We start from the raw sequence: 72,089 nt of genomic DNA, 5'->3' as shown, positions 1-72,089 counted from the left end.
ATCAGGAAGCAGTTCGAGCTTTGCTGATTAGATGAAAAAGCTAAAACCATACTAGACCTGCAGCTCTCAGAACAGAGGGGGCCCTTTGGCCATCCAAAGGTTAAAGTAATAGGATCCCAGGAATTGATTGAAGTTTATTGATTTTCAATTGATGAAACATTGACAACTGCATTGGGTGGTGAAATTACACCTTTTAGCTCAGAGAATATTGTTTCTCATCCCAGATTCATTCATTACTTGTCAACATTGTCGAGGTTGACAAGTAAATGGGTTTCTGGTAAACATTTATTCTGTTTTTCCATCTGGACACTAAATTGGTATGTAGCAATAATGTGAGGGTAATTATAGGAGTCTGAAGGACCTGAAGTCTTGGAAAAGTCTAAATGTTTTAGAAAGCAGGCTGTTCCTTTTACTTTTTAATTGTCCTTATACTATTCAAGAGGTAAATTCATACCAAAGGACTGGATTCAACTCAATTAAAAAAAATACGCATGTGGGTTTTCTGTGAGGCAAGGTACGGTGTTTAAGTTCACTCTGGTAAAGTCATCTTTCTCATTATCTCCCTTATCCTCCTGTTTAAATACCTTTTCATTAATTCTATACAATCCACCAGAGGGTTATCTGCTCCCAGGGGGCTAGCCTTTCTCACTTGAGTTGAAAACAGCTCTTCACAACAGATGATTAAGTTTTATTCCCCCATGCTGTTGGGGTGGGGGTGAGGAGGTAAGGAACTCTTCCTCTGAACTGATGTCTTAGCATCCCACACTGTCTTCCTCCTTCATATTCATGAGCCACCCCTTCCCGTCTCTCCTCAAGAATGTTCTGTAGCGAAAGTCTAATTAGAATGTACCACACAATGAAGAGTTAGCCTTCGACCTCTGAGGCTCAGTGTCCTTATCTGTAGAATGGGGTTAATAATTCATCCCCAGTGGGGTTATGTGAAAAACTAATAAGATAATGAATATCAAAACATGTGTTAAAGCTAGCATACTGTAGAGGATTCGGAGACAAAGTGAAATCACAAGAGACCTCAGACTGGGAATCTGGCAGTCCCATCTATGGTGTGACTCTAGGCAGATGACTTAACTGCTATCTTTGCTGGCCACCCTATCTGTAAGTGGGGATATAAGAGTGCCCATCCATTTCATACAATCTGTGTGAAAATTAAGTGAGTTACTGTGTGTTAAGTTATTGCTGTAAGCTAGTATAAAATAAAAGGCATTGTTGTCATTTCAGCATAATCTTGTCATACACAAGAGGTTTTCTATGTCCTCTACAAAATGATACTGTTTCATGTCAGCAATGGCCCATCTGGAGGGGGTTAGTATGTGGGAGGAAATGCAGGTCGGATACAGAATCCAGTCTCTGTATTCGGGAGGGATCTGTGTTTCACATGGAGGTGAGGGGAGAGCTCTCAGGTAAAGTAGGTGAAATTAAGGAAAAGGTATTTAAACTGAAGAGTGGAACCAACTGAATGTGCACACAAGAGCAGCTCTAGGTGATGGAGAGGTGTATGCCATTTACTGCCCATTTTAGCATCTTCTTTCTTATCCTGAGCTCCTGTTGGCCCCAGGCCCTTATCTTGTGTCTTGAAAATTCTGGTGTCTACTATCATCTCCTATGCTGAGTTAACTACTGAGAGACTGTCACCATCTTAGAGCTACTAGTATAATTTCTTACCCTTTCAAAGAGGGATCTCTATCATCAGGTTTACGCACAAGGATGGTCCAAGGGATTTTATATATGAGATGGAGGGCTCCTAGGATAGGATGATCTACAGGTATTCGGGGCCAGATTAGGACTGCTGGAGGTACCAAATACTGATCTTACCCATCCTCCCCCATATAATTCACAATAAACTTTATGCAAAACCATAACATACAAACACAAAGCTCACGTGTATGCTAAAACTGAAATAAATTCATTTTAGATTTCCTGATTTCAAAATTCTGGGTAAGTTCATCCAAACTGAATCAATCACAGTCTCTCTTTCTCTGGCCCTGCTTTCCGGTGCCATCTGTTGCTGTTGGGCATTTGAGCCCTGCCACTTTCACCTCCCTCTGCTGTGGTCACCAGCCACGTCGCCTCTCCCAGCTTTCTGAGAAGGCTCCTCGGGCCCTTGGCAGGCTCTGCCACCAGGGTCGTCCTACCTCCTTCCTCTCATGCAGAGCTTCTGGCTCTCTGTGCCGCTGACTGTTCTTCACTTTGCAGATGAAGCCTAGCTCCTTGAATTCTCACCCCAGGGAATCGTGAGAACACCTCACTCACCAACATATTGTCCAGAGTGTGTTCTTCACTGGGGAAAATAACAACAGACCGGGTTTCTGCCTCTTTTGGAACTGTGCCGGGGCATCACCCTAGCATGGGGGGTGTAATCCCTGCACACCCAGATTCTCCGATAGTGACAGCAGAAAGAGCTGTGTGGTGGCGAACGATATAGGCATTAGAGACCAAAATACCTGGTGACTTCACCTTGCAGGGCCTTGGCCTCTTCCTATGAAAGTGAGCGTGATGAGAGACAGGATGATGCAGTTATTCTCATTAAAGAGTAACTGTAGTGATGTAGGTTGGCACAACGCCTGGCTCAGGGCAAGCATTTATAAGTGGCAGCCTTGACTTATAGCAAGGTGGGTTCCTATGACTTTCAGAGGCAGACGCCACTCACCCAGTGCATGTACCCTAGAGATTCCTGTTTCCCTCTCAATGAACCCCCTGGAGAAACAAAGGTGGGACTGGGGACTGACAGGCACCCTCAGAAAGGGTGCCCCACACTTCAGTTTACCTACCCTGTCTACAATTTGTCACCAAGTCAGGGCTCAATCAGAAGACATACTGGGCCTATAGCTTAGGAGGAAACACAGCCCTGCCCTGCCCCAAGCTCCTAGAGACCCCTTGGCTTTCCAAGGCCAAATAACTGCAGAAAGGAGATAATGATGTCCTCAGGCCTTCGAGCAAGATTTTCCAGCTGAATCCATCGTACATAAAGAATTGCCTGAAAGTGAGAAAGGCTAATTTGACTGTCTGGGAGAGTAGAAATAGCACCTCTGGCAGTTTTGGGTCTGTGGCTTTTGCTTGGCTTTTTTTTTTTAAAAGGATGTTTTAAAACTCAGATAACATCCTTCAGCATTTATTTCTACGTACGGTAGTCCCCCGCTTATCCCAAGACCCCCAGTGAGCAGATGCCTGAAACCATAGATAGCACTCAACCAAGTATATACCATGTTTTTTCCTACATATTTATACCTATGATAAAGTTTAATGCATAAATTAGGCACAGTAGATTAACATCAATAATTAATAATAAAATAGAATAATTCTTAAAATATACTGTAATGAAAGTTATGTGAATGTAGTTTTCCTCTCCCGGTCAAAATATCTTATTGTACTCTACCATGGGTAACTGAAACCAAGGAGAGTGAAACCATGCATGAGGGGTTGGGGAGAGCTACTGTAATTGCCAAGTGTAAACTCCACAGTCAAGTGGCTGCTTAAGGAATCTGCATAAATGGATTCTAGAACATTGTGGATCCCATAGGGTCAGAATGCAAGAACTAGTCTGGTCCTTACTTCCTGATTCCTTGAGGACTTTATAACCATAACCCCAGTTAGGGCCTGCTTCAGGTCGAGTGACCTATGCAGTCACATAGGATCCAGTGCTTAGCATGTCCCCTTGCTTGTCTTAATGTTCTATTGTCACTTGCTTGACCTTCTGAATTTTTTTGTTTTTTTTTGAGACAGAGTCCCACTCTGTCACCCAGGCTGGAGTGCAGGGTGGGATCTCAGCTCACTGCAATCTCCACCTCCTGGGTTCAAGTGATTCACCTGCTTCAGTCTCCTAAGTAGCTGGGATTACAGGTGCACGCCACCATGCCTGACTAATTTTTGCATTTTTAGCAGATATAGGGTTTTACCGTATTGGCCAGGCTGTTCTGGAACTCCTGACCTCAAATGATCCACCCGCCTCAGCCTCCCAGAGTGCTAGGATTACAAGTGTGAGCCACCACATCTGGCCCCAAATAATTTCTGGACAAGGAACGCTATGTTTTCATTTTTCACTAGGCCCTGCAAATTATGTAGCCAGTCCCAGCCCCAGTATATGGCTTGGTGTCTATTGCATAGTAGATGTTTGTTATTGGAAGAACATTAATTATTAAGGTATAATATACTCTCAAACTCTTCATTAGTAGTACACTCAAGCCACGGTCCATAAAGCATTTCTAATCTTCCTATGCAAGACAACCTGCAACGAAGGCAACATTAAGCCTAAAAATTACTTTACACTTAGAAACCCAATTTGATCCATTAAATACCAACAATCATCAGATTTCCCCCCAAATAGGAGCAATTTACAAAACTTCCTTTTTCCTGATGGTGACAGCTTGTGCTATTGAACATCTCAGGGGAATAACAGGTCAGAAGTGTTGACTACAGACAGCTGTGAAGGCAATGTGCTAAGGTACTGAGGCAATGCTATTAAATCCTGAGAAACAGATATTCAGACCTCATTCAAATGAGGTTCTCAGGGGGAAGTGCCCTTTATATAACAATTGATTTTTTTCTAAACTGAATTATCAGTTGCAGGGTATTTACTCTGGTTTGTTATTTGGGGACTTGGGGACGCATCTGAACTACATTTAAGGAGAGAGAGCTGAAAAAGCAGGGCAGCAGGCAGAATGGTAATCAGGAGGTTGATGATAAAGTCATTAAAAGAAATAAAGCAGAATCCAGCTAAAAACACAACAGAAAAACCTGAGAAGTTAATGAGATTGGAAAAGATGTAATGAATTGAACCTCATCTTCCATTCAAAAGGATTCAATTAGCAAGGACACTTGCTATGTTAAATAAAATATTTTTGTTTGAAAACAAGGTGGTGATGGTGGACGGTGACTGTAATATTCTACAACAAAGGATAAAAGATGTAACGTTCCTTCTAAGTGTGTTTTCTTGCATCTATATACAGACCTTTATCACTGACACTTTCCAGTCTTCTCTCTCTCAGATCCAGGCAGCAGCTGAAGGTTTCAGAGAAAAGGAAGACAAAGGCTCACCAGCAACAGCAATGTAGGGACTGCAGCATAAATACAACCAGGAAGAGAGGAGCAAATGGGAAAGGAAATGAAGGTCTAGATTGTAATAACTAATTCAAGAATTATTTTGGATTAAAGTGTGTCCTGTGCTCACGACACCTGTGCAAAGGACAGCAGGCAGGGGAATATGTGATTGTGCTACACCAGAAACATAAAGTCAGTAACTCCTGAAGGAGTCTTTTTCAGGATGGCTTTAACTCGGAGGCTGTTCCCTCCAGCCAAAACCCAAAGCACAGGATATAATTCCTCTCAGCTAGAGCACGTGCACAACTAAAAAAAAAAAAAAAAACAGAGATATTATCTACAGCAAAAAACTACATTTTCTGGAGCTTGAATGATTGCAGATGGAATGACAGAGATCTCTGCAATTGGTGTTACAGTCTTAGAATAAGGAAACTCTGTGTGACCATTAAGAATAAAAATAGGATAGGAAAGAAAAAAGTCAGACAATGAGAAGGGTAAAACAAAATAAAGCAGGCCGGACAAGGGCTGAGACAGCTTTTGAAGTCCAACTTGCTTGGAGTTTTCACCAATTCAGTGGGTGAAGGAAGAGTTTTAAGGGTTAATGTCAAAGCCACATTATTTTATTAGAGTTTGTTGGTGATACTTAGGTTAACAGTTGAACATACTACATATGGTTCTCATTTCTGCATAGAAAACAACATAAACTCTTTAGCTTAATATTAGACATTCGTGTCCCAAAGTTCCTTCGGCCCCTGTCACCATAGGGAAATTCGCACTGGCCGGCTTTGTCCCTGGGCCTCACCTGCTCCCACGTAATCTGCTTCCCTACCTGCCCAAATGCACTCAACTCTTCTTGTGCTCATACTTCCTCCTACTCCTACTAGGGAGCTGCCAAGGCCCACCCCAAAATCCATTTGCTTTTTAAAGTAGTGGGATAGACCTCTTCTTTGTCCAGATGTCTTCTATCTAACTTATGCCCAGGAGCAAGGCCACAACTTCCAAAGTGAAACAAGCCCTTCAGGGTGTTTTGCTAAACAACCATTGAAGCCTCACCCTAAAACTGGTGTCCTGGCCTAACAGTTCAAATACCAGGTGGCTCTTTAAAATGACATTTTTCTACTTTACGAATTACTGTATCACTGAATATTCTTCTAAAATAATATTTCTAAATGGTAGCATGTAATTCAATCCCATGGATGTGATACTTTTACAATGCAGTGCCCTACTGTTGGAGGTTTAAAATTAATTATTATTGTCAATATTTTACTATTATAAATAAGACTAAGATATATTTGTATTTATATATTTTAATACTTGTGTGATTTATTTTCTTATAAATACACTGAAGTGAAATTATTGTATAAAAATTACAAATTTAAGGCAAAATTCTGCAAATTTTTGTATGTATTTTTAATGACATGCAGAAAGCCTTGCAAATGTATAAAATGCCTTAGCTACTCTGGATAGTATAGTTCTTATTTTTTCAGTGGTTAAGTTAAAAATACATAGTATTAGAATTATTAGAGACTGTCATAAAAGTAAATTATCCGATAGTTTAATAGTCATAAATAATATCAACTGCTGAAAGTTGACGTAAGAAACATTAAAACTCGACAAAAGAAATTTCCCTAAGCTTTCATCAATGAATCATTCCAAATTTATACCTTGCTGCTGATATCTGTGACTGAGCATTCAGCCTCAAGGTAACTTTGATTTGACATTTTTTTTTTTATTATTATACTTTAAGTTCTGGGATACATGTGCAGAACGTGCAGGTTTGTTCCATAGGTATACATGTGCCATGGTGGTTTGCTTCACCCATCAACCTGTCATCTACATTAGGTATTTCTCCTAATGCTATGCCTCCCCTAGCCCCCCACCCCCTGACAGGCCCTGGTGTACGATGTTCCCCTCCATGTGTCCACATGTTCTCATTGTGATTTGGCACATTTTATGGGTCCAGGTAGAATGGTCCAAAAACTAAAAAACAAAGGTACTGAAAGGGTTTTTATGTCAAAAAAGCTCCAGTTGAGCTGATGATCTCGTTCATTTGCATCAAGGCACGAGGATTATGTTGAAGAACTGTGTGTTAACATTGACAATCTGTAATGACACATATATTTAAAAGGCATACCCACTACTCCCCTATACCCATGTTTTGTTCGAGTCAGGCTGGTCAGGTCATGTTTACCAAATGTTTTGAGTTTTTTCAATTTCACAAAAAAAATGTATGAATACTTTTCTTTAAAGGTGCTAAAATGTTACAGATAGGAGACTTTCACTTCCAGTTATGATAAAATAACAAGTATCACATTAACTCTACCTTGAAAATATATAAACCTAGATAAAATTTAAAATCACAAAGTGAAGCTCTTTGAAGGAATCAGTAAACAACCAAGGCAGCTAGGACTTCAAAGACCAAAGTCCTGGATAAAGAGGAAATGCATTGACTTGAATCAATGAGCTTCATTCACTGAAGCTTTATTTCCCTCCAGATATTTGCTGAAGAGCAAGTGCTATAACCCAAAGATTGCTACAGTCTTCACTTGCTGGAGAGGTAAAAATTTGGAATTCAGAGCTACCAAGGGCATATGTGCCAAGATCCCAGAGAAAAGGCACACAGAAGTGAGCTCAATATTTTCACTTGGTGTCCTTTTGAAACATTTACTGATTTTGAAGCTGATTCCTAGGTACATCTTCAGGGCAAGAGCTGAGAAACCAAAGAGAAAGCAGTCTCTAAGAGACTAAAAAGCTAAGCAGAAGTTTTGAAAGTATCACAGTACAGGAGAGAGGAAAGCTTGTTCAGAGCTTGCTGAGGAGGAATGGTCCCAGTAAAAACCACACGTTTTCCATTATAGTCCTTAAAGAGCTTTGCCCGAGAGTAACACAAACTAAGTTAGCCAGGCTTCACAAAGTCTGAAAATGGGCCTTGACTGGATCAGTGTGATCTTTTTGGGATATCTCTGGCTGCCTGAAGAGAAAGGAATTCTTTCTGGAGGAAGATAGAATCATCCACATCATCCAGATTCCCTGCAATTTTTATATATATAATTTCCAGAATGTAGTAAAATAGACATACCAGTGACAAAAATCATAAGATATGCCAAAAAGGAACAAGACACTGAAATAAAAATATGCAGTAGACACAGACTCGCTGGTGATACAGCTCTTGAAGTTATCAGACACAGACATTAACATATCTATAATACCGTCAAAAATATTGATGAAAAGAGAACTAGAATTTACAAAGAAAATCACTGCTGTGCATATGGTAATAAGACTACAAGGGACAGGGAGAAATAGAGACAGGGAAAAATAGATAGACATACACAGACCCTCCGAGAGGGAGAGAGAGAGAGAGAGAAAGAGAGAGAGAGAGTCTTTAAAGCAGCAGGAGGGAAGAAAAGGAAATAGATGCATTATCTTCAGAGGAATGACAAAAAGACTCACAATGTAAACCAGGCTATAATGATATGATCTTTTTAAAGGATTAAAAGGAAATAACTGCTAGTCTCAAATTCTATACCCAGCAAAAATATTCTTCAAAAATTAAGATGATATAAAGAGTTAAGATAAAAACCTACACTAGAGGATTAATCATTAGCATACCCACATTAAAAGATATACAAAAGGGAATTCTACAAGCAGAAGAAAATGATTGCAAATGAAATAACTGTAATGAAGAATTCTTCATTACAATGAAGAGCACTCTAAAAGGTAAAAACGTAGGTTAAATCTGAATGAATTTTGACTGTTAAAAGCAAATATAATAATCATGTCTTGTGTGGTTTAAATTCTGTAGAATTAAAATACATGGCCAAAAGTAGCACAAAAGGCATAAAAAAGGAGTTTTGTGTGTTGAAAGGTCTTTACATTGTCCTGAAAGCAGTAAAAGTACTAAGTCATATTACCTTAAAGTAATTCAAGAAATCATGTTGTAATCTCTAGGCTAATAACTAAAAAGAAGTTAAAAGAATGTATAACAACAAAATAACAAAGGACAAAAATGAAATAATAAAAATGATTAATTCAAAAGGGACAATAATGTAGGTTAATAACATGCTAGAACAAATAGAAAACAAAAAGATGGTCAATTTTGACAATTGTATTAATAATTTTATGTAGTTAAATGGCTAAATATTCTAATTAATTGACAAAGATTGTGGATAAAAATACAATTAAATTTTGCTGATAAAAGACACACTTTATTTATAAGGAAAGAGAAAAATTGAAAGGAATTAAAGGAGTAAAGATAAACCAATTAATAACAAATAAATTGGTAGCTATAATTATATCAGATACTGTAGATTTTAAAGGAAAAAAATGAGATAAAGGCATACATTTGTATGCATCTAATAACATGTTATTATATATCCACATATAATACATGTGAAAATGATAGAAATAAAAATAGAAACAAATTCTAAATTCTCAAAATAAAATATATTACTAGTAATTTAAAATATCAGTGAAGATAAAAATTTAAAAAATGAGATGATACATTTAACCTAATTGACATATAAATAATCTTGCACCTAAAAATTGCAGAATGAGCACCCTCTTCAAGTAAATATATTTAGTAAAATTGACTCTATCCTGGACCATAGTAAAAGTCTCAATAAATTTCAAAGAACTGAAGAAAATACAAATTATATTCTTGATTTTAGGAGAAATTAAGCTAGAAATCAGTCATACAAATACACAAATCACTAAAAATATCTAATGTTTGGAAATTAAGCAATCAACTTCTACATATTTCATTGATCTAAATAAGAAATCACAATGGAAATTAGAACGTGTTTTTAATCAAACGATAATGGGATTGTACTTCATATCAAAGCTTCTGGGTTATAGCTAGTTTTAGCTAATTTTTGCTATATAACAAACCATCCCCAGCTTTAATGGCTTAAAGACAACCATTTTACTTATATCAAGATTCCGTGAGTCATCTGGGTGGTTCTTCTGTTCTGGCTTAGCTGATCTCTGCCAGGCTCTCCTGTGTCTGGGGTCAGCTGAAGAGTGGACTGGAAGCCGGAAAACCTAGGATGGTCTTACTCACATATCTTGGAGTTGGCTGACTTTCAGCTAGGGTGTCTCAGTGCTTCTCCATTGGGCTCCAGCAAGCTAGCTTGCTCTCCTCCACATGGTGTTTTCAAGCTTCCAAGCACAAACTGAGAAAACAGACTCCAATGTTTAAAAGTTTTCCAAGGTTCTGTTTGCTCTGTATTTACTAATATCACATGGCCAAACCTAGACTCAAGGGTAGATACCTCTACATGAAGGAAACTGAAAAGTTCTATTACAATAAGGAATGCAGACAAAGATAGGAAAAATCTGCAACTATTTGCAAACTGCTACACAGTTAATATTGTGCTCAGAGGGAATCTTATATCCTTAAATACATATATTAGAAAAGAAGAAAGATCTGAGTGTTTATTTCAAGAAGCTAGAAATGAAATAGCAAATTAACCCCAAATAGAAAAAGGCAATAATGAAGAATAGAAATTATTGATATAGAAAATAAATATACAATAGAAAAATTCAAAAAGTCAAAAGTTTGTTCTTTAAAAATATTAGTAAAATTGATCAACTTTTGTTTAGCAAGACTAGAAAAAAATAGAAAGAAAACACAAGTTTTCAATAAAAAAGATGAAATAGGAATCATTACTACCAAACATGAGAGTATTTATGAACATGTTTATATTCCAGTACATCTGAAAGTTTTGATACAATGAAAAAATTCATTGAAAAATACAATGCATCAAAGCTGACAACAGAAGAAATAGAAAATTTTTTATTTATTACAGGAATGGTATTTGTTGTTCTTTTGAGCCAGTGTTGCTCTGTTGTTCAGGCTGGAGTACAGTGGCATGATCTTGGCTCACTGCAACTTCCACCTCCTGGGTTCAAGCGATTCTTCTGCCTCAGCCAGCCAAATAGCTGGGATTACAGGTGTGCAGCACTGCACCCGAATAATTTTTGTATTTTTAGTAGAGACGGGGCTTCGCCATGTTGGCCAGGCTGGTCTCAAGCTCCTGACTCAGGAGATCCGCCTGTCTTGGCCTCCCAAAGTGCTGAGATTACAAAAGCAATGATATTTGTAATAAAAAAATTTTTCACAAAGAAAGCTAGACCCACATGGCTTCACCAGTGAATTCTTCCAAATAGGCAAGGAATAATACCAATCTCGCACAATCATTCCTAAAGAATATAAAAAGAGGTGACACTTCCAAACTAGTTTTACAAGGGCACCAAACCCTCAAGCCAAACATTCAGGAGGACACTGAATTCATGGCTAATCTCTCTTATGAACACAAAATAAAAATCCTAAATAAAATATCAGCAAATTAAATCCATAAGCCAATGGGGCTTGTTTCAGGAAGGTAAGTTTGGAAAAACTAGAAAATCAATCAGTAAAATTCACCATGTTAATGGAATAAAGGAGAAAAATTATGTGACTATAATCTTGCTATACACAAAAAAGAATTTAATAAAACTTAATCCTCAGTCATAATTTAAAAGTATTTTTGATAAACTAAGAATAGAAGGTACTTCTTAAATTCATAAAGGATATCTTTTTAAAAACCTACATAATAATAAATACAAAATTACAGCTACATAGAAAGCATGAGTTCTGTTGTTCTGCTGCACTATAGGGTGGATACGGTTAACTGTAATTTACTGTATATTCTCAAAAAACTAGAAGACAGAATTTTTTTCTTTCTTTTTTTGTTTTGTGGCAGAAACAGTGTCTCCCTATGTTGCTCAGGCTGGTCTCAAACTTCTGGGCTCAAGTAATCTCCCACCTTAGCCTCCTAAAATGTTGAGATTACAGGCATGAGTCACCATGCCTGGCTTAAATTAACTTTTAGGTTCAATAAATCCCAATAAAAATCCTAGCAGACTTTTTTTTGTGTGTGGAAATTGACACATGGATTCTAAAATTTAAATGGAAATGAAAGGACTAAAAAGAACAAAAGACAAACTTGAAAAATAGGAAGTCGGAGGACTTAAGTTACCAAATATCAAGGTATTACAAAGCTACAGTTATTTAAAAAGTAAAAGCAACAGCATGGTATTGGTGCAAGCATAAAAAAATAGAGAAAGAAAAACAGTGTTATACATATATGAAAACCATTTTTACAATAAAGATGCCACAGCACTGAAATGAGAGAAGGAACTTTTTTCAATAAATGATGCTGATCAATTGCATATTCACACAGAGAGAGATGACCCCTGAACTGTACCACACATCATACACAAAAACCAATTCCAGAGAGATTCTAGATCTAAATGTGAAAGGTAAAACGACAACAACAAAACCCTGAAGCTTCTAGAAAGCAACAAAGGAGAATATCTTCACAACCTTGGCAGCAGAAAACTGCACCACAACCCCTATTTGAATATCTGGCTCAGATGTATATATCTGATACTTTACAGTCTTCTCCATTTATTCCAGCCTATTCTGATTTGCTCCTCTCTTCTATTTATTTCTCTTGAAGTCACCATCACACAGTTTAGCACACACATTGTAGCTTGCTCTCAATTTTTGTTATGTGTGGTGCTCTAGCAAGCTTTATCATGACTGATTATTATTTTCTACTTCTATTTTCAGTAATGCCTGAGTTAGTGCTGGAGCTGGACAAATAATAGACCCTCAATTAGCAGTGGCTAACTTCAGATGGTCCCAAATCTCTCTGAATATCTGCTCTGCTCTTTGCCCTTTCGATGGCATTGTGCTCCAATCCCTGCATTCATCCAAACATTTAATAAGTCGAACTAAATGAGGCCTGAAAGCAAAGCACTATGCTGACATCATGCAGACTGCAAGGTTGTGTAGGTCTCATTTTATGCTATAAAAGAGTTTATAGCCTCTTAGAGGAGGTATATGCACAAGATAGTTATTTTATATTTCAAGGAAATATGGGGAGAATGCATGGAAATGGCCATAGTATGTAAGTTCCAAGAGAGGAAGTGATTATATCTGCCTAGACTAATCTGGAAAGGCCTTTTGAGTAAGTGGCATCTGAGATGGGTTCTGAAGATTATAATAGGGCATTCCAGGCAAAGCGAAAACCAAATGAAATTTTTTGAATTGAGGCATTATATTTCCTGAATAACTGTGCAAATAGATTTCTCCTGAAATAGTTAAATTGGCTTTGAATAACCAGAGAAGAGGGCTTGTTGAGACCATGAGGCAGGTGCTACTGAAAGAACAGAATCGATGAAGTGGTTGCTTCTGTGTGAATTCTATGGCTTTTAAATCTGCCGGAAGATTATGTTAGCAGAAACGCTTATCTTTCCTATATGTGAGATGTCTCTTTTCTCCTGGTCCCTTCCAGCTCAGGGGAAGAACCTTTGTTAGTGATTTTTATGTCTTCTGCATACTTCATGAAATTGAATTAAGAAACTGCATTATATTTTTAAAAGAGTTGAAAGAAGAAGTCAGAGCAATAAGAAATCCAGATTAGCCTTAAGATTCATGTCAGAGATTAGTGGGAATTTAGGAAGAGATGGGAGGGCCTTGAGTTCCTTGGTGTTACTATAACATAGTGCCTGGGTTGCAAACTCAAATGGAGCATGAGGATAAAAGAAGTGGGTGGGTGAGTGGACTAACTGTAAAAGTAGCAACAGCATTAATGTGATGAGAAATGGCAACTAACAGTTGGACTGTGAAAAGACAAATTCTCATACCCTACCAAAACTTACTAAATCAGAAACTCTGGGCTGGGGTCCAGCAATCTCTAGATGGTTCCACTCAACAGTAACATCTGAGAACTACTGCAATAAGAAATAGTGAAAGAGGCAAACTGGTGTGCTCATGACCCATGCAAAGGGCTGGCAGACATTTCTTAGCTAAGTTGATTTTTACCTCACAGGATATGGAAACTATGTTGTCGGCCCTTCCAATATTGTAAAGAAAAGTCGCACATCTAAATTTTTATGTTACATCTTCTAATTTTTAAGTATTGGCCACCATTAAAAATATTCTGGGCTGGGCGCGCTGGTTCACGCCTGTAATCCCAGCACTTTGGGAGGCCGAGGCGGGTGGATCACGAGGTCAGGACTTCGAAACCAGCCTAGCCAACATAGTGAAACCCTGTCTCTACTAAAAATACAAAAGTTAGCTGGGCATGGTGGTGCACGTCCATAGTCCCAGCTAATTGGGAGACTGAGGCAGGAGAATCACTTGAACCTGGGAGGCAGAGGTTGTGGTGAGCCCAGCTCGTGCCATGGCACTCCAGCCTGGGCAATAGAGCAAGACTCCATCTCAAAAAAATAAAAAATAAAGTAAGATATTCTGGTGGGCAAATGTAACTGTGGCCTATGTTTTACCAGGGACTATTAATTTGTAATCTCTAATAATATAGTGATTAAAAGCATAAGATCTCGATTCAGTGAGTATTAACTTCAAATCCCATCTCTTCTTGCTATGTATGTGACCTCAAAGCAACTTGTTTAACTTCTCTAAAGCCTTGATTTCCTCCTGTGTAAATGAGCATAAGCACCTGCTTCATAGGGTCCTGGTGAAGGTGGAGTGGTACGATGCATGCAAAGCACTTATTCAAGGGTCTGGCACATGGCAAGTGCTCAATAAATGATACTTTTATAATTGTCAGTTCAAGCACAGGATATGCTGGGTCTGCTGCGGAAAGGAAGGAATCCGAGCCAGGGGAGTAGGGAAACAGTTGGTTTCTCTAGGCAGAGCTGAGTGGTCCTACACACAGTGTCCAGAGCATGTGGCGTGGCAGTCCCACGCCGAGACCAGGCTATGCCAGTAGTATGAAGGAGCTTCATTTGATGGATGTGGTCCAGTAGTGTAAGACTCACATAATCCTCAATGTCATTATGGGCAATGCGCTCATATAAGGCCAGAACCCATCCTGGGCCAGGAATAAGGAACCTGCCAATTCTTAAAATCCTGGGAGCCACAAGAAATAGGTGACTTTCAAAGTATGAATGTAAGAACAGACAGGTAACCTGTGGCAGCACCTCAGACCTGTCCATGGGTCAGTATGTCTGAGGGTATGAGGAAGGGAGAAATGAGAAAAAGATTACAAGTTGTGTGACCTGGAGGCTTAAGTTGGCACCCTGGGCTGACGCGAGGCACAGCAGATACCAAGTCTGTGGGCTGCCAAGATAAACTCCAGGCCCCACATCTGGAGGGGTTGAGGCAGCTGATATGCTTCTTGTCCTAGTCTAGACTAGTTCAGCTCCTAGGCATGAAGGAGACTAAATGTGCAAGACATTGGAGACTCTTGCTGTGAGTAGCAAGAAAGACGAAGCTTGACAGATACTGGTGCAGGCAACCAGGTATCACTTATTATCTAGGAGGCAAGATGTCATAATGCTATATTAAATGTGTCAAATTTGGGTCATTGTATAGAATGCATTGAAAGAGGAGTCAGGGAAAAAACAAGACCGTTGCATTTATCTTGGCCAGAGATGACAGAATCTCAGCATTTGGACCACAGCTACTCTCTCCTATATCCACGACAGACACCTCTGATTGATGTAAATATTATCTCCTGCTGATCCCAGACAAGGCATCAGAATCTTTTCAAAACTCTATTCTGCCTAGACAGCCACTCTGACAGATGGAAACTGGCATGCAAAGCTCCTGGTCTAGGTGTCAGCTGCTACGGAGTGATGACAATTGGGAGGGGTGAAAAGGGAGAAAATTCTGTGAAAATAATCAATAGAAGTCAGAGCCTAAATTTTTTTGTGGGGACAAGATAGGGCAAGTTTGAAGAAAGTCAGGCTCAAAGATCATAGTAAGGCTTCATTCAAGTCTTAGGATGTAGGAGAATATGTGCCATTAAGAAAAGTACCCTTTCTTGAAAAGCAAAAACATAAACCACCACCCCTCAAGGTATTCAGAAAAACGAGCTGGTTGATCGAGAAAAGATGATTTGTTCACTTTCTGAGGTCCTGGCGACACACATGGGTAGAGGTGTCAGCCCAGCAGTTCATGTTGGATATTCTTCAAACAGTAACTGCTTTTAAACTTGCTGTCTCAGTTTACGGATGGGTGCTTTGGGAAGACACAAAGAAAGTGTTGGATGCTTTGTCCTTGAGAAGTTCAGAAGATACTAGCAGCACAGGGACACCCACACATGACTAACAGGGACATGCAAAACCCAAACAAATCAAACAGAAACCACAGCCACCTACTTAGGGAAGAGAAGAGTGATTGGAGAAAGGATACAAGTCATGGAAGGTGGTAGAACTCGAAGAAGCTCTGAGCACAAGCTCAACACTGGAGCCAGAAAATGACCTGGACTATTCCACGTGCATGTCTAGTTGTCCAAAAAGGCCATTCTCATCTTGAGAATGCAAAACCAGTCACTGATGTCATTATATGATGTTTATTTATTATCAGCCACATTCTAGGCACTATGGCAGTGGTCAGAAACCCTTTGTTCTTAAGGATCTCACAGGCCTGTGGGCGAGAGAGATGTACCAAGTTATTACACTACAGCACAAGAAATGCTGAGATACGAGTATGCAGATGCAGAGAACAATATAGGTGCACACAGCAGGGTCTAATGCAGCCTGTGGGGGCAGGGCAGGCACCCTAGAGAAGAGGAAGCTGGAGGTGTACTTTCAAAGCAAAATAGAAAGATCGATTCATTTATCCATCACTGTCCATTCACATGCCAAGTTTCCCAGGCCTCCTGGGCAGCACCAGCAGAACAGAGAAGTGTGTAGGTGTGGAGTACCACTAAAGGTGGGCACTCTGATGAGGCTCCCCAGGCTTGATCCTAGAAACAGGCCAGAGAATTTTGAAACATCTTTTATTTATTTAGTCATTCATTTTTTTTTTTTTTTGAGAGAGAAGCATAACAGAGCATTTATATCTTAACTGTTGTACTTTTTATATGTTGGCTGGCTTCCAGAATAACCTAGCTACATAGACTCACCAGCCTTTAGAGCAGGCACTCCAAGGAATCCTTCTCCTGTGCTGATGTTCCTAAAAGTCTTCTCTACCAGGAAAATGAAAGTAAAGTTGATCTCACAAAGTTGTTAAGACAAGGGTTTGTTGTTGTTGTTTGTTTTATCACTGTTAAGGTCTCCTACCTCTAAAAAATTAATTTTTTGTAATTTTTTAAATGTCTGATTATGGTGAAAAAAAACACACACACATAGCAAAATTGACTGTCTTCACCATTTTTAAGTGTACAGTTCAGTGCTGTTAAGGACAGTCACATTGTTGAACATTTCATTTTTAGAACTTTTTTGTTTTTCAAAACTGAAACTCCATATATGTTAAACAACTCCCCGTTTCTCCCTCCCCCTAGTCCCTGGCAACCACCATTCTACTTTCTGTTTCTACAAATTTGACAATTCTAGTACCTTATATAAGTAGAATTGTACAGTATTTGTCTTTTGGTGACTGGCTTCTTTCGTTTAGCGTAATGTTTTCAAGGCTTATCCATGTTGTAACATTTGTTAGAATTTCCTTCCTTTTTAAATCTTAATAATATTCCATTGTATGCACATTCCCCATTTGGTTTATCCATTCATCTGTTGATGAAGGAGTGCCTTTTGGCTCCTGTCTACTGTACATAATGCTGCTGTGAACATGGGAGTGCAGATGTCTTCTCAAGATCCTGCTTTTAATTCTTCTGGGTGTATAAAACGTGGGATCACTGGATCACATACTTCTCTTTGAATTCTTTGAGGAGCCCCTACAGTGTTTCCAAAGTGGCTATACCATTTTTCATTTAGGGCTCCCTTCTTTTTAAAGGAGGAGTTCATAACCTCTGATATCAGTCAGGGCTGAGCAGACTCTCTGAGCCTCTGAACCCGCTTTGCCTCCAGACCAGGTCAAGGCTTATCTTTCCATTGGTCCTTGGTGGAGAAAGAGGCAGCTATCCTCACATATGGACACCATTAATGGGCAGGGTAACAATCTTGCAGAGCAATTGAACCATAATATGAGGTCCAAGCATAGAATGAACTCACCTATCTGGCAGCATTTCTCCTGCTTGATTGCCAGCTGATATCTGTTTCTGCTGAGGAAGAGTCTGTCCCTGTGTCTGGGAACGCTGCTCCATTTGAGAGCTTGCTTCAGCTATGTCATGCCCTTAGCACTGATGATACTATGACCCTTGATTTCCAGTAGGATCTTATTAAATTTCCTTTTTGCTGACCCTCCAAGGCTGATCCCTACCTATCTCTACTCCTACTGCCACAGCATCTGTGATGACATTAATGTCCCTGGAGGGAGATTCCTCTTTGCCTTAGAAATGCCAATTTAGAAACCCTTGACTTATTCCCTGGGAAGGAGGGAGAAGCTCTGCCATCAGGATGAATTAGGCCTTCTTTACCTGCAGGGAGGGGAGGCAAATGAATTAAAAGCTAGAGAAACATGAAATATCTTTACCCAACAGATGTCAAAAGGCTGAGAATCTCATAATGCTAGACATCTTTTAGAATGGAACAGAACACGGAACTAAATGTAAACACTCAACCTGACAACTTCATTTGCATGCTTTATGGGACAGTTCAGGGTTTGGAGCCTTTTGAAAATGGCACATTTGCCCATATAATCTGCTCAATGCAAGAGGAACTAGCAGACCTAGAGGTTATGCTGAATTGCCAGAGAATTTTATACCTGGGATGCTCAAAGACATCTCAATCTGGCCCACCTTTCTGACAAGTCAGGCCTGACAGTTTCCAAGACAGCTCATCCTTCAGTTGAGGCCTCATAAAACCAGGTTAGAAACTGACCCACTCACACAATCTTTTAGAACCCACAGCTGCAAGTTTGAAATAGGCAAATTGTTATGTTTTTCCTGATCCTGGGGGCTCTGTACACTCTCTCTCATGATGACTGAAAATTCCTAGCATGTGGCTTTCTGCAAAGGGAGGGTGTAAGTCCTAACGTGAGTGTGAGGTGCGGATATATAGCCACCAGTCCTGCCTCAGTTTCAGTTCCCAAGTGCCTCTGACAGGGCAAGCATCTTCCTATAGCAAATGTGCTTGTCACATTTAAAGACATGTATTTTGTGTTTAACCTGGTCCCTGAAATGCACTGAGGACAGAGCCATTGGTTCCAGTCCTGGAAGAAAAGCTGTTTGTGCAGGATTTTTCAGAAAGCATATGTCAGTCTCCAGCATGGAGCCCTGTTAAGGGGATGTAAGCATAAATTTCATGTGACTTCTGCCTGCTGATTGGACTTTTGAACGGATGCTTCATGGTATTTTGACTCTGCTGAAATCAGCTATGTGACTCTTATTGTTATTTAGTTGTCCTGAAGCTCAGTTTTCTAATCTATGGATGGAGAGTTGCACCAGGTGATCTCAGATATTCCTATAGAATTCTGTGAATCCACCTGAGTAGGAGATGGAGGAGCTATCGGAAATATCATTGCAAGAGCACTGCTGAAGAGATTCTGCCCTTTCTTTCTTTTATCCCCTCCTTGCATATGCCTTCTAGATAAGCAAAAAGGAGAGTCCTCAATGAGAATACACACCAAATAGTTTTAAATGTGGGGTCAAGGGGTCTTCCAGCATCTGCAGAGTCTCATTGTTAGATGGTTCATTGCTCTTTCTGTTAGAAAAAGTCTTCTTGATATTCATCCCGACTTGCCCCTGGTCCCCTTCACCTCTTCATCTAAATCCTCTCCACAAAGATTCTATGGAACTAACATACTTGCTTAGTGTGCATCTTGGTGTGGTGTTTTGGTACACTGCATGTGTGTTTGTGCACATAGTAGTGCCTTCATATTGCACCCCTGCTTTGTTATGAGGTCGGTCTCAACACCCTGGTGTGTTCTACAACACCAAAAAGACCAGTGTTGTGAGTGAGGCCAATGTAATTTGGTGAACTATGACTTATGCAAACTATTTACAGGTTAAATGGTTAGCAAAGACAAGTTGTCAACGCACACATTCTTCCTTTTTTGATTGACTTACAATAAGCCATGCATTTGTTGCAAAAGAATGTTCATTTTCTCCATAGGAAAATTTCTCCTCAACTTTCTCTTTCTCTTCTTTCTTTCTCCTTGTTCCTCTTCCTATTTTCAGATCAGGCTTTGGCTCAAAGCTAGTCTCAGCCCCACTCCCAAGTAGCCATGTAACCTTGGGCAACCTACTCCTCCTCCTTTTTTTTTTTTTATTTGTTTGCTTGTTTGAGACAGAGGCTCGAGTCACCCAGGCTGGAGTGCAATGATGTGATCTCGGCTCACTGCAACCTCCACCTCCGGGGTTCAAACGATTCTGCTGCCTCAGCCTCCAGAGTAGCTGGGATTATAGGTACCCACTACACCTGGCTAATTTTTATATTTTTAGTAGAGACAGGGTTTCACCATGCTGGCCAGGCTGGTCTCGAACTCATGGCCTCAAGTGATCTGCCCACCTCAGCCTCTCAAAGTGCTGGGATTACAGGTGTGAGCCACTGCGTCTAGACGACTACTCCTTTTCTATCTCTAGAAGCAGAATAATGGTACCTCCAAATATGTCACATTTGGAGACTGAATATGTGAGGCGACATGGCAAGGGGAAATTAAAAGTGGAGATGAAATGAAGGTTGCTAAGCCGCTGGCCTTGAGATGCAGAATTATCCATATTGTTAATGTGGATCCGACTGTAACCAAACAATGTAGGTCCCAATGCTCGCCACTTGCAGAGTCCAGTTAACAAGAGTGAAGTCCGGTAGGAAGAAAGTGAATTTATTAACCAAAACTAGTAAAGGGGAAGCAGCTGGATTCCTATCCAAAGTAACTGCTTTGATTTTGGGGTGAAGGCAGGAGTTTAAAATGGGAAAACTTGATAAAGAAGGCATTCAAACATTGGCCTGAGGATAACGTCTGTGTGTCTTGTTCTGGTGGCTGCCTTGGGTCTCAGTCCACCTGGGACCTGGGACTTGGGACCTCAGGCTGATGTCATCACAACAATGGCCAGGTTGTTAATGAGCCACCTTGAAGTAATCTCTGAAACTTTGCAGCTGGGTCTCCAGACTTGGTCTCCCTGTTTCAAGATTAGCCCCTGGAACTTCTAAGAAGATACGCAATTAGATACTAGCTCACAGTGTGATAAATGTAAAGGGAATATATAAGGTGGGAAAAGCATGCTGTCTATTTTAAGGTTAAGGAAAAAGGCTTCTGCCATTTGCCTCAAGATTATATCTTGAAACCCAAGTGAAAGGAAACAAAAAGTTTAAAATGCATTTTGAATTAAGCTGCCCAGTTATACAACGTAATCACCCACGTTCTTACAAGTAGAAGAGGGAAGCAGAGTGATGTGATGTGAGAAAAATTCAACCAGCTTTTGCTTGCTTTAAAGATAGAAGAAAGGGGCCACAAGCCAAAGAATGTGAGTGGCCTTGGCCAGGTGCATTGGTTCATGTCTTTAAACCCAGTACTCCGGGAGGCCAAGGTGGGTGGATCACCTGAGGTCAGGAGTTCAAGACCAGCCTGGCCAACATGGCAAAACCTGTCTCTACTGAAAATACAAAAATTATTAAAAAAAAAAATACTAAAAATACAGCGTGGTGATGCGTGCCTGTAGTCCCAGCTATTCGGGAGGCTGAGAACTTCTCAGCTATTCGGGAGGCTGAGGCATGAGAATCACTGGAACCTGGAAGGCAGAGGGTGCAATGAGCCAAGATAGCGCCACTGCATTCTAGCCTGGTCGACAGAACAAGACTCAGTCAAAAAAAAAAAAAAAAAAAAAAAGAATGTGAGTGTGAGTGGCCTTTACAAGCTGGAAAAGGTGAGAAAATTCTTCCCTATAGCCTCCAGAAAGGAACGCAGCCCTTCTGATGCTATGATTTCAGTCCATTGTAGCCAGTGTCAGACTTCCACAGAACCATGAGATAATAAATTTGGTTTGTTTTAAGTTACTAAGTTTGTAGTAATTTGTTACAGTAGCAATATAAAACTAATACAGTATCTATAAAATCCAGTCAATAATAGTATCGCAGAATGATCACTGAGACAATGCAGGTAACATACATTACTTAATACTTATCAAATACTCAGGATATAGATGCTATTATTTTCAATCCTCCTCCCAACTTTCCATACCTTCTTCTTTCAAAGTCAAGAGTGATGGTACATTGGTGGTCCCACTGCAAATCCTTCTATGAATGAGTCTGCCAGCAGTAACTCTCCCAGAGTCAGTTGACAGCAGGAGAAATCGCAATCCTTTCAGATCCATTTGGCCAGGGCTGAATGTCTGGCAGTTTTCTAAAGGGATTTTCATTTTTAGATTAAAGTGATAGATCTACCTGTCTGTATCTTTATGACTGTGGAAGCAAAAGCTTCTGGCCAAAGAGCCAACTTTGCTTTTTCTATGTATTCATTTTTATTTTAATTTGTATATTACAGAACAAGCCATGGGTATCTCAGCTTTAAAGCTATGCCTTGTCTTTAAAACTACATGGGGAGAACAACAGCTCGTATCATGGACAAGTTTAATGAAAAGAGACGGCATTTCCAGGAGGGTGGACAATAGATCCAACAGTTGCTGGGAAACTTCTCTTTTGGCTCTGAGCCTAACCACCAGGCTCAGTACCCACTCCCCCTCTTTTTGCAGTTACCCCAATATTACAAGAAATTGCCCAATTCTAAGGACTTTCAAAACTTTAATTCCAAGTCTAGTTCCATGTGACTTAGGTTTAAAAAAACAAAAGGACAAATCCTTAGAAGAATAACTTGTCTCCCATGAGTTATACAAAAAAAAAGTTGATGTAACATTTATGGTTAAGACTACGTGCATAAAAGTCAGAAAAGCTTTATTTATGTCCTGCACAGCTGTTGCAAGATACTTGTCTCTCTGTGGTTGTTTGGAGATTATCATATAGGCAGTTAACCTTAATGCTATGCTAGCACTGACTTGGGTGCCTCTAATACCAATTATACCTCGCCATTTGCATTTGTTGTCTTTGGCACAGATGATAAAAAGAGAAAGAGAACTCTTGTTGATTGTACATTCAAATTAACATAGCGTTCACAGGGATTTGGGTGTGGCGGCAGATGCAAATCAAAAAGTCTGGTTCTCGTTGGGTTGGGGGTAGAAGTGGAGAGCTGCAGGCTAATCTATGTGGGGGGTTTCTTTTTTCTTTTTGGATGGGTCAAATGTTTCAGTTCCTTTCATGCTACTGATACATGCACGTGCATGTTCATGCAAGATCAGCATTTCAGAGAGAGGTGATTTTTACATTTTATTTCTGTTTTTTTTTTTTTTTTCCAATAAGGAGAAGCAATTTTAAAAAGTCTCTCAAGATCATTTGCTTCTTTCCCCCATCAGCAGCTATTTAGAAGGCTGTCAGAGTCACAAGGGACTCCTCATCTCTAGTCCCAGTCCATGGAATCCTTATTTGCATTTGCATACTGTGTTTCATAACTGGGACCCATAGAGAAGGCAGGATGGAGCCAACTAGGACGAGTCAGGGAAGTAGATAGCAAAAGTGAGGAAAGACTTTGGAAATGAGCCATACCTGGAAGGTATATGAGAATGGGATGCAACTGTATAGAAAGAGAAGAGCTTTTGTGATGAGGGCCTAATTATAAACTGGAGGGAGAAGAGGGTGTTTAGTGTGTGTTGTCTAGGGGCAGAGCACACTCGACACTTACTCTCTCCTCCAGGAGACCTAGCCAGAAGAAAAGGACTTCCATGGCAGGAGAACGGGTAGAGTTGAGACATAAAGACTTTCCTGACCATATGGATTGAGAAAGATTGCCTGAATTCTTTTTCCAGACCATTAATACACTGTGTATTTTAGATGAGCAGTTTTCTTTCCATTCGGTCATAATGCATTTCAAACTAGATATAGGCAATGAATTAGTCTCTCAATAACCCTTCCAAACTTGTCAGCCAGAGCATGCATTCTATCATGTTTAACTTTTAGAAAGATTTTATATATATATTTCTTAACTAAAGGAAAGTGGAACATTTTACCAACACAACATACTGAAATATTTTATTATCTTCATTTTAAGAAAAGGGAAACCAAAACCTTAAAAGCTTAAATATTTTTCCTGTGGTCCCCTACTCCAACATACACGCAGAATTAAAAAAAAAATGTATGCAGGCATAGAATTTTCTATCATTGACTAAGATTTGAGCTCTGAAAGTGGAGGCAAATATAAAATATAACTTAAAATTTAAAATTACCATACCTAAATCTTTCTTAGTTATAATCACCTCTATATCAAATTATTTTCTTTTGCGAAGAATGAGTCATATTCAAGGCAATCTTACAGCTAACCATTTCCTCTTTTCCAAGACAAATCACAATACCTGAGTGGTAAAATCAATATTGTTCATTTCAATCATGTTGCTGACTATGGAGGGATATAAGATAGAGGGATAGGTTCTGAGATGTTGGAAAGGCTGGTAAAACTCAAGGTGGTCAGAAAAATGATGCACCTAGTGTAAGATAATATAAAGGGTTTGTTTTTAAAAGTGGCTGGGCTTCAAAATCAAGTCAACACTTACTTATTAAGTCCCTATTGTGTATTTTCAGAAAAAAAAAATATACAGCTGCTGCTATTAGAAATCTCAGTCTGTGAAACAACTGAAAGTCCAGGATTCAATGCAGGGGATAGGTTGGCAGAATTGCCTCTTCTTCCTTCTCTGCACTCATAACTGCAGTGTTACAACATTATATAGATTTGCCTCCCTGCCATGAAAATCGGAATGCAGTGGCCCTTTGCTTCCAAAACAAATATGAGTTTAGTTTCCCAGCATTTCCCGTCTTTTCCAGGAGCTCGGTTTTGAACAAGATTAAACATGCACACAACTGAAATCAAACTGGATACTATGGAAATGTTGAAAGAGTGGACTTAAATCCTAGCTCCTCAGGACAGTCTAGATTCATTCCACAGCAAATATTCCTCACAGCTGCTGCTCTTCTCGTAAACAGAAAAGAGAAGAAGAAATAAGTTGTTATCTGCCTGTTTAAACTGTCCCAAACTGAGAGGCTAACAGGTAGTACGGGTGACATGCAGCATGAGGTTTTTTCTACAGATTTTTTATTTGTTTGTTTATTTGTTTGCTTGTTTGTTTTTTTAGTTTTACCTCACTGGGACTTGCCTTCTGGGGACCTTAAGTTCTAAATGAAGAAAAAATAATTTTATTTATTAAAAATACAATTTTGCTTCCAAGAGTTTAATCAGAGTCTCTTTCTCCAACTTGAACTCCCCATTCACCAAGATTCCTTGTACTGTTGGTAACTGTCATATAAGAGAACTATTTTTATATCCAGTGAGACCTCTTTGTTATCTTTAAGGATACGATTGATTAAGAGATAAGAGAACCAGGCAATGTGCATTTGGGAACTTATCATTACTCTCAAAGTTCTGGTGTCTAAACCTCTGAAAGATGACTGATGCCCTGATCTCAGCTCAAAATACACAGAGACGTCACATTTGGTGGAAGACACCTCAGAGATCTGCTGACTAGCCTCTTCATTTATTATAATTGAGAAAGCTGAGGTAAAGGGGTCATCATGTTCTTTCAGCATTTTCCTTAGGGTGATTTAGTTTTGCTTCCCACCATGTGACTTAAATGACTCAAGAAGTCTTCCGAACCGATGTGCCCAGGTAACAAATCCATGACTAGCATGGCTACCAGCACTGACCACAGAGCCACAGAGAGGGCAAATGATGTGGTCATCATTGAGTTCAGCTCAGAGGTGAGAATAAGGGCATTCTTATCATAGATTGCTGCAGGAAAATGATATATCCACAAAATCACTACTCTGCAATAGGTTATTTTTCAGGCCTCATAGAAAAAGCCCATGATTTAGAAACAAGGCTAGATTGAGAAGTACTCTTATTTTAAGAGGTTCCCAGGAATTTGGTGGTGCTCTTGATCCCTAAATCCTGGGTTTTGAATGATTTTTCCCAAGCAAAAAATTGACTTGCCTACATGTGTGAGCCACCATATTGTTTTTGGCCAACAGTCATATCTACTGTTACTGCAGGACCAAAGATTCAAGCATAATAAGAGTCTATACTAGGCTGACAGAGAAGGACAAGAAGTGGTAGTCAACAGAGAACCTGCGGCTGCGCTAGCAGGAAGCCACAGAGCAGCAAAAGAGTGGGGTCTGATCTGGCCTTGCGATTCACTATGTCTTCTACAAACAGCATCTGCCTCTTCTGGGAGCTCCATAGAAAGGCAGAACTGCATTTTAACAAGCTCTTCAGGCGATTCTTATGCACATTAAACTTTGAGGGGCAGTGCCTGGTCCCACTCCCAGAGAGTCTGATTTAATAGGTCTGGGTTTGTGGCCTGGGCACAGAGACGTTGAAAGGCTCCCCAGGGGATTCTAAAGTGGAGTCGTGGTTGAGAACCACTGCCCTGGAGCTTGAGGTTATGGCCACAAGCCCTGCATATGAGAAAGCAATGGGCAAATGAGCTTGACCTGAGTAAGGGCAACTTATATTCTTGTTCTGTTTTTGATGCAGAAATCTCCATAGGAGTTTAGAGAAAGGGCTTTTTCAAAAGAAAATAATGGAGAGAAAGCAAACCTAAGAAGAGTTGGGGAAGGAGGCAGGGAAAGGTCTCCGCAAACAACAGTAGCTGGGATTCAATGAATTCATACATGCAAAGAATTTAGAACAGGGGCTCACACACAACAAAGCCTTTATAAATGTAGGCATGTTGGCTGGGTGCAGTGGCTCATGCCTAGCAATTTGGGAGGCTGAGGCAGGCAGATTGCCTGAGCTCAGGAGTTCGAGACCAGCCTGGGCAACATGGTGAAACCCTGTCTCTACTAAAATATAAAAAATTAGCCAGGTGTGGTGGCATGCACCTGTAGTCCCAGCCACTTGGGAGAATGAGGAAGGAGAATTGCTTGAACCCGGGAGGCAGAGGTCGCAGTGAGCTGAGATTGCACCACTGCACTCCAGCCTAGGCGACAGAGCAAAACTCCACCTCTAAAAAAAAAAAAAAAAAAAAAAAAAAGAAAGGCATGTTTTTGTTATAGGTATTCATGGGAGATATGGGCTTGAATAGATGCCAGACAATACTGGTTTTCATTTAGTATCTCCTAAGTGCCCAGCCCTTTATATTCATTATTTCAGGTAATGCTCATAAGAGTCCTTTCAAGAGAGTATTATTATACCCATTTAGCAGGTAAGAAAACTGAGACTTAGAGAGATAAAACATACTACCCAAGGTCACAGTTCAAACCCAGATCTTCTTGAGTCTAAAGCACCACTTAGCTTCAACCAGGAGGAAGGTTATCATTGTCTTCCTCAAGAATGTGGAGACTACCATGTGCTTGGAGAGTAGAAAATGGAGGGGAAATAGGAATGATCTTGATAAATCCCAAATGCTATGTGTTTACTAGGTCCTGCTTCCTCCCAGTTCCCAGACTCTCATCCAGAGTGCTGCCCAGAAAGCAGTTATAAATTATTACCTTTGGAATAAAGCAAAACTGGGTCATGCCAGCAAAGCTCATCGCTCTATTCAAAGGAGACATCTTGCCCTTCCCTGGCTTAGCACATTAAGGCTGGGCTCCAGCTAGTGAGCCTCCCCAGCCAATTGCAAAGGAGGGTGGAAAGGCTGAGAATTACAAAGGGGTGAATACTGAGCCCAATACATTTTATTACCAAACTATTAGAATTAGAAGAGGGTGTATATCAGATGGGCTAAGAAAACACTAGCAAGCACTTGGGCTGCGGAATTGCAAAAGGATTTGCAGTAACAGAGTCTGATAAGACGTAGCTAGTATGGATTTGTGAGGGCAGGCCTAGCTTGAAAGAACTCATTGGGTTTGTTTTAGTTTTATTTTTTTAGAGGAATTACTGTCACAGGAGACAAAAGGAAAAAAAGGCTAGGATTATATTTACCTGAAATGACAAAAAGTTATTTGATAAGGTTGTACCTTAAAGTCAATTGTACCAGGTAAGAAATTCTGGTAGGGGACAACTTAGCTTAATGGGAAGATAAAATGTTTCCCAAACAGGAAACAAAAAACGGGGAAATAAAAGGTAACATCTTCAGCTGGAAAAAAAAAAATCTACCCACGAGCCTTCTCCTTCCTAATTCTTCCTTAAATGACTATTTATGGGATGTCTCTGTTGTGCCAGGCATATCTCAGTGTCTTAGGCACTGAGATAATCAGTGAACCAAAGAGACAAAAACCTCTGTCCTCCTGGAGTTTGCATTGTAGTGGGCATATGATAACCTGTGCACCCAATGGTCTTCAATTTGGGGCATGAACTTCTATGTCATATATGCAACTGTATCCCTGAAATGTTGTCACCGTTCACTTAAGAAGAATCCAATGCAAATAGTTGGACAAACTCTTTGATTGAGAAGAATCCAATGCAAATAGTTGGACATTTGTCAGAAATGTCTCCTATCCCACCAGAGGCTACATGGCAAGTCTTCTTGAATTCCTTCATTTCCAGGTTATAATTAAGGGATACTTAAAAATACAGTTGTCCCTTGGTATCCTCAGGGAATTGGTTCTAGGACCTCCCGCAACACCCAAGTCTGATGATGCTCAAGTCCCTGATATAAAATGGTGTAGTATTTGCATATAACCTATACATTCTCTCCTATACTTTAAATCATGTCTAGATTTCTTATAATACCTAATGCATTGTAAATGCTATGTAAATACTTGCTATACTATATTGTTTAGGAAATAAGAACAAGAAAAAAAAGTCTGTACATGTTCAGTAAAGACACAAATGTTTTCATTTTGCATATTTTTAATATGTGGTTGGTTGAATCCTTGGATGAGGAACCCACAGACAGAAAGGACCAATGGTATTCAGTCCTTTACATAGCGTATTCACGCACCTTTGCCCCGGTGGGACTTAAGAGTCCTTGAAGGCAAGAATCATGCCACCTCTTTTGTTTCCTACATCTCTGGGCTGTGGGAAACAATTCTCTACCCTGCAAATGTCATTGACTCAGTCACCAGTTTCCATAAACTAGAGGAAACCACAGAAATAGTCACAATAGCATCTCTAAGCACATGAAAGATTATTATGATAAGACTATGGTAAACAGCTCTCCATCTTCATGGAGGTCAGAAATGGAGAAAATGGATGTGAAGGTTGCTCTGTGCCATCAAAGTTCTGTAAGGACATCTGTAGATTTTTTTTTTCTACAGATGCTTAAAATGGAGACAATTCTCATGAGCCAAAGGAGGTTTGGGGATGGAGGTTCAGGCTCATAAAAACAGATTATGGTAATAATTACTCATGCCAATTCAAACTTTTGATAACTACTTTAAAAAGGTGATGCTAGCACTAGAAATTTGAGTTTATCGCAGGTTGGTTGGGAAAGTCCTCTAAAAAGGAGCCTTCCAGTGAGGCAGGTATGAAGTCTGTCTGGGAGATGGAGCTTTGGCATGACTAAACCAGACTATGCAGTGGATCACGCAAGCTTTGATAAACTATGGTGACCCTGAAGCCCTGTTGGCCAACATAGGATGGCAACTGTAATGGGGTTCTGAAACCATCCTTAAAGTTAGTCCTGAGAATATCCAGTCTTCACTTTGGAAAAAAAAATCCAAAAGAATGTGGATGTGATCCACCATTGCCCTAGAAAAGTAGGCAACAGTACATGGTCTAGCAGCTTAAAGCAAAAAGATGAGTACCCCCAAAGACAGAGAGGATTTTCCACCTAGCATTTGTATAGGCTGTGATGGTGGAAGACACGCAAGACTTCAAGTGATGCTGCTCAGCTTGAGCCAAGTGTCCAAAGGCATAACAGTCAAATGTGTGCCTTTTCTCTCTCCCCTCATCCCTGCTGACCTCCTTGTCCTGCCAAACACCACACACACTATCAGCCGAGCAGTGGAATTCTTGAGAAACACACTTCTTTGTTCAGTACACTCAAGAAGATTTCCTGACCAGTTATGACACTCTGATATCTATTTGTATCACACTTCAGAACAGCAAGTCTGTCCACAATGATCTTGTCTTTGAAACTGTCCACTTTAAATATTGCCTTATAATTGTATTGTGTCTACTTTTGAAGACTGAAAACCTCCTAAAACAGGGTATGGGAAGTACATTGCGGTTATGATTGGTACCCTCGCCTAGATTACAAGTGCGGAAGTTACTCCTTGAGGCCTCTCTTCTGGGCATCTCATGTATCATATTTTCAATATATCAGAGGAGGAAATTGGAGCCCAAGTCTTGTAACCCAATGGCTGGTATTTTTTTTTTCAATATCACAGTGCTTTCAAAGTTAGCAACATTCTCCTTAAATTCGCTGCTAAATCATAGTGCATTTCTTAGTTACATCTGTATGAGCTTAACATTCTCCTCCCTGTACATCAATTTTTTTTAAAGTCTACATTGACAAGCCATCTTCTGCCCTCAGCCCTAAGATCCTAGAATCTCATGGTGTTTTACCTTCACAGGACTTTCCTTGTGCTGTTCTTCCAGGCTAGGAGCAGCCATCACTATGGACCTTTCTGTTCATGAACTCATGGGATGCCTGGGCTGGTGAGGTCCTCAGACATCATCACGCCAAATGACCCCATTTCACATTGGGTGGAAATCGAGTACAAGGAAATACTCAGTTGCACAGGGCCCATGACTCACAACTTACATCCCTTCTGCTTTATCAGGCCGTCTTTTACAACTCCAGTCTCAACTTGAAATTACCCAGAGTACGTTCTGTGCTCTATTCTCTGATTGCCATGATAGAGGTAAAATACCCAGAGAAAAATTGTAACTGGTACATTTCCTCAATAATATATTGTCACTCTGAAGTGACAATGTTTTAACCCAGTAAAAGTGCTACTGCACAGATGAATAGTGCTATTAATATGAGTGGTAGGAATTCTGGGTCCTGAGGCAGATGGAAGAGAGTCTACAGATTGAGTGACTCTTTTAAATCCTTGGTTCACACCCTTTGGACTTGCAGAGGATTGATAGAGGCCGCCTAAACCAGAGGTTTCCATGTTATTTCTTTCTAAATGTAGAGAAGGCATGATGTGCTGGGAAAGGGTAGTGACTCCAGGAATCTCAACCTCTCTTTTGCCAAACATTTTCTGTAAACTTTAGATATGTCTTTTAATTTATCTGGCACTACATCACTGGACTTCTATAGTGAACTTCTATAATGAACTAGTGTTCATTATAGAAGTCCAGTGTTGCCAGATCTTCTATTTTTTTCCCAAGAAAATCCCCCAATTCAGTGTGAACGGTGTTGATTTTTAATGTTGGCAATTCACATTTCAACAACAACAGAATTTGTGGGGACACAAAACATCCCCTGTCCTCAGGCTGTGAGCAGTCCTGACTGGCCACCAGGAGACCCTTCTGTGACTCGAGTAGTCTGGAACTCTGTGTCCAAGGAATGTTGGCAGGTGCTCAGAGGTGTTACAGAGAAAGTCTATGTGCACCTTGGAAGTATGTTTCTGTGCAGGAACAAAGAATTACTATACCATAATTTCCCATGCAGAGGCTGGGGATTCCTGGGAGGGCTCAAGAGATTTAAAATTCCTTACCTGGGTGGTCCAGAGATCTCAGACCGATTGGGCTCTGCCATGTGCCTGAAGGCTCCTGGTGCCCACAGTTCAGGGAGCATCTGTTCTTAGGTTATAGCTCTGCTTCGAGGAATGTGAAAGTGCCTAGAGGTTACCACTTTACAGCCCAGAGAAAGGAAGAGGATGCCATTCCCTCACTGCTTTTTAGGGGAGAAGCTGGCAACAGCCCAGCAGTGAAACCTGGGCACAGAGAAATCTGTTCAGAGAGGCAAAAAGACACTGTTGGGGTGGGGCCCATAGATAATTAAGGCAGCAAGGACCAAGCCCAATAATAATAATGACACTAATCACAGCTACAATTTATTGACCACTGGCTCTGAGCCAGATATTGTGAGGAGTATTTTACAAGCATGATCTCATTTAATTCCTACAGAGACTCAACAAGGATTAAGTAATTTGTCCAAGGTTAGCCAGTAAGTGGGAGAGCTCAGGTGCTAAACCAAGTGTGCTTCATTTCAAGCCCAGGTGAAGAGCTAGTGGCCAGTGTAATTTAGAGGCGCAGAGATGGTCCAGGTACAATGAGCTGGTCTCTCCATAAGGAAATGCAGGCTATGTGTTTTCATAATATTCATTTTTCTTTTTTTCCCACAGAAAAAATCCCCATAGATTTCTTTCTGGCCAAGTTGAGGCTGTTCTCTTCCTAAAACTCCCACAGTTCTGTTGCCTCAGAGCATAACATTTAGTGAAACTTTTGAGAACTGAACTTTCTTGTCTGTTTCCCCAGATCTATGAGGTGGCATTTTATTACATGTGTATCTAGTGACATGATTCCAATCATAATAAAAGAGCCATGGACCATAGAATGACCTGATTTTTCAGAAAAGCTTTTGCTGATACAGTAACTGATTTTATTTTCCTATTAAAAATGAAATTGAAAGTCTCCTTTAGCAGCTTGCTGCATGGACAACCACCACCTTGGTTCTACTCAACAGCCATATTGATCAGAGAAAACAGTGCCAGTAATGACTGCAAATGAACCCAGTAGACAGGCCTGGCACCTAATGGTATATTAAATTATTTGACATTGCCAAGGTCACCACTTCCTGCCATGGAATCAATCTTTCCCTTAATCAGAAAAGGCATAAAGGGTCACAAGTTCCATTTGAGACAATGGTTAAGGGGGCAAAGGAAGGAAAGGGGCAGATGATTTATCTTTATGTGCATTTATTAGATGGAAATGTCCATGTATCTTGCTGCTATTAATCCACAGTGCAGATAGAGGAAGGGGAAGCTTTGACAGGGAGGAAGAGAATGAGGTAAATGGGACTTACCTAGTAAATACAGCTTAGCCACAGAGGGCAGTAAAATAATTCAGCGAGTCTAGGAACATTATCAATCATCAACCCTACAGTTAGTTTCCAATGTTCTGTGTTTGATTGTTTAAATGTGGGGCCTGGAATCTCAGAGTTTGTACACAATCAGGGCAGGGCACCTTCATCTTGAGTTTGGATGGGCTTACACGTATGGGCTCAGCCCTGGACTGAGCTGATTGCTTGGAAGGAACATTCTCACTATAGTCAATACTGCAAAAGCAAGTTCGTTCATCATTGTAAGTGCTCAGTGACCACTTAGGATGGCGCTAGATTCTGTGTGACACCGCAGTTGAAAGGAAAAGGATTTACAAAACCATTATATCTGATCCCTGCTCTCAAAATTTTATACTCAGAAAAGAAATATCAACAGAGGAAATAGCCAGAGGAACCCATTCAATAGTCTGAGGATATGGACTGAAGAGTGATATTTACACAGTAAATGCTACCAGCCAGAGGAAGAAGAGGAAGATGTGTGTGAGCCTGAGCAGTCCCATAGTCCTGTCGGCTCAAGAACTTAATGTTTAGAGAAAAGTTCCACATTCCATCTTTTTTGCCTTTTTCCCCAGGCCTATGATGAGGCATTTTAGTATGTGTGGAAACAGTGTAAAAAGCAAGTGGTTCTAAAAATAAAATACTTCTTGTTTTTCTACTATGAGTTGAGAAGCCAGCAGTTAGTTATTGACCTGTTGCTCTCTGTAGTCATACTAGTTATTTGCAGAGAATGAAAATGTGGGATCCAGACAATACATGATTGTTTGGGGCTTCTAGCTTTCATCATATTTTTAATAGACTTTATTTTAAAAGTCTTTTAACATACATTTTGCTTTATTAGAAAAAGTCTAAATAGTACTCTCTATAGAGATTATCTAATCTAAGAGTTGCCAACACCTGCACTTACAGGAGCCAGGCAGTTAATATGAATGAGTCATGATGGTAGGGACAAGTAGGGCAATAGGTGGGGCCTCTAGGGTCCTGGAGAGGAGGGCAGTACCTGCCCAAAGAGGCACCCATTACCCAGGAATACCACTACTGCCATGTAGCGATATGGCCCAGTATTGCCAGTGTTTCTGATTATGAAATGGTAGTTTCTATGTGAAATTTACTGATTACTATGGCTTGAATGTGTCCTCCAAAGATCATGTGTTGGAAACTGAATCCCCAATGCAACAGTGTTGACAGGCAGGACCTTTAAGAGGTGATTAGGAATGGATTAATGCCATTATCTCAGGAGTGGGTTAGTTATCATGAGAGTTTGGCCCTATCTTACTTGTCTGCTCTTGTGCCCTCTTGCTCTTTTGCCTTCTGTTACAGAATGATGCACAAAAGCTTTTCCCAGATGCTCTTGGACTTCCCAGCCTCAAGAATCATAAGTCAAATAAACCATTTTTTAAAAATCAATTACCCAGTCTGTGGTATTCCAGTCTGTGGTATTCTGTTACAGCAACACAGTACAGACTAAGACACTGATATTTAAGTCATTATTTAGCTCTTATACACACACTTATACACACATATTCAAGCTAAATAACAAAAAAAGACTGACATCTGGATCTGGTCCACGCATCACTGATTTAGAATACCTGATTTACAGCAATTGTACATTTCACAGATGGAAAAACAAGATCTATAAAGGTGAGATGACTTGCCCAAGTTCATACAACTAGCTAGTGAAAGAGCTAAGACTAGAACTCAGTTTTCCTGACTGTTGAATCTCAGTTGATTTCACTACACCATACTGTCTTACAAGAAATGTTTCTGAAGTTATGGAAAGGTTCAAACTACAGAATACCTAAGGTAAAATCATTTTATTCTCCTCTATCCCTCATTTCTCAGCGTTTTAATGATTAGCCACAGCCATCAAATGTATGTCTGAGACTGCCATGTGTGTGCATCTCAAGTCCTTTTCAGCTGATTGTACCTTTACGATTTTTCTTGACAATGGCAATGAGTGAGCATTTGGGCCATCTACAAAGGGGACAAAGTACAGTGCCTTGATTTAACATGTTGGGGAGTTTCAAAAGAAAAATCCCCAGTGCTTAGGCTTGCAGGCTGCTATAGACTGCACTGCAGTGCCCGTAGTCCCAGGGCCAGCAAAATCTTGACAATTTATCATTTGGAGAAGGAATTAGCAAGTCCTAGTTTCATTTCCTACCAGGAATAGACAAAGCCTCCACAAGAAAATCATCCCTTGATGGCTGATAAAAATAGAATTGCAATTTATGTTTCCATCTACTCCCTCTATCATCAGGCTCTTAAGGTGTACTTTCTGCCATAATGGCTGATTTAGATGGATTCTTGGGGTGCTGGATCACTGCTGATGACATTAATGGTCTTGGACTCCTTGAATTTTGATTGATTGCTATAATTTGTGAAACTATTTCAGGACATAGATTTATTATTATTAAGCCTATAAAACGGTGTCAGGGTCAAAGCAAACTGACGATGTGTGTTGTGATGCAAACATGGCCAATGGGTGGATGCCACCATTTAATAGAAGTGAGTGGCAGGAAGGAATAGTGTTTTATCCTCCACTCATAACCTGACTCAGGCCCTTTCCAAAAGGGGACTGAATTTGAGCTCCATTTGCACTGGGCAGGGGTTGAGAAGGGAGATGGAAAGAAGATAAATGTGTACTATCAATTATTCTCCTACATTTTTGAATTTCTTAAAGAAGTTTTGATAGAATTTTCATTTCAGTCCACTTAAAACTGAAATGAAAATTTAGAAGTGGCTAAAGATTTTCTCCATTTTTCTCTGGCCCCCAGATAGTGTCTAGCTTTTGTTGCTCAAACCTGTTGTTTTTGGACTCTGAGAAAAATATTAATATCCCACTTAACCTCTATCAAGGAGAGAAGAAAAAGCTAAGCAGGGAATTATATTATAGCTATTTTATCCTTCCTTTCTTCTCTCTCTTCAGAAAGCTTCTGGTTCCAGTATTAAGGGCAAGGAAAAGGATTTTATATTAGGCTGGGTTCCAGAAAGATATTCTCAGGATCACCATTTCAAACTCCTCTTTAGATGGGAGGGAAGTATTCAACAAAATAATAATTCATACTTTCAATTTACATGTGGAATGTAGAAAGCTAGCAAGAGCTCTAGTCTCATTCTTACAGCAATATGAAGTCAGACAATTGCATATGTATAACTTTTTACAAATTTCTCAAAGAGCTGAGGTCACAAGTCAACTAACTCACTCACAATTTAAGGAAGACAGGTGACTGCAAGAAGAGGTGGATTATGAACATTCTCCTTTTTCCTAGGCCTGACACAATGAACACCCACCAGCAAGAAGAATTCAGCTAAAATTACTAATGAATTGATTGACAGTGGCCAATGTAGACTAATGAGAAAGTATAGAATTCTGGGGGCCACAGATAGAAGGTGAATTCATGAAGGATTGTCTCCACTGATCTCAGTGGATGCTCACCTAAAGGGCTGAAAGAGTCCTGGGAAAGCATCCCTAGGGGTGCAGGTTGGGAGAGTGGAGGAAGCCTTTCTCCAGAAAGGCTTTCTTTCTGTATGTATAGCAGTTTGCCCAGCTTTTATCCCCAGAGAACAAAGTTTTAAATTGCTGTAGGGGAGGAGGAGATAACAAACTCTGGAGCCCATTGCAACTGTGCTAAGAAAAAACCCTCCTACCTCTGGGATAAAAGGAGCATTGCATAATAATAAAGGAGTCAGTTATCTAAAAAGTCAATAGTCCTAAATTTGAATTCACCTAACACCAGAGCATCAAAATACTTGAATCAGAAACAGACAGAAATGAAAGGAGAAATTAACCATTATATCTGAGGACTTCAATACTCCACTCTCAGTAATTAATACAAAAGTAGGCAGAATATCAGTGAGAATTAAGAAGACCTGAAAAACGCTATCAACCAACTTCACCTAATTGACATTTATTATACTCCACTTAACTGTAGCAGAATAGACATTATTTGCAAGTGTATACAGACCATTCACCAAGAGAGGCAGTATCTTTGATCATAAAACAAATCTTAACAAATTAGGAAGACTAGAAAATTATACCAAGTACATTCCCTGATCATGACAGAATTAAACCAGAAATCAATAACAGAAAGATAGCTTGGAAAACTCACAAACATTTGAAAATTAAGGAACACATTTCTAAACAATCCAGGGCTCAAAGAGAAATTCTCAGGGGAAATTAAAAATATTTTTAACAGATTGAAACACAAATAAGACATATCCACATTCATGGGATACAGTTATAGAAGTACTTTGAGGAAAATGTATAGTTTTATATGCTAATACTAGAAAAAAAGAAAGTTCTCAAATTGATAATCAAAGTTTCCACACCCCCTCCCCCAAGAAATTAGAAAAGGAAAAGTAAATTAAACCCAAAGCTAGAGGATGGGAGGAAAAAATAAAGAGGAGAAATCAGTGAAATTTAAAGGAGAAAAACAGTACTGGAGAAGATTGTTTCCCCCATCGCAGTGCTTACTATGCTATATGGGTGCTGTCATTCTAAAATACCCTGAGGAAATCAAGACTAACATTTATTTAGAGTGGCCAATAGATTCCCATGAGACTAATCTTCTTTGGAAGTCAGCCAGGAAATAAGAGTTTGGATGTCAAAGTCCAGGGCTGGCCCTATCCTCTGTGGTGGTGCCCAGGAGAGAAGATAGCCAACAGTATAGGTCTTAACCAGGACAATTGCAAGATCTCTTCAATAATCCCAAACACAATGTACTCTGCCCACAGGAAGCTGTCAATCTGTCATGGGAGACAGGCAAATACTGCCTACTGTCGTGATTCAACTACAAGGTGCTATGATGGGCATTAGCACTGAGTCCATGGGAACCGAAGGGGGAAGCATCATAGGTGACAGGAAGGCAAGATTACTTTCCAGACACAGTGCCTGAATACAGTGCTGGATAATGTTCTGAAGGTGGAGAAAGCATTCACATGAGAGTAGAAGAACTCATATAAATCAGCCAGATTTACTTTCATGTTTAACATAATAAAAGCAGTTGAATAGAACAAAATAGGTGAAACTGAAACATTTTTTTAGTTTATATCAAATACCTTCTCTAAATTCTATAAGTAGGATATTGTGCTATTCATTCAAGCCGCTGCTACAGGTCTATGCCTTGAAATTTTATGAATGCTAGCTTCTTAATAACTGCTAAATCTATTTAATTTTTCTATTTTTTTGGTAATTGTGTAAGAAAGAGACAGGTATAAATGAATAACAAGAATTATGCCTTTCCAAGGAAGGGGGCTATTGAGGACATAAGGACTCTGAAGCCAAGTTAAGGTAACAATTCATCATATTTCAGTAAATTGAAGAATAGATACCTGAATAGTGGTATGCACATGTTAATAAACAAAGAAGTTATGTATCCCCATGAAAATTCAGTGTAAAAGACACCTAAACAGTCTGAAAATATCTTGTTAGGCATTATACATACAGCAAACCAGATCCTGATACACTAAATGAGTTCAAATTCCTGTATGTCCAAGATTGTTGATGTGAGATGCAGTTATATTTAGACTTATGCCTATGTTCAAAGCATTGCACAGAAATTGAAGAGTCAGCTTTTATAATAACCCCATGTAAGTGAAAATTCTATGGCTGCATGTGTGTGTGTGTGTGTGTGTGTGTGTGTGTGTGTGTGTGTGTGTACGTGTCCTGGAAAGGCTTCACCAGGCAGATGGTTTGTGCCCGCAATAAAAATGAGGGACAGTAACAGGAGATGAGACTCAGGGAAGCAAAACACCTACCTTGGGCTGAAACAGGTATTTGTTCTGTCTTAAGAAAAGCCAAAACCAAAAAGCTAATTGAACAATCATTTTGAGCACTCCTAAGGGGAAACTGTATGAGGGTTAAGGAACTTAGGAAAGGAAGAGGGAGGTTAGAGATGAAATTTACTGTTTGAGCACAGGTTATAGCTCAAAAAGGGAATCAAATGCCTTCTGGAAACGAATGCGCCTCCTACTCCATCTCTATCACACCAACATATTCTAAAAGTTTTTGTTTTATTTTTAAATAAGCTTTATTCTTCTCCCTTGAAAAGAAAAGTTTGTTGCCCTTTGATGAGCTCCTGGCTTCCAGGTCAAGTGGCTTTTCTCCTGAGGCCTCTTTAGGGCACAACCTAGCCCCAGATTTGCTGGCCTATGTAGTCAAAATAGAGGATTCAGCAAAGGAGTCTAAGCAAAGTGTGGTGTGTGTGCATTTCCTGAAGAGTCAGAGACATTGTCTCAATCCTAAACCTTATTAAGCACTATCTCCTGATCTCTTCACAACATTTCCAGTGGTGGGGACGAGACACCTGTATTTTAAAACTTTTCCTCCCGTCATTCTGCTCTGCAGCTCCATGAACACCGCTGTATAAGAAGAGATGTTCTGACAGGGCAAAGACTGTGTTGCTCATCTCTGTTTATTTGACTAATATTTATTGAGCATCTGCAATAAGACAAGAACCATTAGGATTTGGCCATAATATAGTGAATAAGAGAGACATCTTCGCTACCCTCATGGAGCTTTTACTGGGGGAGGCAGATGTTAAACAAATAATTATAGTTAATTAAATATTTGCAACTAATTTAAGAATTAAATGTGAAAGAAAAACTTCCATATCTCAAGCGTCTGGCCAAGCACAGTATAAATACACAACAAATATTTGTCAAGTATCTGCTATTTCTATGGGTTTTCCCATGGGCAATAAATGCCCAAGTATATTCTGTTAATAGTTAATAGGCAAGCAAAAGACTATCAGTCAGATAACTTTGAGAAACCTGGTTTAGACCAAGTCAAATAGGCTTCTTTAATGCAGGGATTCTCCAGACCTTAACACACTAATGTGCATTGACTCTCTAAGTCAGCTCTCAGATTTGCATAGGATGTGTATTAGTTCATTCTCAAATTGCTATAAAAAAACTACCTGATACTGGGTAATTTATAAAGAAAAGAGGTTTAGTTGGCTCATGGTTCTGCAGGTTTTATAGGAAGCAGGGCTGGCGAGGCCTCAGGAAACTTACAATCATGGTGGAAGATGAAGGGGAAGCAGGCACATCTTACATGGCTGGAGCAGGATGAAGAGAGAGAAGGGGGAGGGGCTACACACTTTTAAACAACCAGATCTCATGAGAACTCTCACTAGCACAAGAACAGCATGATTCATCCTTGCCCCCATGATCCAATCACCCCCCCACCAGGCCCCTCCTCCAACATTGGGGATTAAAATTCAAAATGAGATTTGGGAGGGGACACAAATCCAAACCATATCAGGATATCACAAGTACTTCTCTCCTGCAGCATCCCAGGGAGCCTAACCATCTTGAGATTTTTTTTTTTTTTTTTTTTTTGGAAATACTTTCAACGGATTTTCAAGTGGAACTTCAATGCTTCCACCTGAAGGGGGAAAGTGCCTTTCTTTTCCATTGCCAGCAGCTGGGCCCTGGAGAGTCTGATGCTGACCTGGGTTTTCCCTGGTAACACAGTCCTGCCCCTGGCCTAGGAAACACCCTCTTTGTGCCACCCAGATATGGAGAACAAGGAATAGCACACAGCCAGATGATCACTTACTCAGGGAAAATGAAAAGGCCTTGACGCATTCAAGATCTGAAGATGCAGAAATAAGCACTGCAATCTGAGTGCCTGGTGACTTTGCTTGGTACTACCTGGAGTTTAAGGTCAGGGCAAGGGTACACACTCATGTCTGATGACTTCCCATAAGAACTTTTGCATACTTAGTGGTAGGAACAGGAAGTATTGCACAGCTAGACTGTGCAAAGTGACATGAAATGTAGCCACAAAAGCTGAACTCAGGATTTATCCACAGTGAAAACGTAAATCCATTGTTCCTATTTAGGGTTGCATGGGGACATACTTACACTAAAGAGTTATTTGTTGTTTATCTGAAATTGTGATTTCAATGGCCTTCCTGTATGTTCATTTGCTAAGTCTGGCAACTCTACTTTTGTGCCTGTTTGCTCTGGCTACCATGAGTTCTGCCCATGAGTGTGGACTTTGAATACAAGGGTCTGAGAAGGCTGTACTGTGGGTGCCAACCTGTCAAGGTAGTACCCAGTCTAGCTGCTGTGCAGATGTGCAGGACAAACTTTGCTGGGAAGCACTCCTGGCGCTATCACATTTGGCTAGTTTCTGCTGCTGGTAAGCTGGCAAATTCCACTCTTATTCCAAAACCAAATAAAAAAAAAAAGAGGTGAGTCTTACAAGCAGTCGTTTGTGGTACAGAACAGAGTAGAGCAGTGATTCTCAACTGCGAGCAAGCTGGCAATGTCAGGAGATAGTTTTGGTTATTACAGCTGGAAGGAGAGGGGACAGTGCTACTGGCTTCTAGCTGGTAGAAGACAGGATAAACATCCTACAACGCACAGGACAGCCCCTGCATCAAAGAATTATGTAGCCAAAATGTTAATAATGCCAAGGATTAGAAATCCGGACCAGAGGAAACTGAGCCACGCCCTAGAAGCAAAGCTAACCCTGAGCAAATTGGTTAAGAAGAGAAAGTTATAGTTTTCTATCCCTAACCTTCTTTCAACAATCCCCACCCTCAAAGAGTCCAGTGTCTCTATGTTGCCCTTGGTTCCTTTAGTTGAGGGAAAACAATATCTGCCTACTATACCCCAATTACGTATTAACAACTTAATATGCTAATCTCCCAAAATATGTTAATTTTCTAAACCATCTCCTGTTCAAAAGATGGTGTGGCTGACTTTGCCAGCTCGCTACTTCTGAAAGTTGATCTCTCCTTTTTCTTTGCTAACAGAGCCCCCAACTTTGTCCAGGGAAGCATTGTGTCCAGTTAAAAATACTGACCCTCTTAAACTTTCTCTCACAAGTGAATATGAGATGCAATTGGAGGTTTGGGGAAGGAAATTTCCTGCCTAATATACAGACAGATTTTGCTGGCTCTGAGCTTTGTTGCTTTTGTTCTTTCTCCCCACTTTCCTGGAATGCAGAAGTGATGGGTACAAGAGGAGCAGCTGCCATTCACAACCATGAAGCCAGAAGCCACACACAAAAGGTGCTTGAGTAAGAGACTGGAAGGGGCCTGGGTGCTTGGCAACTTCCTCAAGGTGGTGCACCATTCTGCACTAGTTATAACAAGATTTCTCATGACATTAAAAAAAAAATAAGTAACTTGGTTAATCCTCTGAAGTTGTGTTTCTGTAACATGCAACCAAGCTCAGCCTTAACTGTTAAAAGATCTGGGGAGGAATATGCTTAACCCAAGCATTGAATCTAATGGTGAAATCCTAGGAGTATTGGAGATCCTAAGGAGTGATGAAATATTCAAGAACAGAGGATTTTCTCATCTCTCCTTAGCTCACCCAATGTAGACACTTCTGTACTTATATAAATACCCTTGTTCTGACACAGGAAGCAGGTTAGATATTAGACTATTACTAGTGCCGGCCATTGCCACAAATAGTAGAGAAAGTTCCAAAGGGATAAATGATTACAGGAAGCATTCTTGGGTGTCCCCCAGGAGGCCCAGCACAAAGGACAGGTGGGCAGCCTTCATTTGGACCATATCTGCTCACAGGAAAGATGTTTTTGACCATACTGACTTCTGAGAGAAAATGGCCAGCATGACTCCAAAAAGAGAGACTCTTAGGTCCACCTTAGAATTGACACAAAGCATTTTATATATAATCAAGGTGAGGATTATGATGAAGAAAAGATCATCCTCAATATTAATGGCCTGTTTGCAAAGAGAAGAAAAGGTCCATGGTCACTCCTACTTTTTGAAGAACTTGCCTAGCCATCTAGCCTCATGGGGATGGAAGCTGTAGTGAGGCACTACTTCATCTGTATATTCTGGACTTAATCAGAGAAATAGCCCCTCACTCCAAATTCATACCTGCTTCTTGGCCTCTTTCCCTTTCCAGGCGCTTGTCAGTGTGCCCCAAATAGGGTAAGGCCAGGCCAATGAGAAAAGTGGGGGTAGCAGTGACACCGGGGACACTTGCAGTGAGGCCAGCCCCCTCTCCTGTCTCTATGTCCTTTCATGAGCACTAGCCCTGAAGCTATGCCTTATTAGGATCTGACTTAGACCACGTTTCTTGATCTCTCTGTGCTGTAAGATTCTTCTTTCTCTGCATAAATGCTGTCTATCATAGTACCTACTATTAATCAAGTTTAGCCTAAAGCTGCCGCCTTACATATTTAAGATAGTCCTAAAGGTTTTTCCATACATCATGAACTATAACAAGTAGAGGTGTAAACTGACTAAACTGACCGTAGCCCACACCTATGCCATTCACTGAGTTTGGGCCAATCAAATGTAGCCAACTGTTCAAACCATGTTCAAATGAGGCAGACACCAAGCTGTAACCAATCTAATTGTTCCTGTACTTCGCTTCGATTTCTGTATGTCATTTCCCATTTTTTTTTTTAACCTATACATCTTCTTCTACCACATGGCTGTGATGGAGTCTCTCTGAATCTGCTGTGATTCTGGGTGCTGCCTGATTCTCAAAATGTTCATTGCTCAATTATACTCCTTTAAATTTAATTCGACTGAAGTTTTTCTATTAGCACTACTTCATAGGGTTCTTGTGAGGATTGATTGGGATTATCCCCGTGAAGAGCCAAGCCCTGGCCTTGGCCCTGGGCTGGACAACTCTGAGAGCACTCACTGAATGTCAGCTTGCATGATCCTCATATTATCCCACTAGAATTTCACCATGTGGCAAAGAGGTGAGGGGATTTCCCCCATCGGCGTTAAGGAAGGCAGCTTGCTTGTATTCTCCTGAAGGATACATGAAGAATCAGACAATGTATTATTTTGTTATCCGACTATATTCTTGGACAATCTGTAGAGAATATGCAACAATCAGTCCTAGCTCTCAAAGAGCTAGAAAGTCACCCCTAGCAGCCACTGAAGCAGCTACTTCCTTGGGGGTGGGAGAGGTGCTGCTCTGGGCTGTTTACTCACCACCCACTCTCCACCCCCCAAACCTCGTGATGCTTGGCTAGACCTGAACCCTGAGAAGGGCCCTGAAGGCTCAAAGTCACAGGAGAAGCCAGTCCAGCTCCAGGGGGAGGATAGACAGCGGAAGAATGAGAAAGGGGGAGGGGAAAGGAGGTCTTCTGCACCCAAGTTTTAAGGTCTCCTTGAATTCAGACCATCTGCACAGATGGCCAGAAGCAGCCCTCAGGCTGTTCCCACCTAATGGAATGTGTAGGTTTAAATGGGAGGACTTGGGCATGTAAACCATTAACAGGACTCCCAACCAGGTGACAATGATACAATATGCCCTTGTTTGGGAGCCCTGTCTGAATTATGCCTTTGTGTAACATAATCTGTGCAAACTGCTTCTGGGCCAGAAGCCACTGTAAGCAGGCTGTGTCTCACCTCAGGTTTTTATCTAAAAAGCCTTACCTAAGAAACACAATAGCCCAAGTTGACCTAGAGTGATTTCTTTTAAAGGTGTGCGTGCATGTGTGCATTGAGGGGGAAAGGAAGTAGGTAAATGAACCAAACAACTCACTTGCCCATTAAACTCTCATTTGTAAAACTCGCAAAGAATAAAGAAACGGGCATAAAATGTAGCATTGAGATCATACATAGAGGGAGATTCATCAAACGCTGCCTTCAGAAGGCACACATGTGTTCAGTTCTGCACACATGTACAGACCGTGTGGTGTTTGGGCAGGGCATTTGTCATACTGGCAAGCACTCGGCTAAAAAGTAATCAGGTTCCAGGCCCTCTGTTCTTCCCAGAGAGAAGAGGCCGCTCCTGGATGTGGGGCGTACCTGGCTACCTGCACACTAAGGATCCCCAAGCAGTCTGTAAACATTACCTCACTGGTTAGGCAAGCTCTTGCCCCCTGCAGTGTTTAAGAATGATGGCAAAGAGCCAACCAGGGATCTACCCTATTTCCTGGTCAGAGAGTGACCTTGGGTCCCCTTATAAGGCTGAATAGAATTCTACTGAAATATTCCCAGACACACAGCACCTCCTTCACGAAGAGATCATCTCCAGTTTAATAACAGCACGGGGCATACCCGAGAGCCTCCCTCAGGTTCCTTTGTGTAATTCTACCCACATGCTGGTCTAAATGAACCTGCATTTTTCTTAAAGTTTACACCTTTATGAAATTATGTAAGCCATTTCAAATATTTTGACAACCAATTGAAAACCTATAAAAAGAACAAACTAATCTTCCATCAATATGATACTTGTACAACATATTCTTACCAAGAACAACTACACGGTTGCTTTAAAGAATAGGGCTACATGTATTGATATAGAATTATCTCCACCGTGGGTTGAATGAAGGCTTCCAAAAAGAGATGTTCATGTCCTAACCTCAGAACATATGAATGTAACCTCATTTGGAAAAAGGGTTTTGGCAGATGTAATTAAGTTAAGAACCTTGAAATCAGATCATCCTAGACAATCTGCATGGGCTCTAAATCCAATGACAAGTGTCCTTATAGGAGACACAAGAGAAGGCATAGCAGAGAGAACACAGAGGACAAGGCCATGTGAAGACAGAGACTGAAATTGGAGTGATGCAACCACAAGCCAAGGAATGCCTGGAACCACCAGAAGCTGGAAGAGGCAAGAAATAGACTCTCTTCTAGAGTCTGTGGAACTCTGCTAATACCTTGATTTTGGATTTCTGCCCTCCAGAACCATGACAGAATAAATTTCTGTTTTAAGTCACCTAGTTTGTGGTAAATTGTAAAAGCATCCCTAGGAAATGAATTCAATCTCTAAGATGGATTTAAGAATTAAAAAAGATACAAGACACTGGTAACAGCCTTGTCTCTGGGAAGAGGGGTACTTATGTTCTCCTTTGAATGGCACTCCCTAAAGTTGGGCACTGCTATGGACAGAATAATTGCTCCCCCAAAGGATATACTCATCATAATCCCCAGAACCTGTGAATGTGGTAGCTTACATGGCAAAGTTGAATGAAGATTACAGATGGAATTAAGATTAGTTAGTTGAGCTTAAGACAGGGAGATTGTCGTGGACTGTCTAGGTGGGCCTGATGTAATCACAAGGGTCTTTAGAAGTAGAAGAGAGATACAATAGAATATTATTTGGCAATTAAAGGGAATTAATAGATGCTACAACATGGATGAATCTTGACAACATTATGCTGAGTGAAAAAAACTAGTCACAAAGGACCATACGTTGTTTGGTTCCATTTATATGAAATATCTAGAATAGACAAGTCTATAGAGACAGAAAGTAGATTACTGGTTGCCCAAGGCTGGAAATGATGGAGGGCTGGGGATGTGGGTGGTGACTTGGAATAAGGGGTTTCTTTTAAGAGCGATAAAAAATACCTAAAATTGGTTGTGGTGATGAATGAACAATTTTGTGAATATACTAAAGCCACTGGATTATTATACTCTTAAATGGGTGAATTATCAGTATGACAATTATATTTCAATAAAACTTTTTAAAAAGTAGAAAAAAGAGAGGCAGAAAAAGAGAAAGAAGTGAGGCAGAGGTTAGAGTAATTTGACTTGTCATTGATGGCCTTGAAGACTAAGGAAGGCCAGCTACTTCAAGAACCCGAGAGACAGCAAGGAAATGAAATCTGTCCTAGTGCCTCCAGAGAGGTGCAGCCCTGCTGTTGTCTTAAGTTTAGCTCTCTGGTATGGTTTGACTCTATGTTCCCACCCAAATCTCATCTCAAATTGTAATCCCCACGTGTCAAGGGAGGGAGGTGACTGGATCATGGGTACAGTTTCTCCCAGGCTGTTCTCATGATAGTGAGTTCTCCTGAGATCTGACGGTTGTATAAGGGGCTCTTCCCACTTTGTGCACTCCTCTTTCTCCTGCTGCGTTGTGAAAAAGGTGCTTGCTTCCCCTTCCACCATGATTGTAAGTTTCCTGAGGCCTCCCTGGCCATGCAGAACTGTGAGTCAATTAAATCTCTTTCCTTTATAAATTACCCAGTCTTGGGCATTTCTTTATACAGTGTGAAGACAGACTAATACACTCCTTGAAACTCATTTTGGACTTCTGATCTCCAGAACTGTAGAGAATATATTCGTATTGTTTTGAACTGCTAAGTTTATAGTACGTTTTTTGCAGCATCATAGAAAATGACATTTCTTGCACTGTTTTTCCTTTTATATTGTGTGCTCTGTACATATGTTACCTACTCAAAATTTAAATGAAAGCAAAACAACCTATTCAGACAACGATTCAATGTCACCTGGCAAAAATTTTAAATACCTGTAACATTGCTGTTCAACAGAAATACAGTAGAAGCCACGAATGTGCACCATATATTGTAATTTTATATTTTCTAGCAGCAGAAAGTTTCAAAAAATAAAAAGAAACAGGTGAAATTAATTTTAGAAATACATTTTGTTTAACCTAATATAGCAAAAATATTCCCACATATAATCAATATAAAAATTATTATTTTACTTTTTTTCGCATGCTACATCTTTGAAATCTAGTGTGTATTTTACACTTATATTACATTTCCACTCAGACGCACCACATTGCAAGTGCTCAGTAGCCACATATGGCTAAGGGCTACTGTATTAAACAACAAAGATCTAAACATCCAGCAGGAGTGATGGGTAGGGAAAAAGTAATTCAGGTGAGAATGGGAACTGCTAAAATTTTTTTGGAAAGGCACTGTCTAGTACTATTTGAAATATATATCATTTTAACTTAGAAATCCATCTTAGAGATTCATGCTACATCATTATACAAGGATGCAGCTACAAAAGTATTTATTGGAGTATTGTTCAAAAGGCAAAACACTGAATACAACCTAAATAATCACAAATATGTTACAGGCATACCATAGATATTATGTAAGTATCACAGAAAATGAGCTGGAGCTTTATGTAACGACTATAGAGTACTGACCATGTCCAGGGTATGCCGCTATGTGAGAAAAACTTAGGTGAGAAGTGCTTTTTTGTATATATTGTTTTGGGAAAAAGTCAGTTAAGATACAGACATATATAGAATTATTCACACTAAACTTAATATTGGTTACTCTGTGAAGTAGTGTTGAGGTGTTATAAATACTATTGTTGACTTTCTCCTTATACACATTTTGTTATGTATTTCTTTGCAGATTATAAAGAAAACCAATATACACATGTGATATTGATATGGTTTGGATATTTGTCCCTTCCAAATCTTATGTTGAAATGTGATCCCCAGTGTTAGAGGTGGGGCCTACTAGGAGGTGTTTGGGTCACAATCGTGGATTCCTCATGAACAGCTTGGTGCCCTAGGTAATGAGTGAGTGCTCACTCTGAGTTCACATGACAGCTGATTGTTTAAAAGACCCTAGCACCTCCTCCTCTCTTGCTCTTTCTCTCACCATAGGACACACTGCCCCCACTTCCTTTTCTGCCATAACTGTAGACTTCCTGAGGCCTCACCGGAAGTAGACGCCAGTGCCACACTTGTACAAGCTTGTATGCTTGTACAGCCTACAGAACTGTGAGCTAATGAAAGCTCTTTTCTTTATAAATTACATTTATAGCAACACAAAACAGATGAACACATGTGTATATTATATATATTATGTATATTATACACACACATATATATTACTTGTATGTGTATCGATACTTTAGGAGCCACCCCAATGGTTACACCATCAGTAAAGCATCAGTGACCACATCGAAGACCTCTCCCCAACAATAACCTTAAATGGGACAGACCTTCCTTTGACCAGGTACTTTTTTTTTACTAATTAGAGGGAGTACCTCAAATATGTTCTATGAAACAGTACTTCTTAAGATGCACACTAAATTGCTATGCCTTTAGAGTCTACCAGTCTGTAATAGAAACCCATATATTCTGCCATTCAGAGAAACATTTCTTGTTTACCCAAGTTCACACCCCCACAATCCTGTCCAATATCCAGGTAATAAAGAGTTTTTTAAAAGCTTGAATTTGCAGGAAAAATTAATTATGGGCCAAGGAATTATCATGAACTGAATACTAAATATAAATTGAGAGTTTCTACACTTGGATTTAAAAAGAAACATCTCAGATGGTTTACAAAACATTTCAGACTTCGGTGTCTCTTCCACATTCAGCATTTGGTCAGTATTATTTGTTAGACAGTGTCAGCTCTGGTTAGTATATCTGTTAGATGGTATGTATTAGGCTTTCCTGCATTGCTACAAAGAAATACCTGAGGCTGGGTAATTTATAAAGAAAATGTATTTAATTGGCTCACCGTTCTGCAGGCTTTACGGGACGTATGGTGCCAACATCTGCTTCTGGTAAGGCCTCAGGACGCCTATAATCATAGCAGAAGGTTACGGGGAGCCAGCATGTCACACGGTGAGAGCAGGAGCAAGAGAGAGAGTGGGAGGTGCCAGGCTCTATTAAACAAGAGATCTTGCGTGAACTGAGCGAAAACTCACCCATCACCAAGGGGATAGTGCTAAGCCATTCATGAGGGATCCACTCCCATGATCCAATCACCTCCCACCAGGCCCTGCCTCCAACACTGGGGATTGTATTTCAACACACGATTTGGAGGGGCAAACATCCAAATCATATCACGGTACCTGAAAGTTTAGCTTTCTCACCCTGGCAGATTGTCCTAGGTTTGTGGTCCCTGTGTCAGTGGCATGTAACTGGCAACTTGGGCCCTGCAGCAGCCCTATGCAGCCTTCAAAATCCAAGAAATGAGACTTTTCTAGACTAGGTAATTCAACTGCAAGCTTTGTCCAACAACACAGTGGCTGTGGTAGGTGGGCCCTCAACCTGCTGCCTTGAGAGTCTGTCATTCAAAATACCCAACTCATAAAGCTACACAAAGGTACTCCTTGGACTGCCTGCATGACTGAGTCCCTCAGAGTATTCTCTCCAGGCAAAGGATGACCTGGCAGAGGGTTTGGCCTGAGCCCCCAAAAGCTGTCATAATATTTATGCTTTATGCTGTCATTTTTCCATAGCTGATAACATTCAAAAGTTTAGCATACCATTCTTCTTTAGTCTTCCTCTTCCTGCATTATAAATGTGTGTGTGTGTGTGTGTGTAGTGTGTAGTGTGTGTGGTATGTGGTGTGTTGGGGGGAGCCCTTTGAAACAAGCACTCAAAAGTAGATGCTGGCTCTCATAAACATTCTTCCCCTGGCCCTACAGATTAAATTACAGAATGGCAGGGAGGTTGGAGGACATCATAAATCCATTCACTTCAACAAATATTTATTGGGGGGCTATTATGTCTCAGACGTCAGGGATACAAAGATGATATTAGTTGAAATATAAATTTGGTTGCTCTTAAGCCATTTGGAATATTTTAAATCATGCAATAATTGAACATAGTCAAAAATAGAGAAACAGTCCGATTAAACTAAAAAGGTGCATATTTCAGAAATTCTTTTATTTTAATATTGTTTTAAAAATAATACTTTTGAAAGTATGAAATGCATATTGAAATAGGAGGCAAATATTTGTATAGATACTATATTAGTCCATTTGCATTGCTATAAAGGAATGCTTGAGATTGGGTAATTTATAAAGAAGAAAGGTTTAATTGACTCATGGTTCTGCAGGCTGTACAGGAAGCATGACACCAGCAACTGCTTCTGGTGAGGCCTCAGGAAACTTACAATCATAGTGGAAGGTGAAGGAGGAGGAAACGTGTCACATAGCAAGACAAAGCAAGAGAGCGGGGAGGTGCCAGGCTCTTTAAAACAACCAGATCTCATGTGAACTCACAGTGAGAACTCACTCATTATTGTGAGGACAGCATTGAGCCATTTATGAGGGATATGCCCCCATGACCCAAACACCTCCCACGAGGCCCACCTCCAACGTTGAAGTCACATCTCAACATGAGATTTGGAGAGGAAAAAAACATCCGAACTGTATTAGTCCATTCTCACACTGCTGTAAAGATATACCTGAGACTGGATAATTGACAAAGGAAAGAGGTTTAGTTGAATCACAGTTCCACATAGCCAGGAAGGCCTCAGGAAACTTACAATCATGGCAGAAGGTGAAGCGGAAGCAAGAACCTACTTTACATGGTGGCAGGGGAGAGAGAGAGCCAGAGGGGAAAATGGCCAAACACTTTTAAACCATCAGATCTTGTGAGAACTCACTTCCTATCACAAGAACAGCATGAGGGAAACTGCCCCCATGATCCAACCACCTGCCACCAGGTCCCTGCCTGGACACATAGGTGTTACAATTTGAGATGAGATTTGGATGGGGACACAATGCCACACCATGTTACAAACCATATGAGATCCATAGGTCAGCTGTTACTAATATTAACTTATCAATAAGACATCTCTACCTTAATTACATGTTTCACAAAATAATCAATTTAGAAACCTTGCTTTCTTCTTTACATCTTATAATTTTATTCAAACCTTTTCAATCCACTTTTGATATCCCTGACTTTGTCATTATGTAATCCGATTTGAATCATCTCACACTGTTTCTGGAGGGTATCATGTTCAATTTTGTCCAAATTGTTTGAGACAAATGTATGATGCTGAAACTAGAAATGTTATTGCAAGCCATAGATACCTGTTTCTGTTAACATTAGGGGAGTGTCTTCATGCATTTATTCTGTGGGTATATCTTCTGCTTACTATTTGACTTCTTCAAGTTATCTTTAAAATATTTTCAGTGGCCTAGAACAGTTATTGATGTGAAGTCATATTCCAAGAATAATGACCAAAACTTCTTCAACTTGGCTGGGTACGGTGGCTCACGTCTGTAATCCCAGCACTTTGGGAGATCGAGGTGGGTGTATCACAATGTCAAGAGTTCGAGACCAGGCTGATTAATATGGTGAAAACCCGTCTCTACTAAAAATACAAAAAAATTAGCCAGCCATGGTGGCAGACACTTGTAATTCCAGGTACTCAGGAGGCTGAGGCAGGAGAATCGCTTGAACCCAGGAGGCGGAGGTTGCAGTGAGCCGAGATTGCACCACTGTACTCCAGCCCAGGTGACAGAGTGAGACTCCATCTCAATAAATAAATAAATAAATAACTTCTGAAACTTTCTTTACTTCTTTTTCACTGATCGTATTAGATGACCTCTCTAAGCATTCTCAAACAGGCAAATATTGAATTTGTTTCAGGTTTATGTCTTACACAAACAATAATAAAGTCATCTATTATATGCAGACTCAAATATAAGGCCACTCTCTTTTTTGAGGACTAAGTTTTGGGGAAATACGTGCTTCTTATATTTAGGCACATACATTCCAGAGCAACTTAAGATTCTAGCTGGCGTACAGAATATGTACATTCACATTGTTCTTGAAGCTAAAACACGGACATGTGGCAGATTGTATTTTCCAAAGATGACTGCACCAATATATTCCATTCCACCCGCTCTTCTTAGGATGTGATGCTGACACTCCCCCATTGAGAAGTGGGGGGTTTATATTCCCTTCCTTGGAGTCTAAGCAGGCCTGTGACTATGAAGAAAATGACACTATATAATTTTTAAGGCTAAGTTATAAAGGTGAGTTCCTGCCTGGGACACTTGCCCTTGGAACCCAGCCATCGCGTCGTGAGCACACCAGGCAACCACATGGAGAGTCCACATGTAGGTGTTCTGATTGACAAGCCCCACTAAAGTCCCTCCAACAACCAGCATCAACCTCCAGACATGTGGTGCATGAGCCTGCAGATGATTCCAGCCCCCAGGTTTTAAGCCGCCCAGTTGATACCGAGTGGAGCAGAAATGAGCTGTCCCCATCAAGCCCTGCCCAAATTGCAGATTCGTGAGCAAAATAAATGTTGTTTTAAGCCTCTGAATTTTGAGGTGATTTGTCACGTAGCCATAGATAGCCAGACACCACAGGTTTTTTGCAACTTGCATAGGCAAAAGTTATTTTTACAGACTTAAAAGAAAGACCTTTTACTTATTTCTGATAATGTTCATCTTAGTAGTTTTAGGATGAAAACTGTTGAGATGATGGGAAATTTTTATGATCATCTAATATATTACTTCTCTAGTTTGTATTTTTGGTAGATGTTACATATTTAGAAAGCATGTTAGGCATTCGTACTATGTGGGCAGAAGCCTAAATTGGGGCACTCTTTCTGGAAGGCAATTCATGCTCCCCCCAAAAAGAGGCAAAAAGCATTAAAAATGTATATGTCTTATGTCCAAGAAATTCTGCTTCAGGAATTTATCTTGAGAAAATGCAATGGATATGTGCAAAGAATAGCTCTAAGGATATTTAGATTATTTTTTTAAATATTGGAAATAATCTAAACATCAACATGGAATTAGACAACAAATTATGGAATATTATTTAGCCACAAAAGATGTAGAAGATGAAGATTTACTAACATGGCAACAGGGTGAAAATAGAGTTGTCAGCCAGGCGCGGTGGCTCACGCCTGTATTCCCAGCACTTTGGGGGACTGAGACGGGAGCATCACAAGGTCAGGAGATCGAGACCATCCTGGCGAACACAATGAAACCACATCTCTACTAAAAATATAAAAAATTAGCCAGGTGTGGTGGTGTGCGCCTGTAGTCCCAGCTACTTGGAAAGCTGAGGCAGGAGAATGACATGAACCCAGGAGGCGGAGCTTGCAGTGAGCCGAGATCACACCACCGCACTCCAGCCTGGGCGACAGAGTGAGACTCTCTCTCAAAAAAATAAAAAAGGAAAATAGAGTTGTCCCTCCACATCCACAGGGGATTAGTTCCAAGACCCACCAGGAATACCAACATCCTTGGATGTTCAAGTCTCTAATATAAAAGAGAGAAGTATTTGCATGTAATTTGTACACATCCTCCCCTATTCTTTCAACCATCTGTAGATTGCTTATAATACCTAATGCAATGTAAACTCCATGTAAATAGTTGTTACCAAGTATTGTTTAGGGAATGACAAGAAAAAAAGTCTATACATGTTCAATATAGACACAACCATTGTAGGCCTGGCTACATTTTCAATCCTTTTGTTGCTTAAATCTGTGGATGTGGAACCCACATGCACAAAAAGCTGACTGTATATAATTAAGTGAAAAAACTAAAACTGCTTATAGAAAAATATAAATTATAATTCCACATTCACAATACTATGTATCTATGAACATATTAATATACACAAAGATCTAGAAGGATATACCTTAAGGTTCTTAAAAGGGGTTAAAGTTGGGAGGATTATGGAGCTTGTTATTTTCTTCCTTCTTTATCCTTTATCTCCCTCCCTTCATTTTTTAATTTCTGGCTTATCACAATCTTCCACTCAATTTTTTTTTTTTTTTTTTTTTTTTTTAGACACCCAGGCTGGAGTGCAGTGAGGCAATCACAGCTCACTGCAGTCTTGACCTCCAGGCTCAAGTGATCCTCTCACATCAGCTTCCTAAGTAGCTAGGACCACAGGCAGGTGCCACCACACCCAGCTAATTTATTTTTTATTTTTTTTTTTTGTGCAGGCACGATCTTTCTATGTTGCCCAGGCTGGTCTTAAACTCCTGGGCTAAAGTGATCTCCCTGCCTTGGCCTCCCAAAGTGCTGGGATTACAGGTGTGAGCAACTGCACCTGGCTTCATTTTTAATAAAGTTACTTTGCTTTTTATAATTAAAAGAACATTAAAATAACTTTAAAACATTTTTATAGCAATGTGTTAGTCAAGGCTTTCCAGAAAAAAATAGAACCGAATGATATGTATTTATATATTCTTATAAAAAAAGAGAGAGTATAATGAATTGGCTTGTGTGGGTATAGAAGCTGACAAGTGTCAAGATCTGCAGGGTGAGTCAGCAAGTTGAAGGCTCAGGAGAGCCAATGATATCATTCCAGTCCAAAGGCCAGAAGGCTTATGACCCAGGAAGAGCTGATGCTTCAGTTCAAGACCGAAGGCAGGAAAAAGGTGATGTCCCAGTTTGAATGCAGTCAGGAAGGAAGAACTCTCTCTTACTCCCAGGAGGGTCAGCCTTTTTGTTCTATTTAGCCCTTCAACTGATTGCCTACCCATATTAAGGAAGGCAATCTACTTTAGTTAGTCTACAGACTTAAACATTAACCTTATTCAAAAATGCCCACCCTAAAATACCCAGAAAAATGTTTGATCAAATATCTGGGCACTCTGTGGCCCAGTTAAGTTGACACATAAAATTAGCCATTGCAAATAAGAAAACAAAAAGCTATGTAAACCCCATTGAAAAAATCAAGAGAAATCAAGAGAAAAAAAAGAGATTCTTTTTGGGCCAAATCTTTTTTGAACCTCTTACTTCACCTGTCAAGTCAAGCTATTTTCATTTTTGTTTTAGAACATCATTTTATCATATATGCAATGTTGTCTGTATATACTGGGGATGAGCAAAAATATATGTACATTGTTTCCATCACCCTCATTTTGATTGTATTCATAATTTGTATTTTGGGAGCTTCACTTAAAAGTTCCCAAAACAGTGCCTGACTGGTCTGCATTGTGAAGAGTGCATGCCTTCTTCTAGTGTACTCCCACGGCCCTCGTGCTGACCTGTCGCACCATTTAACCTCATCATACTGATTCACATGTTTGGGCTCACCTGATTGTGAACAACCCCAGCCAGAGAATGGGACTCAGCACAAAAACTGTGCTCAATGAACATGTCGAATGGGAATAAAACGTTTTCATCCAAATAATTGATGAAACTATTCAAGCAGGCAGCGCCGAGTATTGAGCCCTGTCTGGCATCACTAAACACTTCTCTCCTATTTTACAACTATTCTTACAATCAACTGCCTTTGAGCAAGATTTTTTAGTTAGATAATGGACAATATTTCAAAGTTGCAAAATGCAGACTATTATAATCATCAAGCTATCAACTGGCACCACATCCAGCCCCGTGTTTTCCAAACTGCAGGGCTGCAACTGATTAATAGGTTGTGAAATCAATTGAGTGGGTTGTTAGTAGCCTTAAAAATGTACAGAAAATATAAAAAGGCTGTGTGTGTATTAATTACAAGTACTGTTTCAGGAAACTTTCATTGCAGAGGTATACAAGTGTGTGTGTGTGTACGTGTGTGTGTGTGTATTCTGAGTCATAATGTAAAATGTACTCATATACTTTTTACTGTGGTTGGGATCTAAAATATTTGAATGCCATTGATCTGGCCCATATTTTTCACAGCAGACAGATGTCTTTCTAAAATTAAGATGAAGCCAGGGCCAGCTTCATGGGTGTGATACCTATTCCATCTATCAGTGCAGTTGCACAAGGCTCTGTACTTGCAAGTGTCCACACTTGGTTTAATGCTCTTCTGTCACCATTGTAGAATTCTTAATCATTCTATCTGAGTATTTATGTGAGCAGAGAAGATCTACCGGACAGCAGTGAGCACTCACAATTGTGATCCAGCAGCAGCTGTGCCGAGCACAGCAAGCTGCATGCTCCAGCAGTTGGCCTGCTTGTCCAGCACTTGAGTAGTCTCCAGGCAGTCCAGGGCACCAAGAGGTTAAAGGGGTCGGATGGGGCTCAACCTAAGCCCAGATTCATGTCATCAACAGCAGCAGTAAAAGTATCTGCACAACGGGTCACAGTCCCCGGAGAAAGGAGAAGCTTCACCTGGGGACAGGATGGGGGCCTGTGATGGGAGGCTAGCTTGTCCATCTTGCCTACACAAATATTAACTCTTCCACTTCTTAATCCTGAAACAGGAACTGCCAGTGTGAAAGCAGCAAACTTTGAGAGTAAGTTTTTACAAAACAAAAGTGAACACAGGAACATAAAAATAAAGCACATCAGGGAGTTATAGGAATTCTTCAAAGCATTTAGAATCTTTGCTTTTAAAAACTGCTACAACATTGCAAAGCAAATCTCTACAGGTTTAGAAATATAATAGAAATACTATAGTGTTAAATGAGAAAAACAAGCAAACAAATCAACCAGCCACTATTTTCACATGACACTTTAGATGAACCAATTATTAATGAAGAAAGCAATTTTAATACCAAAAATTTCCTTATAATTGAAGATACGGCAACAGAATGCATAAGTATGTGTTTTGGTTCATATACAAATCATAAAGTCACTTGTGGTTTCTTATATGACCTCTACAAGTTTACAGGAAATATCAGAGGAAACGTTAAAAGGCCATTGTATAAATTTACATACATAATTAAATTTAAACTTACACAAAACATATATAAAGAGTTAAATCATTTTAGAAAAATTATTACACAAAATCAGTTCTAGATGTGCTAAACAATTTATATTTTGAAATTATCCGAAAGTGATGCTTATGTTATCATAGTTTATAAAGAACTCTTAACAACTCCAGTAAGTTGTATCCACAGATCCTTCTTAAATAAAAATTATCAAAAATTCTTTTTAATCTTGAATTTGTCAAGATGACATCATTTTCAATATGCTTTAAAATGAAGTTACTTAAAGTATAAATTTGATGATGTACTAGTCCATTTTCACACAGATATAAAGAATTTCCCAAGATTGGATAACTTATAAAGGAAAGAGGTTAAATGACTCACAATTCTAAAGGGCTGGGGAGGCCTCAGGAAACTTACAATCATGGTGGAAGGGGAAGCAAACATGTTCTTCTTCACATGATGGCAGGAAAGTGAAGTGCCCAGTAAAGTGGGGAAAAGCCCCTTATAAAACCATCAGATCTCATGAGAACTCACTCACTATCACAAGAACAGCACTGGGGGACCACCCCCATGATCTAATTATCTCCCACAAGGCCCCTCCCCCAACACATGGGGCTTATAATTTAGATTACAATTCAAGATGAGATCTGGGTGGGGACACAGAGCCAGATCATATTAGATGACTTAATAAATTTGCAAAGAAGTGAACCAAAAACATCTTGTAAGCAGTCAAAATATTAATTTGTTAAATTACCTTCTAATTCTGATTAATTTCTTGTATTTATTGATTATATAAAATTACGGCATCAAAAATTTTTTTTCAATTTGTAAGTTTGTATTGTTACTCATGTATCACTATTACTCCTATGTTTTGTAAGTAAAATATTTTTTAGGAAAAAGCTGTATACTTCAGAACTTTGGTAGGATTCTCCTCCCCACCCCCTTCAATAAGCTGATCTTTTTTTTTTTTTGAGATAAGGTTTCACTCTGTCACCCAGGCTGGAGTGCAGTGGTGCAATAATGGCTCCCTGCAGCCTGGAACTCCTGGGCTGAAGTGATTCTCTGACTGCAGCATCCTGAGTAGCTGGGATTATAGTCATGAGCCAGTGTGCTCAGCTGTAATGATACTTCCTGTTTTTTGAATATGAGTCCTACATTTGCATTTTGCATTAAGCCCTGCAAATTGTATAGCTGGCCTTGAATACAAAATTGCATTTAAGTCAACAAATTATACTGAGTTGCTAATTTTACCCAGAAATATGCGAATTGATCAAGAAGAAACAGACAGGATCAACAACTTTCAAGGGTCTCATGTTCTAGGATTCTAAGTAATTTTAATATGTGACAGAATCTAAGGATCATATAAGAAATGAAGGTTACGGGAGTGTTTACATAGCTTAATTATTGTATGATCTCCTAGGATTATTAAGTACCTTTATGGAATAATTCAAATGTTTATCATCTAAATTCTGACTTCATCAGGAGTTTTAGGCCTGGGTACCAGTTTCCATTCACCTGCATTCCCAGTCAATTTGCAATTGTATAGTTAGTTGTGCCAGAAAGGACAATGCCCTTATTGAGCCCTTCTCCATTACCAATAGTATGAAGACAAATTGTAGAATAAGTCCAGATCTGGCCTAGTCTGTGCTTGTATAATAAGTGTATGATATACTATTTGATACCCTTCCATTTAATGTCATCAGAAGTTTGGAAGTGTCCTCAGTCCAGTTCATGCATCACCCTAGGTCTATTCACTTTCCTTGATTTTGGCCTTGAGTGGAGCTTGTGCTCATGGAGCCCAGTCATTGCTGCCTCAGCCTTGACTGCAGGCTGCTACATTGACTGCTCCCCTAGCCTGCAAATGACTCAAGGACACACCCCAACAGCACCATACTTCAGTCCACGCTTCAAGCCTCTTGCCTCATGTTTTAGGAATCATCTGTTGCTGCTGAGACATGAGATGTCTTGGATCCATTTGGCATCCATGTACCCACAACCTAAAACGTACAGGCAAGTTAAATATCCTTTGGAACAACCTTTACCAGTGGGGCCAGGAATTAGCAGATAAATTCTCCCTACCTTCTGTCGAATGAGGTATTCAGAGATGAAGTATCTTTGTATAGTTTTTCTGAAGACATTCTCTGAGACCAAGCAGTTTTCTGGGAGCTATGGGCAGCTCAGTAGGGATTTTACTTCTAAATGAAATGAGTAAAATTGATTACTTAATACATTTGCAAGAAAGTGAGCCAAAAACATCCTGTAAGCCATCAAAATATTCTATTGATATTAAAAATTATATTAATAGAATTTCTGTTCCACTAATACAGGCTTTTGGCTCGGGCTTGGCTTTTTAGGGAATGTGGGCTGAAATATTAATATGCCACAGTGGTATTTCTGACAGGAACACTTCACAAGCAGCACAGAAACTGACTGAAAGCGAAGACTCAAGTCAGGTTGCCTGCAATTGAATCCCAGCTCCTCCATTCAGCCCCTGTGTGACATGGAGTCCGTCACTCAGTCTCCTTTTCTCCGTTTCAATCACCTCACATAAATACATTATACCTTCTTCAATTTGTGTCACAGGCTTGTCTAAGCATTCTCATATATTTACTCTCACCTATATTTGAGAATTAAGTATATAATTCTGAGAGAAATGACAGAGAAGATAAAAAGGTAATTAAGATTAAACAATGAAAAGATGTTGAATTCCCAAGTGGTTGGAAATTTCAGCACTAAGTCATTAATGTTGATTTCATCTACTTCCTGCCTACCTGAGCCACATTCAGTTCCGTGTTCTCCATCCTCATTCTAACCCCCTTTTGCAATCTGCTCATGTTTCTTCTACCTTAAGCACTCTTTCCTCCAATAAGCACTCTTTCCTCCAATATACTTACCTTCTTTCTCCCTAGCCCTACACATTGCCAAACTCCTTTTTATTTCACAGATCTCTGTTTATATATCACTTAGGAACTCTCCTAATCTCCAGAATCAGGAGGCAGTCCCCTTGCACATATTCCCATTGTAACCAACATACTTCTTACTTCTCTATCAGAAAAGCCAGCGCACTGTATTTTTTGTTTATCATTGAATCCCAACATTAATTTTTAGTTCTTGGCCCATAGTAGGTGTTCAATAAAAACTGATAAATTATAGCTTTCATTTATTTATTTTTTAAAAACAGATTTTTAGAGCAGTTTTGGTTCCCTGAAAATTGAGTGAAAGGAACAGATATTTACCATATACGCCATATCTCCACACATGTATGGCTTCTCCCACTACCAACATCTGTGCCAGGGCAGTACATTTGTTAAAACTGATGAACCCACATTGGCATGTCATTATCCCCCAAAGTTCATAGTTTACATCAAGATTCACTCCTGGTGTTGTATATTCTATGGGTTTAGACAAACATATAATGATATGTATCCACCATTATAGTATCAAAGTAGATATAGAATAGCTCCGTTGCCATAACATTCTCTGTGATCTGCCTATTAATCCTTCCCCCAACCACTGGCAACCACTGATCTTTATACTATCTCCATAGTTTTGTCTTTTCCAGAACGTCATGGTGCTGGAATTATGTAGTATGCAGGATTTCCAGATTGGCTTCTTTCACTCAGTAATATGCATTTAAGTTTCCTCCATGTCTTTTCATGGCTTGATAGCTCATTACTTTTTAGCGCTGAATAATATTCCAGCGTCTGGATGCACCACAGTTTTTTTTTTTTATCCATTCACCTATTGAAGGACACCTTAGTTGCTTCCAAGTTTTGGCAATTATGAATAAAGCTGCTAGAGATATTCCTGTGCAGGTTTTTGGGTAGACATAAGTTACCAAGGAGCATGATGCTGGACCATATGGTAAGAGTATGTTCAGTTTTGTAAGAAACTGCCAAACTGCCTTCCAAAGTGGCTGTGCCATTTTGCATCCCCACCAGCAATGAACAAGAGTGCCTCCTGCTTCCTTCCCATCCTCACCGATGTTTGATATTGGTAATGTTTTGAGTTTTGGCCATTCTAATAGGTGTATAGAGAAAAATTTTTATTTCCCATAATTCCTAATATTTATATTTTAAATATTTATATTTTCAGAGAAGGCCTATTTTGCTACAGAACAGCATACTTGTACAAGTAGAAAATTCACAAACGTGTCATGAATAGTTCAAGAATCTACAAGGCAAGTTCTAATGAATGACATAGATGCATATACTGTCACTAATATTCATCACCCACTCAGGATTCTTAAACTAGAGTATTCATTCCCTAGAAAATAATGGGGAACAGGGCAAGCTGAGAGCAAAGGGCCCATTTCTGAAGTCTCTGAACACATATAAATACAGACAGGTCCTCAGACCGCACTGTGATATTAAACTCAGTCCATGGCAGAGTAGCCATTATTAGTGCTTAGGCCATGTGGTCCTCCATTCCAGAATATTTCAAGGAACATTCTAAGTTTTTATCAGATATGAGTTAGCTGTGCATATTGAAAAATTTAATTCAAGTAAACAAAGCTTTCATGTACTCTGGCTTTGAACCAAGGTGTCAGTCACTAATGGCAGTTATATTTAAAAAGCTATCAGACCTAAAGATTTGAAACTCAGAACTAAATGTATATACTTGCACTAAGATTTTCTCTTCCTCATTGGCCTTTTATTTTGGAGGGTTTCCTCAATAACATCTTATCTCAAAATAACCTCCCTCCCTAGAATCTTCTCTAAAAAAAAGCAGCACTGGTGTTCGATGTCATTTTAAAAATCACATTATACCCTTAGGATCTTGTCATCACATTTTTTACTGGAATTGAGACATGTTCATCTTCATTATCCATTTCTCACCAGAACATAAAATAATATACAGTTCCCTGAATTAAGTAGAAAATTATTACATGTGATGTAAGCAAGTGCCTTTTTCAAAAACGATGCTTATCGGTGTAAATCAAATGATACAATTACCTTGCTTAAAACCCTCCAATTAAAAACATTACCAAGAAGAAAACTCCAGATTCTTACTAAGTCTATAAGGGCTACATGGACCCACATGATCTGACTTCTGCCCAGCTCTGGCTTCCTTCCTCCCTTTCAGCCCTGCCCTCTGCATCTTCAATCATGCCATCTTTGCAGTTTTTTAAATACACCAAGCTTATCCTTGCTAACCCTGTGCTTGGAAAGAGCTACATGGTTAGCTCCTTCTGTATGTTTACATCTCAGTTCCAATCTCCTCTTTACCAGTGAGGTCTTCCATGGTACCCAGTTGAAATAGTGCCCACCTCTCCTCCCAGCACCACTTGCTCTCTATCACAACACCCTGCTTTAAGAAAAATCCCATTTATCGTTATCTGAATTCAACTTATGCATTTATTTTTATCTACTTTCCCCTTGGTTTCCATGGATAGACATTATAATCCAGAAGATACAAATAATGTATGGTTTTCATAAGAGCAGGAACTTTGTCTCTCTCGTTCACATTCCCAGAGCCTAGAACATACATAGTAGACACGTAGGAAATATAAATGAATGGTTGACTCAGTCGAGGCCCAAAGTCCTTCCTGCATCATGGCCCACTATCTTTTCACAGAGACAGATGCAAATGATGCAGCCTCACCAAACCACAGACTTGCTTTAGTAAAAAGCAACCCCCACCCATACACTTCCAAGAGAACCACTGTGTTACAAAATACTCCTAATGTCCCACAGTCCCAGAAACACTTAGAGACCTGAGATGATAAAAGGCTCAAAGGTACGAAAATCTTCTTCCTTCCATGTCCTGGACAGCGTCATTGCTTTGGGTTTGGAAACTATTCTTGGGAATCTCATTTGGGGTCAAGATTCAGAATGTTCACAGACTTCATGAATATGCTGTGCTTTGGGCTGTACCTGTGGATGACACCAAGAAGTAGAACTGAGATGCAATCCTTCTCTGAAAGGAAGTTACTCACATTTTTTGGGGAAACAAGATAAATTGAGGTAAACAATCAGCAGGAAGGTGTCATTACTAACATCTAAAACACTTTTTTCACATGACTTACATTCTGCCTAATAAGCATCATCAGCCTCAACTTGAGAATATTGAGAAGAAAAGCCATACAGAACAAGGTTCAAATCCCAGTTTCTCAACTGGGATGTTCTTCAAGACTCTCTGGCTCCAGAGCCCTTTCTTCTGCATCACAAAAGCCTCATACGAATGGCTTGAATAGCAGCCATAAAGGGTTCAAGAGAGGGACCCAGGCAATTACACCACTGATCCCTTAACTCTTGACCCAGTCCCAACATATGCTCTATGCAGGTCATGTTTCAAAGACTCCATTTCTCTCACTTTATGTCATCGTCTTATCTGATAGGCTTTTGGGCTAAGCCTGGCATCTCGAGGTTTGAAAGGTTCAATGAAGACTTCACCGTTTGCAGTAGCATGTTCTTCATTATAAGAACTGTGACTTTGACCCCCTGCTCTAATTTATATTACTCCTAGTTTAATTTCAAAATTAGGTACATGTTACCGTATCATTGTATTTGTGTTTGCTATGAGCTAACAAAGTCATTGTGAAATAAAGTATAAAGAAATACAATTACATGACACAATATATGCTTATTGTGGTACATGACAAAAATTGCCACAAATTTTCATGCCTCCCTATATCCATGTCCTTTGCCGTGTGACGTCTCAGCTCCTTCCAGTAAGAGGTGAATCTCTTGATCACCTTTTGAATCTAGGCTAACTTTATGACTCACTTTGGCCAATAAAATACAGCAGAAATGATAATGTGTCAGTTCTGAGTCTAGGCTCACATTCTTACATGTCTTTCTTTCTTTTGGACCCTTGAAATCCCCAGGTGAATAAGCCCAGATTGGCTTGGAGGTTGAAAGACATGTGGGCCATTGGTCCCACTGTCCCAGGCAACAGCCAGCCATATCCCAGAAGCCGAGATACCTAGTTGATCTACCACTGACTCGTGATTCCTGAGGCAGCCCAGCTAAAACAAGAAGAACCACTATGCTGATTGCAGCCTAAATAAGCTGAATAAATGGCTGTTTTCTCAAACAACTAAGTAAGTAAGGGCTTCCCGATACATCTATATTCACGAAAGCTATTCATATATGCAACACTGTAGTAAGTGACTTACTTATATAATCTCAGCCTTCAAGTTTAATACCATCTTCATTTTATACCTGACCCTTACAGCGGTTTAGTGACTTACATTTTCTCTTCTCCTATATAAAGTAAACATATCTATTGTACTGTCACTATAGGAAATGTTAGTTAGAGCTCCTTAGCCGTGAGATTTATATTTTTGTTGTTATACTAACATATAAACCCCTTCCCATTTGGCCTCCAACTAAGCAGACTAAAAAATGTAAAGCTTAAAAACAATTTTTACAAAATCTTCTTCAGATTTTTTGCTTAAAAGGCAACCTTAGAACATTGAAAGGAAGAAAGAAGCTCAAGTTACACAGAAGAGCCAGCTTATCAGGGGAGGTTTGCCCATATCCTGACAGACTTTGATAAAGTGCTGAGGAAACCATGTGCCCTCTGAAAAATCCAACCTGGCCCCGTTTGCCTTAACATCCCCAAAGATTGCTCTGTAGATCACTCGTCAGAGAGCCTTTGATAATACAAATTACTCGCTTGCAAATTTAAAGGATAGCGTGTCTTGAGAATGTCTTTGAAGGTACACAAATGAATGCTCTGTTTTTCTCACTACAAAACTCAGACAGAACCAAGTCATGGGCCAAATTCTGTTTACTCTACTTGTCTTTGTCAACTAAGCATCCTTCCCCAGGGGACTGATATAAATCAGCCTTCCTAGTGTCAGTGTGTTACAACTTCCTGCAAGGGTGGGAAAAAGGAAGTGTCCTCTCATGTTGGCTCTGCAATTCACAACCTGTAAGACTCAAGATCTCCAGCAAAAAAGACAGTTCAGGCAGTCCAGCGGTTGGCTGAGGGTTGTATTATTTCAGGATGTTAATAAGGTGAGACAGAAGAGAAAGTTGCTCAACAAGCACATCTGTGTTCCAGAAGGAGAAATGCAAAGTCATGAATTAAAATATGTAATTAAAACATTTCTACTTGATATCCAAAGAAAATAAAATGCATTTAATTTTTCTCTCACCTTGACTCCAGTTTTTGTTCTGCTTCTTGTTACTCCCAAGTATTTTATACAGTTTATCAACACCTTCTGTCCCCAAGGGGGGTGTGTGCCTGTGTGTGTGTGTATGAGTTTAAGTGCACACATACAGAGGTAATGGGCTTTGGGGACAATAAAGGCAGGAATGGGTGTAGCCAAAGAACGAGAGGAGAATGGACCCATTAAAGTCAAGGAAAATGAAAAGCTGTTTGACAGTAAAATATATTCACAAATGGATAACAAATTAAATTTGTGAGTCTTAGGAAAGACTCAAAATTATAATAGGCCACATTAAATTTGATTATTGGAAACTTTCAAAAGAACCCTTCTTACATGCCCCAGTTCCTACAATGACAGTTCCAATTCAATTTATTAAATGATCACTCTATAGGATTGGCCCTCAACCCAACTGACACCTGCTTCATCTCTGCTTTCTGGTGCTGAATATGAATTAATGTTCTTCATTTATTGTACCTTGTTTATTAAACTAACCTTCTGACATTTCATCAGTGCTCATGAGGGTAAAAGTCTGTCTCCTACTCAGAAAGGGTAACTTTGAGTTAGGTGAGACTCAGGCTGGTTCGGTTCAGCTGTGGGGCTCCTTAACAATTGTGGGAGGGAAGCAGTGGGTCTGAAAGTTCTGGTGGGAGACGATACTGAAATGTGGGCAAAGGAGACACTAAAAATTACCCTTCTGGTCTGTTTTGCAAACTATTTGTATGGTCTCTTTTAAAAGGAAAAATTTTACATTTCAGGATTTTCAGTGTTTTATCATTTTACTTAATTATAAAAATTCTTATAGGTACTGAACACATGTACACACCTGTAGTACAACTCTAAATCCCAAAGAAATAAGCTATACTAACTATAAATTCAAACTAGCAAAAGTAATCTAATAAGATGGCTTTGTTTTCCTGAAACAGAGTCATCTAGATTGATTTAATAAGACAAATACATTTGCATGCTTTATGTCTCATTTTTTGGACTTGATTCTTTTGCTTTTGATAAGGTATTATTTAAGACATTATTGTGATTTTTCTTTAAAAAATTAACTCATTTTAAACCAATTAGGTTCATGGGCCATTTAAAACTGTGTTTCAAAATGCAATACTAGCAGGAAAAAACCCATTGAATTCCATTGAATAAGAAGTTTTCCACTGTTTTTTTATAACTACCTGTACTGTCCCCTTATGAACTGCTCCATGTGCTTGAGTGCAAAGATGGGTGCGAAGTAACATGTTTGCTAGCCACAGGGTCTTGACGCTGACCACTATGACTGAGTCTTTTTGAACAAGGCATGACTAGGCTGCCAATTGCTGAGGGTATTCAATTTCTTCACTATTCAGTTTCCTCATTTAAATTGTGAATTCTGCTTCTACTCATCATGCTATGATGCCTTTTGGTCTTCAGTAGTGCTAAAGGGATAGAAACACAAATGCAAATTCAGACATAGAAACTGAGTAGCAGAGCTCAATTGCAAGGTAATTGTTTTATGTCCAGAATTGCTTGTAGTAATGTATAAAATTACAAAGCCAAAACTACCACAGAAATTCTGCATGTCAGAGAACACATCCATGTTTGCACAACATCTTCCTAGTTTATTGTTTTGCCTGGGACTATTTGACCTTGTTAATAGATTCGTCTAAGCACAGTTAATAAAATAACTTTTTGGCACTCAGAAATGTACTGTAGAGGGCTCTTATAATGGGACTATGGGACTGTGGAGAGATAAGCCTTATAAAAGCATCTGAGCATCATAGGTAAAAAGATTTTCTTTTTGCTAAGGTGTGCTCCTAATTGAATTTTACTTTTCTGCTTTAGCTAACAGATTTGTTTTTTTTTTTTAATGTAATGACTTAAAAATATATCATTACTTTTAACTTAACATATGTGCAAACCAACATTCATAGTTTCAAGTTTATGTGTTTCTGGTCAAGCCAGAGGCTGCTCCCTTGCAGCATTTTAATACCTCTGGTGGAAAAAAATAAATAAAGATTTTCTTGTTTGATACAGAAAAGAGAAAAGAACAAGATTAAATAAAAATGTTTTATGCCCCTTTAAAAAAGTTAACCTGAAAACTCAAGTTTATTTTGATTTCTGTTGGATAGAGACTATCACCCAAGGGATAATTTTGCTGACAAGGGCAGCAGAAATTTCTATTAAGTACCTTATTTCACGAGGTGCTTCATTTAATTCCTGAAGACAGATTTCCAGTCTGTACAAGTACCAACACACATGTATTCATACTTTCCGCACAGCTTGCTGAAACTTAGGTGTCAAAGTCTCCCCCAATAGATTAGTCTTCTGTGAGGGAATATGCGGACTTGCTAGTCCGTGGGCCATTGCTTCCTAGCACTAAGTTGAAATGATTCTGCCAACCAGGACCCCAGAGATATCAGAGATTTCATCATCTGTTGCCTGGCTGAGCTGCTCAAGGTCACTGACTAACTTAATGGCTCAGAAGATTATTGCAATCCTGAAGGAAACATTCCAGGACAAGTCATTCCTATTTATAGAAATAGCTTAAAGAGGTTCCCAATAGAATGGCAATCATTAAAAAGTCAGGAAACAACAGGTGCTGGAGAGGATGTGGAGAAATAGGAACACTTTTACACTGTTGGTGGGACTATAAACTAGTTCAACCATTATGGAAAACAGTATGGCGATTCCTCAAGGATCTAGAACTAGAAATACCATATGACCCAGCCATCCCATTACTGGGTATATACCCAAAGGATTATAAATCATGCTGCTATAAAGACACATGCACACATATGTTTATTGCAGCACTATTCACAATACCAAAGATTTGAAACCAACCCAAATGTCCATCAGTGACAGACTGGATTAAGAAAATGTGGCACATATACACCATGGAATACTATGCAGCCATAAAAAAGGATGAGTTTGTGTCCTTTGTAGGGACATGGATGCAGCTGGAAACCATCATTCTCAGCAAACTATCGCAAGAACAGAAAACCAAACACCACATGTTCTCACTCATAGGTGGGAATTGAACAATGAGATCACTTGGACACAGGAAGGGGAACATCACACACCAGGGACTATTGTGGGGAGGGGGGAGGGGGGAGGGATGGCATTGGGAGTTATAACTGATGTAAACGACGAGTTGATGGGTGCTGACAAGTTGCCAGGTACAGCACACCAACATGGCACATGTATACACATGTAAGAAACCTGCACGTTGTGCACATGTACCCTAGAACTTAAAGTATAATAAAAATAAATAAAAAAAATAAAAATAACAAAATTAAAAAATTTAAAAAAAGAAAATATGCTTCAAAACCAAAAAAAAAAAAATAATAAGTTCCCAATAAACTCTTTACTGTCTACTTGACTTAAAATATAATACTATTGCTCAAGTATTTACATATATATATAAATTTGTGTGTTTGTATCTGGATAGGTAATGATTTGCACTTTACGAACAAATCTTTGGTTTGCTTCTTAGAAATACATACTCATCATTCTACCAAAAGCCCCCTAAAATTTATTTTTTAAAAAAATTGTGGCAGAGCCAGCTAGTTGTCCTCTACTACTCATTTTCACCTTTTCTGGTAATATAATTTTCAGCAGACACAAGACTGTCCTAAATAAAGAACATGTTGCCATGTTACCCTGCCTCCCTTGCAGCTAAGTGTAGTCATGTGACTAAGTCCTGGTCAATGAGAAGTAAGCAAAAATGTTAGAGCAACTTCTGGGACCCTCATATGAGAGTTGGCTGACACATGCTCTTTGCCTTTTCAATGCTTCACCCTTCCTGCTGCCTGGAAACAGACGCCACCTTGGACAATGATAATGAGACCACACTACACAGGTAACAGCATGGTGAACTATTTTCTGAGGATTTCCAGGAGCAGATCCCCCTTACCCACCCAGTGCTGCTTTTTTCCACTCTTTTACACGAGAGAAACCCACTCATTTTTCTTGAGCTATTTTGTTCAAGATTGTTAATTTTGGATTTTTCTGTTCCTTACATACAAACCTAAAATTACAGAATGCAACTTGGTATGAAGCAAATTACTTAACTCCCCTCTTCCCCCACCCCACCGCCCTCACTCTGTCACCCAGGCTGGAGTGCAGTGGCACAATCACAGCTCACTGCAGCCTCGTCCTCCTGGGCTCAAGTGATCCTCCCACCTCAGTCTCCTAAGTACAGGCACGTACCACCACATCTGACTATTTTTTAAAAATTTTTTTATAGAGACAGGATCTCACTATGTTGCCATAGCACTGATATGGATGATCACACAAAGATATACTAACATATAAAAAGAGAAATTACATCTATGCATGAACAATAAAGAATTTATAGCACATGTATATTAAAGCTAGGTAGATCATTTAGATAGAGAACAGAGAAAGAAACTGTGTTCCAAATCTGCACAGGATAGGGTGAGGGAAGGTCAAATGTTAAGAGCTGTTTGAACAGCTTGGTGGACTAAAATGAGATAATCCAGACCCATAGTCTCTTGGGAATAAGCTTAGAGGTTGAAAGGAAAGAGCAGACGGAGGGGGCTTTGAGAAAGTATGTGGATCAGGCTGACAGCAGCCCAGCTCACTTTCCACGGAGCTGACTCAGCCTACCCTGCTCCACCCTAACCTCTGACCTCCTGTGCAGTCGCACAGGGAGGAAGGCCCTGGGCAACTGTACTTCTTGTTCCTTTAATGCCCTTACTGCAAAAATAACCTCCAGCTGCTCCAGTAGTGCTAGAGGCCGTGGGGAAGAACCTGACTCCACTCTCAGAGCCCTTAGAGGGAAAGGCAGCCCACTCAAGCAAGCATCTGATGCCTGAAGATTCCTCTTCTTTCTCTGAGTGTGGCAGCTGCAGCAAGAAAGGAGACCAACATGAGACTTGGTAAACACATAGGAATGGCAGCAGAGGAGGTAGCCATTCCTGGGGGCCCAGGCTTCCCCCGGGAGGGTGTGAAATTGATATGGGCATTGAGCTAAAAAAGTCCCTGGAAAGCCCCCACCTATGGGGAGGTTGGGATGAAGCTGGAGCAGGCTTCTATCTCTCCCAGAGTCAACACCAGGAAGGGACAGCTGGTGTGACCTGGGCATGATAACAGGAAACAAAGCTGAAACTAAAGAAGCAGGAACTGGAGCCTAGAAATGTCAAGTAAGTGTAGAGAAGTCACAGGGTCCACTGGAGACTTCGGTGGGATACAGGAAGGGCTAAGCAATTGTCCAGATAATCCAGATGAAATACAGGTGTTTACAATTCTGAGCTATTTCAAGGTCAAAGAAGTTTATAGAAGTTGATTCAAGTCTGTGTCTCATGATTTTCTTAATGGGGCTCGGATATATTCCTCTCTGCAGGAGTGACACATGTGTGTGCTCCAGCACGTCTTTTTAATATGGGAGACTCCTCTAGTTTTGGTTCTCTAGACTCTCATGCTAAGGACATAAATCCTGAAAACTCTTTACATTTCTCCACCCGATAGTCCTCTACCCACTAATTTGTACACTGCTTCTGTGGAAGTGGCCAGGGCGTTTCTGCCTGGTAGGCAGAGGAGTACTCAAAAAGCAGAGGGTGATGCAAGGCCACCCAGCAAGGTGTTGGCAGAGTGCCTGATTCGGGGTTCCTGCGTCAGCCTGATAAGCCCTCCGAAGCACCACGCTGTCACTGGAGGGTAGGGCCGGGGTTGTTGAGGTCAAGGATGATGCTGATGCAAATACTGTTAACCAGACTCAGCCGGTTTTTACACGAATTCATCTAAGTATCTAGAGACTTGATTGTCTTTTCTCTCCTCTCTCCTCCTCTGTTTGGTCAGCTTGTAGCTTTGAGGCACCAGGCCACCTGAGCACATTCTTTTAGATTCTCTCCAACAAAGATATTAAAGAGATCCCTCATCCAATGCTATACAATATCAGATCATTTATCTGTCCACTCCTTACCCCAAACTAAACTCTCTCAAGTTTTCTGAAATAAAAAAAATACATTTACCAAACACATGCATCATAGGTATCATGAGTGCAATGAGATGAAGAAGATGCAATGGCTTTCTTCAAGGAGCTCACATTCTATTCGGAGAGAACACACATGTATGCACATCCACACATGCACAAGGTAACTGTTCAAAGACAACAACCAAAGCAACGCAATCAAGGCTTCGTGTGTCATTTTTCCAAGTGGATGGACAGGGATGGCTGTATTATTTAAACAAGGCAGAGAACTTCAGCCTGTGGTGTAGAGGAGGAAAGACAGCAGTAATCAAAAAGGACTGCGATAGGCTAATGTTGAATTGTATCCCCCCAAATTCATGTTGACGTCCTGACCCCCTGTATCTCAGAACATGCCCTTATTGGGAGACGGGGTCTTTACAGAGGTAATCAAGTTAAAATTGAGTTCATTAAAATGGGCTTAATCCAATATGACTGGTTGGGGAAATCTGCAAAGAGACACATCCAGAAAGAAGATGGCCTTCTACAAGCCAAGGAGAAAGGCCTTGGATGGATCCTTCCCTCACAGCCCTCCATAGAAACCAAACTTGCTGACACCTTCATTTCAGACTTCTAGCTTCCAGACTCCTGAGACGATACCTCATCATTCAAGTCACCCAGTCTGTGATAGATCACAGCAGCCTGAGGAAGCTAATATGGCTTGACACCAGGGTTAGCTCTGAGAAAGCAGAGGAGGATGGGGAAAGGCTTAACGTTGGAGAAACAGGACAAACAAAATAAACCCATCCAAATGCCAGGTATATTCTGAGAAAACCAGTTTACCTGAAGTGAAGCGTTTATGTGGGAAAGTGGTCGAGCATAACGTGTCTGTAAGGAGTCCTCAGGTCTGTGCGAGCTAGGCTGTGTTCCAGGCTGAGGAGTTTACGATGCGTTCTAAAGGCAGAGGGGAACTGTAGTGGCACTCAGAAGCATGTCATAAGACACAGGGTGTGTGAAGACGATGGTGAGCAAGAGGATTGAGAGACAAGCATGGAGAAAGGACGCTCAGTCACAAAAGTAGTTCTCAAGCTTGGCTGCAAACTAGAGCCACCTGAGGTGACAGGCTGATACCAGCCCCCACGATTATCCAGGCCT

Source organism: Chlorocebus sabaeus, chromosome 4 (genome assembly GCF_047675955.1).
Source record: "Chlorocebus sabaeus isolate Y175 chromosome 4, mChlSab1.0.hap1, whole genome shotgun sequence".
NCBI lineage: Eukaryota > Metazoa > Chordata > Mammalia > Primates > Cercopithecidae > Chlorocebus > Chlorocebus sabaeus.
This window is presented reverse-complemented; position numbering follows the sequence as displayed.